We start from the raw sequence: 72,089 nt of genomic DNA, 5'->3' as shown, positions 1-72,089 counted from the left end.
CAAGTCAAGTGTTGGACTTGATGATGCTTGTGGGTCCCTTCCAACTCAGAATGTACTGTGATTCTGTGAAAAAAACAGGGGAAAAAAAGACAAGAAAGTGTTGGTGTTCTCTTAATCATTTGCCCCCTCACATACACCTATGAAGTTTTCAGCAGTTACTGCTAACCTCTGAGATGGTGTTTGTCATGTAGATATGCAGCCATTAGAGATATGAGAACCATCTGGTTCCTTTCTCCTTGGAGAGCAAACAGCTATCTGCCAAGGTGGGCTGAAGTCCCATGGATTATTTCAAGATAAAAGGCTTGGTTTCTTTCTGTGGTTTCTCTAAGCCACCCCAAATAACTGCATCTATTTATTTTTTTCCCTGCTGTTACGAAGTATGGCTATATGAGGGTCTCCCTTTTACTCTCTTTTCTGTCTGTTTGCCCTTCTCATCCCCTCCCTTTCCATTTAATTTTAGCTCAGTTCAGTATTTCCCTCTGAGTAAAGCAGCAAAATAGCCATGTGGTCAAATCTAAGGTAAAGATTAAACTTCATCTCTGAACTGAATTTTAAAGAATATGTTGTATATTTCTGTAAGAATGGTTTGGATTTTCAAAGAGAGAGCTGCCTCTGAAATGAGTGGGGAAAAAAAAGGGGGTGAGGGTGCATAAGTCAGAATGAATGCCTCTTTCTATTCTACTCTGAATATAGAGAAGTTTTCTCAGAAATGACACAACTTTTCAGGACAGTGTAGTTCTTCATGATCACTATATGGGTAGTCATACATGAAAATACAGTCTAACAAATAAGTTTGACTTATTTTTTTCCAAGGGGAAGTTTTGAAACTTGCAGAATTTCCTTTGGGATTTTGGGGCTGAATCTGCTCCCTCTGAGGCTTCTTTGTCCCACGCTGCTGTGCTCCTCTATCCCCTGGCAGCCCAATTTTGGGAGATGCTCAACCAAGGGCGCAGGGTGCATTGTGGGACAGCAGCAAAGCCCTCCAGCAACCATGTTTTTAGGGAAACAAACTATGTGATGCCAAACTTACAAGAAATTTTCAAAAAAGAGAATTCTTTCTGGCAAACAGAGAAACAACAGCTTACAATATATGGAAATATATGTATTGACATTTGATTTCTTGCTGCTCAAACATACTTTGGGGTTTCATTTAGCCTGAGCTCAACTGCTGGTTGTTTATATAGGCTACTGGCTGTTTACATTAGGTCAAATACACAAGACAGGCTGTTTATACCGGACCAGCAACAAATTCCACAGCACAGTCTATGTCTAGCAGTGCTGCTCTTTTATGTGTGCAGAGCTGGAAATAAATAAAAATTCAGCTATGGAAATCAACAAGCACCAAACCCTCCTACGTGTGGAGTATTCCTTCTTGCCTGAGAAGTGACCAGCACCATCACTTCTTATTGCTCTATTTAAAATTACACAGCATGGGGCATTAGCCCAGGACAACAAGGGTGGCAAACAATGGGGAAGAACCGGGAAGAAAGTGAATGGTCCTGATTGATGTTTGTCTCCATCCAGGAACACAGAAGACCTATTTGTAAGCACTTATTACAGTTGCACACACAGGTTTTGCAGTGTGCTTAGCTCACAGTGTTGCTGGTTTCAGCTCCACAGATGCAAAGACTCCTATGTTTAATTTAATTCAAGTATTTATCTTCTAAATGCCTTTATGGGTTGCTCCGACAGAGCTATGTATAGAGCTTGGTTCTTCTGCCCTGCACGAGCAATGCTGTTTGTATCCTTCACGTAACTGATAAACATTTGCAATGTTACTAAAAAGCTTCTTGGCTACAGATCAGTGGGTTCCTGTAAGGTTGTGGGAGAAGGTAGGTTTCTGTCCTGCTGTTCTCAGCAGTGGCCTGCTAATTTCGGCTGCCAAAGTCCATCCCTATGGGATTCAGCCCAAAATGAAGGATGTCGAACTTGATAATCATAGGTCTTTTCCAACCTAAATTATTCAGTGATTCTCTGTCTTGAGCCCTAGCTCCCCACTGACCATCATGGCATTCCTCCTCTGTTTCTGCACTTTCCCAGGAAAAGTGGTGCCAGTTGGAGGGAAAACAAAAGGGAAAGCCTACCCTGAACTTTCTTATCTTGCTGGTCCCAGCAAACTTGTTAAGAAAGGTACTGATGGTCCAGGTGCTGCTGAGGACCTTAACCCTGAGCAGAGTGAGCATGGATCCCAGGAGATTAAAAATATCACTTTATTGCTGAAAAATGCAAGACTGATGCCTAAACCTTCAGATCAATCTTTGCACATTCAGCAGTTTTGTTCTTATTTAACTCCAAATTAATTTTGACTTTCTTTTGTTTCTGGGCCTGTGGCTACCTGTCTACTTTCCCAGCTGTGGCCCTTGGGAAGAACTCAATGATAAAGGGCATAAGGTTGAGTAACTAAAAGGGGATGGTTTCACCTACTGCTAGTTAACTAAGTGAACTGAAGCTAGTCAGCAATGTCAGCCCTTAACAGCTCGTGATGAGAAGTACCTCTCATGGATGATTCTTCCAACTAGATTCAGAAATGAGCAAAAGGCATCTCAACATTGTCTCATCCCACCTCATCTGAGGACTACTGATTACAGAGGAAGCCTAGATGTGTAGCTGGATTAAATGGCTGATTTCTTAGTGACTAAGAAGGAAGAGGATTTCAGTTCCATCTCTCCCAGACCTTCTCAAGTGTGCCCACGTACCTATGTGCACCAGCCTCACCAGGGCTACCAAGTAAGGTAGTAGCAATCAAGTTTTGTGAGAATGCAGAATTTCCATGAGTTATAATGTTATTGGCAGATTTTACTAATAAATAAATAGCTCCAGAAGGGCACAACTGGTTAAGCATCACTTACTCTTCCCATTAGCTACTGGAAGTCTGTTGGGGCTCCCCATGGGGCTCCCTTGAGCTGAGAGATGATTTAATGGACGGCCTCTTCTCAGGGTTGTCTTACACTTAATACTGAACAAGAAATTATGGCCATGTTACTTTTTCTGCTTTCCGTGCAATAGTATCATCAGGATGAATTTAATACAGAATCAAGGTTTTGATGGGGTTTTATGTTTCAAGTGTGTCTTTCTCCCACACCTTGTTGCTTGCTGGGTCACAAGGCACCTCATTCAGCAGGTCTCACCACGTAAAATGTTTTTTCTTTACCTACTCTTCTTGTGACCATTGTTAATAGTCTGAAAACTCACCAGCTTGTGTGCTTGAAATGTTCCAGTTAAATGATAAGAGAAAACTGTCCATGAAATAGGCAATGTTGGATGTATTCCGGACAGTTGCACAAGAAGGGACCGAAGCTCGCAAAGAAACAGAAGCTCTTAAATTTTGGCAGCATTCAGTAAACTGCCTCCCATTAATAAATAACTGACATAATTTCCAACTTTTTGCTCCTTTACAGATGCTTCTCACTTGGCAGCTGGCCTTATCCCAACCAAGTCAGGAGTAACAACTCACAATGAATTCAGCTGGTCGAAGGGTCAGGAGGCTGAGAATGGATAGCTGAATGCTGCAGCACTCTGGAGGGGGCAGGGAGCAGCAGCCACTCAGAGAAGCCTCTGAGAGTAAAAAGGTTCGGTCTTATCTTCTTTAAAAAGCTTTTTTCTGCTTTTAATCTTGGGCATGGATGTACTCCACGAGAATCTGCTTCCAGCACTATTTCACATACTCCCTTTGCTCATATTTCATGCTAAGGAAAACAAGCTGCATGGTACATGGCAGCTGTATGGGTCAGGTTTGGAGAGGTGAAGAATGTGCATCCTGGCAAATCAATACTTGCCAGAGGGGATAAAGCAGCTGTACCTTTCTTTCCCTTGCCCCTAACTGAGCCCCCCCAGCCCAGGAACAGGCAGGCTCACACACTGGGAGGTGATGCTGTTGTGCAGCTGTCAGTGCTGCATTCGCACCGGGGCTGCATCCATCTCTCAGCCCCTGCTGACTTTAGGAGGCAAGAGTTGTGCCCCTTGCAGCTTACAGACCTATAGCTGTGTGGAGCAGCACAGGCATACCTGAAAAAGGAAGAATAAAAATCCCACTCCAGTATTTAAGCTTCAAGTTGACTTCTTGTTCACGGTAATTTTTGTTCCAGCGGTGGAAGGTGCAGGAGCAGCACACAGGCTCGTGGAGAGGCCCTGCTTTTCTCTGAAATTCAGAGTCCATCTCATCAGTGTGGCACTTACTGGTATTGACCCAAGGGGATCTCCTCTGTGCTGTGCAAGATTGGGCCTGAGCTCCCATGCTGACTCATTGGTTCAGTGTAAGTTTGGAGTAACTCAGGATTTGAAGCACCACAGGCTGAAGCAGAGCCTTGCCCTTAGCAAAGGCACTACTGTTTGATAGGGCTCTGTGCCTGCTTGTGTAACGTAACTGCTGCACCGGTTTTCCAACAACTTTAAATGCCATTCATCAATAAATCCATTGGGCTGCTCAGCTTGTATTACATGCCACTGATTAACTACCATTAAATTAGCAGTTAGTGTAATCAGATATAAACATTCCTTTGTGGCTAAGCTGTTAAACTTTTTTTCCTTTTTACAATTGCGTGTAACACATGTCGGCACGAGACAGGCTCAGTAATTTCACATTACTGCAGCTAAATTATGTTTGCGGGCTCCAGAAACGCTTCTGGTGCTACCAGGCTCGTAAACACCTACCTGGCAGGGAAAAGCTGCAACTTCTGCCCCAGAGCATTTAGGGTTTAACAGGAGTCGACGTAGTACAGTGAATTAATTTATTACGTAATAAGTGCCTGGGCTATGGGCAAGCAATTGATAGGAGCTCAGAATTTGATTTCTTGACATTGACTGCCAACTTTCACCCTGGGTCACATTATTAATTTGTGTAAGTCAGCATCTAACTCGTTACAAGGACACATGAAAGAAAGGTAGTTGGATGCAGGTTAAAAGGAGAGGGATTTGGCTATCCTGTCATAGCCTTCCATTCCCTCACAAGGCAAGAAAATAGCCCATGCAGAACACAGATAATCTTCAGACAAAAACAAGTCTGTGGAACAGAATTTTTTTGGGTGTGATGTGTGTTGTCATTTTGGTTTGGTTTGTGCTTTTTTTTTCCTATGTTAATCTGAAGATGTTTTTATCATTTAGGTATCATTGTATTTTAGCTTTTAGAAAAATGCTTACATACATTAGATTATCCTTGTACATAAGTGTAGGTGAAAATTTGCACCAACAGATTTTGGACTAAATAACTTGGGAGCTGGAAACTGAACTGCTAGATTAGCTGCTTTAAAAATTCAGTCTGGTCTCTTTAAAAACCATAACATTCAAAGCTTTTAATTCAAATTGTTGTGAATAATTTTTTCCCTATTTTAATTGTGCTGTTTGTAAATACTATATGGATTGTTACACTTTGATAATATGTTGTGATTTGCTCTCGTGGAAACTCATAGTTACTCCAGCTGTGTTCAGACAGCTTTCCTGAGTCTTGGAAGGGGAAGGCAAGAGAATTCAGCTTAACTGCATGTGTTGTCTTACATTATGTTTGATGATTTGAGAAAGTTACGATACAAATTACTTGGGTTTCCAAAACCTAGTAGTGGGCTACCCTCCAAATGTATTCTCCCTGACTCTGACTATGAGAGAGGGAAGTTTATATGGCTGCTCCTAATATTTTCTTCAGGGGTGTAAACCTGTAGAAACTGGAGTAGCATGTTGACTCCCTCAATTAACTTTAATCTAATATCCTGCCTATTTAAATTAGTGTAAACATTGGTGTATAGGGATAAGGGAAAGAGTTGAACTGAAAAAGATTTATTTAAGGATTAGTGTAGTAGCTAAATTAGAATTAAATCCAGGAAGTAAACATCCCAGCAATGCAAGTTGTGGGAAACAAGAGACCACAGCAAAGATCAGTGGTTTGAAACAATAATGTGCCACCATAGGAAGAGAAAGGAAGGAGGGGAGAAACAAGTAAATCAAGCATTACTGTACAAATAAGACTCTAAGCCTATTACTGCCACACAGGTTGTGGGGAAACTCCCAATTAAATGCAATGGAAAGAAACTTTTATTTTCATCTTTCTTCTTGATTTGCTTGGTTGAATTACACCGTGGACTGAAATACCCACAGCAATTAGAATAAAAGGATACATTTGTAGAAGAGTCCCTGAAGGTATAGAAATTATCACATTTGCTGGCATCAGATTTGCTACAACATCTAGTGAGGGTTTGTTAGACCTTTTGGATGAGAAAATGAGCAAAAAAAGCCATTCACTCTCTGTTAGGTTGCACTGGGAACCAGATTTGCCTGGGACAGAAAAGCATGAATGCTTTCCCAGACCTAGCAGAGATTTTATCTCTGTTCTGTCCAGCAGTGCCATGGCAATGCATACGGGATGTGAGGGGCCCCAGCTCTCAGGGCCACCAGTGAGCCAGCATGCAGCTGGCCAGGACTTGCTCAGCAATACTGCACTTTGTTGTAGTGACGTGGGGGTCAGTCTCCTCTCCCAGGTAACGAGTGATAGGACGAGAGGAAATGGCCTCAAATTGTGCCAGAGAGGTTTAGGTAAGGGAAACTTTCTTCACCAAACAGGTTTTCAATAACTGGAACAGACTGCCCAGGGAAGTGGTGGAGTCACCATCACTAGTGATTTAAAAGACCTGTAGATGTGGTGCTTAGGGACATGGTTTAGTGGTGGACTTGGCAGTGCTATATTAATGGTTGGACTCAATCTTAGAGGTCTTTTCCAACCTTAATGATTCTATGGTTCTTTGAAGCATCTTGGACTCCAGGACTTTTCTGTATGCCAAAGGCCGAAAGGAGATCACAGAATACCACAGAAAATGCTGAACTGGAAGGGACCCACAAGGACCATCGAGTCCAACTCCTGGCCCAGCACAGAACCATCCCTAAGAGTCACACCATGTACCTGAGAGCTTTGTCTAAACGCTTCTTGAACTCTGTAGGGCTTGGTGCTGTGACCACTTCCCTGGGGAGCCTGTTCCAGCCCCCAAACACCCTCTGAGTGAAGAACCTTTTTCTAATATCCAACCTAAACCTCCCCTGACACAACTTCAGGCCATTCTGTCGTTGGTCACTACAGAGAAGACATCAGTGTCTGTCCCCTCTCTTCCCCTCATGAGGAAGTTGTAACTGCAATGAGGTCTCCCCTCAGTCTCCTCTTCTCCAAGCTGAACACACCAAGTGACCTCAGCCACTCCTCATACGGCTTCCCCTCAAGGCCCTTCACCAACTTTGTAGCCTTCCTTTGGATGATCTCTAAGAGCTTATTTTCTTTCTGATATTGTGGTTACCAAAACTGCACACAATATTCAAGGTGAGGCCACACCAGTGTAGAGCAGAGCAGGACAATCCCCTCCCTTGACTGGCTGGTGATGCTTTGTCTGGTGCCCCCCAGGACACGGTTGGTCCTCCTGGCTGCCAGGGCACTGCTGACTTGTATTGAACTTGCCATCGACCAGGATCCCAAGGTCCCTTTCTATGGCACTGCTTTCCAGCATCTAACTGTGTTCTCAGACTATTTGAAAGCTGCCTTCCAGATTTCAAATAAAAGTACTAAGCCTGACTCTTAGTATTTATTTAGTAGTACCTCAGATAGAAACATGCCATCTCCTGAATTATCACTTTTGGACCTCTATTATTGTTGGCAATTTGCCTTTCACATGTCAATTTGATCAAGTGCAACAAAATTGGTGGCAAAAACCTGACAAAAATTCAGCCTGGTGTAATATGGCTGAAAGATGTTCTGGCTGACTGATTTATAAATTACATAAGGGCTTGTTCATTCAAAAAATACAGTTGTAACTGGTTTTCTTCCTATATACCCAACACAACCTTAGTAAATGCCAGATATTCCCTTTTCCCATTGGTCTTTATTGGCAGAAAAGTTAGCCCACTGCTAATAGTGCTGCCATGGAGCAGAGGGGCCCTGTGTTAAATGAGGCTCTGCCCATCAGGCGCCAAGGCCGCAGCACTTCAGCACAAGAAGGAGGAAGGCCTGGATCTGCAGGCACCCGGCCAGCAGGGCAGAGCTGGGAGAATGTGTGGGGTGACCTCTTCCAGCAGAACATACACATTGCTTCCCAAACACGTATAGAACTCATTTTTTTAATTGTTTTGGCAGTTTCTTTGTGCTTTGTACCCCCAAAACACCAAAGTGATCCAGCCAGCTTATTCCAAAGGAAAATGTCTGATTTTCAGCTCCTATGAGCGATTGTCTTGTAAAGGCAGGCAGCTTAGTATTTCATCTTTCTGACTAAAGCAGCTTTTAACAAGCTTGTTCTTGGCAGAAGGTTTTGGACTTAACCATGACTGAAATACATCATATGCCTTAAGAGCATACTTTGCGTGAACTGCCACCCAGCTTGGCAGAGGATGTAAAGAAACGCTGGTCCAGGGGTGACTTGACCCTCATAGTGTGTCTTCTGAGGGGTCAGCGGGGAGGAGGGAAGAGTGCTGTGTTACTTCGCGTGACATCTGCTTGCTGGACAGGGGAGATAGTTTACGGGGCTGTTACTTTATAGAACAAAAAAAGTCACTTCTCAAATTAATTACTCTTGGTCTAATCCTCTTCTCCGCCTGCACACTGAACACCCTGTCAAACAAACCTTCCATGGTCTGTTCTGGGTTGACGTGGATGGGAAACACTAATGCAACAACTCAGTGTTCCTTGCTCACCTTGAAAGGCACAGCCACATCAGCAATATTAAACGTGCAACAACAAGATCTTTGGGATGCTCAAACTAAGAGTTTGCTACTAAAACTCCCCAGTCACGTAATTCAAGCTTTCCACTGCCTGACACCTGTTCCAGCTGAGCCGCTTGGGTTTAAAGCTTCATGATATATTTAATAATGTTGCTTGACTGGGCCCTCATTAATGGGTGCCACTGTGGTCCTGGGGTGTGCCAACAGAACCTGTGCACAGAAGTGCTGTGTTGGGGGCAGAGGGTTCAGCACCCACCCTCGGGGCTGGGAAGCCCTCACGCACACACTGCTCTGCAAAGACTGTGCTGGCCCAGCCTGATGCTGCGAGGTACTGATTGCCCTTTCATCCCGCCATGTGCACGCAATGGAGAGGAGCATGTACAGAGAAGGCAGAGAATGAAGCATATGGCTGACCCTAATCACCATCTGCTTTAAGGTTTTGTTGCTCTTTTTCACAGTGCATGGTACCTCACTCTAGGAGTAGTGCCCCTGGCCAGCAATTGATATCTTCTTCAAGCTAAGCAGACTTGTACTTTTCTGACAATGTAGGAGGACTTGGGTCTTTTATGAGAATTCTTTTATCAGATGCTGGGGAAGAGAAGTCATACCATAAGCAAGAAGTGAACCCAGTTTTTGTAGAAAGGGCAAAATCTGTCCATAGATCAACTTTCAATAAGTACTATAGCATGGAAATAATTTAACTCTGCTTAATTGTGTTACCTTGGAGTCCTAAAAAGTTACAAGAGGCCCCTTAGTTTCAGATGGGGTATAAAAGAGAGAGTAGAGAGTACTATTTCAAGGCTAAATCTCATATGCCTGTCTGAAAATCGGATCTGAAGAGGTTTCAGATAGAGTATTCACCTTGAGATGGTCACTGGACACACTGGGCAGTCTGGGCTCATTTGTTGATGTCCTCACAGGTCCCTTAAGAACATACATATTGGGAGTTTATATTATTCAGACTAACAGAGTTTGCGCCTCTACCAGTGTCTGCCATCTCTCCAACTTTACAGTATCCTGGCAAAAGGGAGCTTTTGACTTACAGAAACTTTACGCTAATCCAGCAGCACCAACCATGGCTGGTATTTGCAGGTGTTGGTTCTCTGTGCGGCCACACTAACACTCATGCTGGTGGGGTGAGCAGAAGTAAGGTGGGGTCCCTGGGGCAGAAGGCGGCATTGCTGCCTCAGTGGCTGGGCTCACCTGTACTCATTCACAGTGCTTATGAATGTGCTGCCTCAATGAAGGACCCACTCAGTGGGGTTTTTTCCACTGACATCAAAAGATTTTTGGAGCAGGTCTTTGTCCAGGATCAGCAGGGAAAATGCCAATTTACTTGTGATGTCTTACTCCTTATTGCATTAACTCTGCATTTAAAAAAGAAATCACATCTGAGTAGTGGTTTCCTCCTCTTGTTTAAATAAATTCAACTTCTCAGCTTCCGATTTCCCCATCAGAGCTCCACATTGGCCAGCCCTGTTTGTGGAAAAGCCAGCAAGCATGTTTCAGTCAGCATGGGGTATTAATGCAGGAAGCTAACACTGCGTTGGTTCTCCTTCTTCCTCTTACTGGCTATAGAATTTCACAGGCTGGGATATTAGTAAATATTTATGTTTAATTACTTTCACTTAAGAAAAACAACCACAGCCAAGAAAACTACAGAGCAATTTAATGGGTTTTAACTTGCCACACTAAACCGCCTTCTTAAACATAATGAATTATATGAAGTCATCCAGTTTCAGACTCTCTTAAAGAGGTAATTTAATTCAAATAAGGTTGTATATTACTAGCTTCAGTGTCTGAAAACATTTACAGTGCCAGTAACTGTTCCATTGCCCTGAGTTATTCTGCAGACTGAAAGACAATAACAAGCTAAGCTTAGAAAAGCATGCTGTGGTTTGGTGTAACTGATAGATGAATTTGCTAGGTTCATTGCCTCAGGCAAGAACTGCTGGGTGAGTGTGGTGGAGTCTCCTTTTACGTAAGACAGTCTGTGTTAAAACAAAAACAGGAAAGTAAATATGGCATTAGCTGCTCAACAGCATTATTTTTTAATCTTTTCCATAAGAAAGCAGCTTACAAAAGGGCTTCTTCCCTCCAGGTCCTAGCTACAATACTGCCTTTCTTACGTATGGTGATTAGGTTCAGGTATATGTCCTTTTTTGTTGCAATATAACATAAAGACACTTTTGTTCCCTAAGCTCTGCAGCACTGCAGAGCTCATATTCAGGTAGAAAATAAGGGAACGTTGGGTTACCTACAAAAGTCTTTTTTTTTCATCGACAGGTAACTAACAGGAGGAACTAAAGAAAAGTACCTGTACTCTTGCATCTATAGATTCCCAACTGATGAACTATGTGTAGGATTAGAAACATCCATCAGGACATATTTTTCCTCATGAGACAAATGGTTATCATTGGTTTGGGTTTGGCAGTTAAGAGCCAGAAGGTCTTGCCACAAAAGCTGTAAAACTTTGAGAGGCTTTCAGTGTCTTTTAAATCGTTGTCCTTTAAAGTAATTGCATACTCTAAAGCTCCTTATGGGGCTTAGGGGCTTTATTTGCCAGGATAATTGCACACCTTGCAAAAAAAAAAACGTAATCCAAATCCCGAGCTTGGTTCTGCCAACTTTCCAGATTAATAAACTTGTGAAAGCTGCTAGATGTTAATTGTTAAATATGTAGCCTGCATATATGTCTGTCAGTGTGTTAGACAGAAGATGCACAGGGAAAGCCCTGATGTTCTTGATGTATCTGCAAAGCTGGATACACAACTCACACTTCACAACTTCACTATCTGTTCAGAGCACATAAAATGACTGCAAAACTGAGAAAAGATATTCAAAAGTGCTGCAAGTGTAATAAACAGTCCCCATGCAAACACATTGCCATCATACTTTAACTGTCCACCATGACCAGTTGTGAAGATAATACTTTGCCAACTTTCGAATAGGACTGTAAGCACACACAGCATTCAGTGGAACTAGCTTTGGTTTCAGAGCTTATGAGGCCCCAGTGAAATCCAAAGTTATTTGACACTATGTTTTCCAGTCAACTCCTAGTTCAGATACTGTTTCCCATCTACCAAAGTCTTACCTGAGAACACATTCATTCCCCTTGATATGCACACCAGGCTTGGAGGAATTCCATGCCTTTCAAGTTAACTAATTGAAGAGTGAACCACTGCTCAGTGTATGGGTAATAACATCAGCTTTTGGATCGTTTAAAATCCTTGAAGATCACTTCACAGAATGACAAAGGGTTTCTTTTCAATAACAGACTTGTGGAAGAGGGACTGTATCCTTCCTGGAGTCACTAAGCATCTGGCCAAATGGAACTATAAGCTTGCAGGCACTGCAAACTACATGACTGTGTTAACTTGGTCTGATTGCAAGCTCTTCACTTCCATTCACATTCAGCTTGCTCTGACTGCTAATTAATTATGTGCTTAAAGTTTGACTCTCATAATACAAAAACCACCCTTGGGAGAACATTGCTGAATGTGCCCAATGAATGTACAATCTCTTCTTTAAAATAAGCCATGTATGAAGTTGCTTAGGTGTTCTTATAGAAGACTTCTGATAGGATTATAAGTGAACATAGAGCAATGGAAAAAATATTAATTAGAAGGGATTATATTTAAACCTTTCAAGATGACTGATATATTTTCCCTTTTAATTCTGACTTGAGTGAGCTGTTGAATGGAGCTCAGAGATTATTTCTTGTCAGAACCTATCAAAAAAACCTGAGATCACTAAGGCATTTGAGCGTGTTGAGCATGAAATTTTCATTGCTCTCTATGCTGCATTTTAACTATGTCTAAAAACCAGTATTCACTGCTAAGGATAATTAGTCATCCTCTAGGAGAACTCATTTCATTTATGCTCATGGTTAGTAATCAGTGTGGAAATGAAACCATTAATTTTAATGCAGTAAGTGCATGTATACATTAAATTTTATTGCTTTGTCTGAATTTAAAAGGGAAAAATAAGGGCAATTTCAGGTCAATGTAAAGTTGCATGTGTCTGTAACTTGCTTCTCAGCTCTTAAGAAGGGAGACCACGGTGTTGCATATCACTGAAATAAACTTCCGTGCTGTATGCTTCAGAAAGATTTGGGTCAAACTTTTGGACTATACCACTGATGTGTGAGGATACACTCACCTAAAGATACAACATATGTAAAGTGCACAACAGACTCAACTGTGTGCTACCATTACAGTCAGTAACAACACAGATTTCATGAGTCCTGAAACTTGCTACCCAAGCTTGATATATGTAAAGATCTATTAAGCCAACTATAAATGCATTAAAGAAAGCATAATAATAGGAACACAAGCAAAGCCAAGAATATTTTCATTTTTTCAAAGGCTTCCAAACATTTTATACTCCATCATATGTAGAGTCAGGGCATCACATTTCAAGTTAGTCAGACATTCAACTGTAACTTTGAATGTAAGGGTTGGAATCAAAACCAATATTTTCCCATTACTTGAATTTAGGCTTTCTTTGTGTTTTTATGTTCCTGTTCAAAAAAAAGGAAATCCCTGATACCAAGACAAGTAATCTGTGTTCTGAGCCAATAAAACCTCAGGGAATTTAAAGCAGGTAGATTGTAAGAGGCCCTTTTTGGAGTTTGAAAAGAAATGGGTGACATTAGATGTATCTTAATGAGAGTTGCAGGTGCTCTTTAGGACGAGGTCATTTCCCGTGTGTTGGCACAATGACAAAGATGGAAGATTGAATGGTTCTTTTAATTCACAACTCGGTAATACATACTTCTTAACTGGAAACGGCTGAAAAGATACCCTTGGAATGCGCTTGGTGCCCTAACATGTCCTAAACACTACAGCTATGTCTCAGCATCGTTAAAATAATAGATGCAAATAAGAACCTTTAGCTGGTAATCAACAACAGCTCCTTTCCCAGCCCTTATCTTTTGGTTTCATGTTTAATACAGATGTTCTGTGGCTTTGTTGCCATCCTGGCTGCAGAAAAAATGAACAAAAACCCCCAACCATCAGTGCCAATGCATGTCTTTGTATTTAACTTTAACAAGAACAATTGCTCAGGTGGAGGCTGGAGTGCCTAGATGTTTCTCCTGGCCTGCTGGGAAAGCACAATTTTGGCAACACGTCCAGCCATGAGCTGGACCTAAAACACCACCTAAAATCACCTAAACTTTCTTGTTTGTCTCTTGACCTCTGTTTTTAGTCACAGCTAAACGGTTCAATACAAATTCCCTTGAATAAACATGCAAATAAAACTAAGTATTAACATTTCAAATGGATTGTCATTAAGGTTTCAAGCTGTCAATGGGATCAGCACAGGCAAATGTTATTATTAGACCTGAAAGTCTTCAAGGGAATGTGTGAGAAGAAAGGCTATTATCAGGGGACCAGTAATCTGTTCCTAGCTGGCTTTTAATTCCACTTAGCAAACATGAATGATTTTGAGTGTTGAATGAAGAAGCAAGCTACATGCACCATGCGTTTAAACTACAGCTGGCTGGAACACTATTTGCCTGAAGGCAACATTTTTAAGTTCAAAGGTAAACATTTGGCTTTTTATAGAGAAAATTAGTTATACAGCATATTTGATTTAGTATACTGCTAACCAGTCCAACTTCTAATTGAAATGTATTAAAAAAATAACCCTACTTTCACCAACAGTATGCAGTTTCCTATAGAGCCGCATACTTGCTAGTAAACATCAGTCCTCTGGGCCAGATCTAGAAGACAGAGGTCAGAACTTCTATAACTTAATATTTTCCAAGGCACCCTAAAGACTTCCTCTTACCTTCCCATGTAAATTGTTTACAGCCTGCTCCAAGGAGGAGTTCTCCTGCAGGACTTTGACCATGTCTGTAAACTGATAAAAAACCTCTCCCTGGAAACTTCCCCTGGTGAACCTTGCCATAATATTTTACTGTCTTCGATCTTAAGCATATACAGAGAGATCCTTTCTGGTAAAAACACAGGCTATAAATAATGCTGAGCCAGGAGAGTCTATACATTGAACCATACTAAGCAGTGATGGTGGCATTTTGTAGCTCTTCTTGCTGTTGGATTAAAGGGAGCTTTCTAATGCTGCTCCAAATGCCAGCACACACTGACCTGCAAAGCTGTCACATAGCATTTGCATGTGATTTTGGACATTTTAGTATGGTCTGCTTAGATTTTATTTCTCATAATTATGGGGCTTTTTTTGTTTAAGTAAACTTTTTTAAAGTGAGGAAAGCCAATGCTGCACAATGAGGTATTGAGAACCATGTGTTCCATGGTACAGAAAGATATGTTATGATTCTTATCTTCGTGAGACTGTGAAAAAATAGTTCTTTGTCCTCAAACTCATTAAAAAGTTATTTAATAAAGAACTTGAAACCATTATCAATATTTACAAAAGAAATGCTTGAGAGCTGAGTTATGTGTTTTGAAATTCACAGAAGGCTCAGTGCATTGAAGCAACAATATACGTGATAGGAAGTATAGCTGACATTTTCCAAATATAAAAACCAGATGATGGAAGGTTTAATTTCTGTGAATTGGAGCAGTAGCTGAGAGCCTAATAATCTCTCAGGAATATTTTCAATCCACTGGGGTGCTCAAAGAATATAAAATTCTCAGCATTTCTGTCAAAGTAGTTGAGATCAATATGACTTTGTTGGATTCAAAGGTGGCTCAAGAATTAACCTAGATTTGAGGACTAAAACAATTTTAATGTTTTTTGGGGGGGAGTTGTTTCATTTTATTTTTCCCCTGAATAACAGTATATTACCTGAAAAATCCTCAGAAATCCCTTCAACCCTTAATGAAGGGGTGATTGAACCCTGTTGGCTGGTCAGTCTCCCCCAGTCATGGCATCAGGGTGCTCCCGTTCCCGTGGGCCATGTGCTGAGTCATGCAGGTGTGAGCATCCCAGGAGGGCTTGACTCTGCAGCCATCTTCAGGGCTTGGCTGGCCTTGCAGAAACCCACTGGGCATCTTCCCTGCATCTCTGAGTCACTGCATCTACTTTCCTAAAGTTGATATCAGCAGAATGGGCTTTAAATCCACCTTTTGTGTTGTTAAACGTGCCCCAACTGCTGGCAATGTGTGTGCTGTGTGTCTCTGTTTCTTCTACTCATCTTTTAACCACGGACTGACTCAATGCTTTTATGCAACAGCTGAAAAAACCACTGGAATACAGAATAATTTCCGTAAAGTTTTTAATAATCAGCCCATTATGAGTGGAGGGAGTGTCCCTTCCATCATGGTGGAGGGAATCCCATCATGTAGTCTCCTGTCTATACTATATCAACAGTAAAAAATATTCAGGCAAAAGACAAAAAAAATCACATAATGTATTTTTTATTATTAATTACACTCCAAGGACTTTAAATTTATACTTTAGCAGGCTTGAAAATGGTCTAGCTGGAGTTACGAGATGGCAAAAGGCTCACAGAATAGATGCAGTGACCAATATCATAGCTGAAGGCAGGAGCCTGACCACTGAGTGCATTAGTTTCCCCAAAAGTTTCCAACTTGGTCAATGTATATGCTAAGGCTGAGCTTTAAGCAGTAGTTGGATGAGGTCTAATCCATACATCTGGAAACAGCCTGTGTATCACAGCGAATATGTGCAGAGGGGGCTGCTCTTGTATTTGCGTCCCATGTGTTTGCTTTTATTTGATTTTGTATTTGGGTGGGAAAGGGAAAGAGGAAATTCTCTGACATTTTCACATGCCTTTTTTTTTCAAAGTGACTCTGAGAAACAAATCAAAGATCTTGTCTATTCAAATGAAAGGCTGTAAGGTGACCTGACATATTTCCTGGATGCAGTCTTGGGTTCTTTCATGGAAAGTACTGCATCCCCCTCTCTAAGAACAACTACTGCAATTATCCTACCTGCCAGCATCCTTGGAGGTAGATACCAAGGCAGAGTAATAAATTACAGATCCAGGTCTTCCCCTTTGCCATGACTTTGTGAATTGGTAGATAGCAAGAAATCATCTTCTGAGTACAAAATACTCTGCTCCTGCTCCTTTCCATTGTTCTATGCTGCTGGAACAACAGACAACCTCCTTCTGTACCTCTCCAGTCTGGCCTTTCTATTTCTGTCCTGATTTTAATCCAAAATTATTTAAGCCTTTTAAAAAACTACTACTGCTGAAAAGGATTTTATGGCCTGGCAAAATATCCACATCTTCTACAATTATGTACAAAAGCTCACAGCTCCTAAAGCTCTTCAAGACTATGGAAACAGAGGAATTAAAATAAAAACATTGGTGGTTAATTATGCCTGGATTAACAAAATGCCAGCTCTGCTTATTGTCCTGGGAATAAGGAGGAGAGGAATCAGCACTACTCTGCTAGAAGTGGTTCAGTCACTGCATGCAGTCATTGCAATCCACAAAAGGGCAAAGAAGGAGGATGAGGAGGACATGGAGGAGAAGGCCATGGCTGAGAAAATGCCATATTCTCTGCCGCCAGGAGGAAGAATCAGAAGTGATGACTGGAGAGGCTTGCTGCGTGGAGGAAAACCAGGGTGTGCTGGGAGAAGCAGGCTAAGTGGTAAAGATGGGAAGGACAAGCAGACCTCAAGCAGAGTCTGAAGAGTGGTAAAGACACAGAGGAGACAGTTGTACCTCCCACCACACCAGGGCAGTGAGGCAGGCAGAGGGCAGCCACTTCCAAGGAAGTGCTAGGGCTCTGCCTCAGTGGTTTGAAGTCACATACTTGAATTTTAGTCTTTCTTGCTTTAATGTTGCAGCTGCCCAGGGCCACAGGTTGCCCTTGACTCTGTGCGATCCTGATTACCAGAAAAAGCTCCAAAACCTTTCCTTTGGATGGAGAAAAGTGATGGTGCTAATAGTGAAACGTACCGATTTTAAACCATCAATTCCAAGACATTTAGTCACCTTCACGTTTGCATGACTGCACACTGTGCTCGTGTAGTATTATACTTACTGCAAATATTACCATGACATTGCCTGAACATTTGGCCTCCCATAATAACTGCATGAACCAAGACCAGAGAGAATTGTGCCTCAGGCTCAGCAGCAAAGACAGCATGCACCCCTGGCCTGTAAAATCACTCCTTTCCAGCCTGATCCTTGGCAGAATCCCTGGTTCCACATGCTGGGTGATTAGACCAGCACTGCTGAAGATGTTCCTTCACTTCCAAGCAGGTCCTCATTTGATGTCAATGCATAAAGCTCTGCACACAAAGCCTATTCACACCATGAGCCCACCCCACTGCATTAAACTCTTAGGCTGAATGGATGTTATGTACATGTGTATATGCTTTTTCATTTCAGACTATGAAAAAAAGAAGTAAAGTAAGAATCCCAAGAGTGTCTAAAAGCCATGGAGAGCTTGGATTAAACTACAAATGTGGGGACAGTGTGATTCACTGAGAGGGGGGAGCTCAGGGCTGTCTCCTGGGTGCTGCAGTATCAGAGATATAAATCACTTTCCCATGTGCATGTGAACTTCCCACTGCCCACCTGGGGTGTGATGCCTTCCAGTTCTCTTTGGGAACAGAGCCCTCTGTGAGCAGCACTGATACCCCACCTACTCCTCCAGAGTCCCAGTGCTGGGGACACAGGGCATTTCTAACGTAATATAAATCATCAGATGAAAGAGAGGATTTAAAACCAATTTCTTTTATCGCTAGTACTTCAAAATACTTTACAAGTCATATCAAGAGGATTTTTAAAAATCTTTCTTTATGAGTTGCTTTCTTTCCTAGAATAGTATCCTTGGAAATGACCCACTGGGTAAAAACAAAACAATAATAAATCCCTGTGAAAAACAGCCGTTTGAATTTCCATAAATGTCGTTTACCTTCAAAAGCCTGCACTGTGTTTGGGTGGCACTGTGGAAAGACAGAACAGTTGGAACTGAGGACTGGCAGCAACAAGATTACACAAAGATACCATCGAATGTCATCCAGAGTGCTGATAAGTACATTTGTCTGTGTACCAGGCTCAAATACTGAGCTTGCAATGTGAATTCAGGCCTGTGCCAGGTCGTGCTGCCACAATTCACATTAACACAGTTCAGCAAGATGCAGCCACACCGCAAGAGTGAAATCAGTGGGAACAAAAAGCCACAGAGTAAACAACTCACCTAAACAACTCACCTAGAAGCTCAGTGGCAGCGAGTTCAGGATACCTGTGCTTTTATCCTGCAGTGCATTAGATGATGTGACTACTATGTTCATACAGATACTTGCAACCCAGCTGTGCTGCCAGGTTTGGCCTTTCCATGTGCCAGGCAGCACTCAGGAGCTTATGTTCTTAGACCAAGTGGACTTGAGGCTTGCTGCCATGTCATGCTCATCAGACCAAACACATAATTTTTGAAATGGCTGTGAGAGGTGACCTCTAGAGCTTTCGGCATGTCCTCTGGGGAGGTTCAGCCATGGCAACCCACACTGGCTTTTTTAAACAATTACTGGAGGAGCTCATGGAGATATTATTCAGAAACTGGTAGAGAGGCCTGCCATGTGGGAGTTCAGTTTCTTTTTGGCATAACAAACTAGGGGAGCTGGCAGTAACTGGGAGAAGTGAAAAAGTACTTGAGATGCTTAGAAGCATCTGCCTGTCCTTTGCTTACCTACCCCCACCTTTGCAGAAACATGAGACAGGCACATGAGCCAGGAGGAGCAGAACCACTGCAGTAGGGTTTGAAGGCCCTTTCCAAGTTGCCCTCATACTTCCGTATATGGTCCTGCCATTTTATTAAATTCTTCTGGAGTTGTTTCTGACCTAAACTAAGTACTTTTCTATTGACATCAACTTTTGCCACTTCACTATTCACCCCCAGGTTATTAATAAAGCATTAAACAATATTGGTCTGAGTCCTGCTCTCTAGGGCACCTCATTATTAATCTCTTTCCCTACTAGAATTGGCTATTTATTCCACACCCATTTATAACCAGATTTTAATCCATGACAGGACTTTACCTCTCACTTTGTGGTTACCAAGTTTCCTTAACAGTTTCTTGTATGGGTGTTTATCAAAAGGCTTTTGAATGTCCAAATAAATTATTTTCTCTGGTTGTTCTTTACTCACTATTTTATTAACTCTTAAAAGTGTAAAAGGTCTGACTGGCAAGATTTATTCTTATAGCAGCTATGTTAATTTTTTTTCCTTTGCCTGAGACTTGATATTTCCCTGCAGATTGTAAAATATTTAAAAGAGTGACCCTCTGAATCTTGTGGCTTCAAGCAGCACCAGATGTGTTGTCAATGTTTAATTAAAAAAAAAAGTGAATGTAATATACTGCTGACTTTCTCAACTACTTCCTTGTAATGAAGTTAAGCTAATAATGTAAAATTTCCATGAGCTTGTCTGTCTGTGTAAATATTTACAGGGTCTTTATCGCTGCAGTACCAGATTTCCACATACATTAATGGAGTTATTCTTATAACACCTGATACAGGGAAGCTTTAATCCCAACTGCCTGAAGAATCAGGGCACACTGACATCTGGCACATAAAAACTGAACTGCTGCACTTTGAGAATCACAGGTTAGGAGATAAAACACTTTCTCCCACTTACAGATGCTGTATTCACAAAAAATGCAAGAATCATCACAATTCACAAATGTAGTGAAAAAGGCTCAGTGCCCCAGCATCTCTTCCCAAGCTCTCTAAACCCCAATGTTCATATTTTCCTTTGAAAAAATGCAGAGCACTGCAGGTAAAGTCCAAGCTTTTCCTTTTTCACAGGCTATCTGAGCTCGTAGGTTTTTGCTGGCTCTGCTAGTGACCATTTATTTTGGACTCATACCACACATCCAGTGTTTCATTATGCATTTTTGCTCCAGCCAGAACTAATACAATTGGCTGCATCTCAGCTTGCTTCAAATATACACAGGAGTGGGTTTCCTGACAGAAAAGGAAGAAAACATCAGAAAAAGAGACCCTTTTAAAGTATAGCGCTTAAAGTGAAAAGCACTATAAAGATTTTGCCATATAAGAAAACTTACAAAAGGCTACAAAATATACATGTGCAAGGGTTCAGTGCTGGCTCCACATCCATGAGGAAAGAGAAGCTTTCCACTCTGCGCTGAAAGCTGACAAATCCTTGGCAAAGCAGGGAATAACGGAGAGATTGGACATGGAGGACTCCTCAGCGAAAAGGCATGCAGGACGTGGACTCTATTTTCAAGGGACTTCTGGCCTCATGTCTGAGGCTGGACTTTCCAAGAAAGCTCTCCTTCCACAGCAGCCAGAACAGGTGGCTAGGAATTCAAAAGGCTATGAAGTAATTTAAAAAAAAAAAAATTAACTCCTTCATTGTCAAAGGGGAATCATGTGAGCACAGGACACTTCTGGAAGAACAAACTTCCTCAGGAGAAGCTCTGAACAATTCCGGCTCCCAGTTTCCAGTTGTGTTTTTTTAAGTGAGATCTTGAAGCTACCGATGCTTGAAAATGTGGGACTTCCTTTTTGGGGCCTGCCACCAAAATCCCTTGAGACCAACAGTGGGACTCACTTGAAGATGCGTGCTTGTAAATGTACAACAGAGATAGTGGACCTTAGCTTAGTAAATTTCATTGACTCCATAGACTAGTGATGCCCATGCAGCTAGGCTGGGAGCACAGAGTGGGACAGGAGCATGGGCACTTTAGACTGCTCCTAGTTGGTTTTGGAGGCAGACTACTGAACATCTTTCCCATCCCATTCCTGAAACACAAGCTTTGCCTCCAGGATGGCCATGGCTCCTGCAACAACAAAATTATTTCCCCAAGGAGCAGTAAATGTATTGCCACGATCTTAATCTTATTTAGCGTGGCAGCATGGTTTTAATTTTTCCATGTTTGATCCCTCAGCTTTAGGAATATTGATAGCAATAGGGGCTGTGAAGATCAAATAAAGAGCAGCTTGTTGCATATGAAAAAATACCCTTCAGTCCTCACTCTCTCCGCGGTGATTCAGCTTTTCCAACTGCGCTGCCGAGATAAAAGGCTCGCATGTGAGCAGAAGCGTTAGCAAGGTCTGTAATGCTTTCAGAGCAGCCCCTTGCAAAAGAGTCTTGGCTGCAGTAGCAGATACTTTCTGCTCGCAAACCTCCTCCCGCGGCTGGGAGGCGCTGGGGGTGCAGCAACGGCTGCTGCCCCCTTCTCACGCCAGCACTGGATGAGGCTCGCTGTTGACTTTGCTGATGCACCCGTGTCGTTGTCCTTGGCAGGGCGGATTGAGGAGGCAGGCTGCCTCTCCTCGCCCAGCCGGGCCGAGCCGGCCTGCGCCCCCGCGGGCCGCCGCTTCGGCATCACCCCGGCACCGCCGCCCTAATCAGTGGCAGGCCCCGGGCTTGGGGTAATTAGAAACATCGAAGGGGCTTTCTGTCTTTTGAAATCTGTCTCTCAACATCAAAGTGCTCCGTGCAAGTCATCCTCCAGAGGCCGGCTCCCATATCTAAATGAGTGATGTATTTCATGGTATCTGTCGGGAGGGATATAATGAAGAAAACTGGCTTTGAGATGGAGCATGATGTGAAAAACAGGTGGACGGCTGTTACGGAGCATCTGTTTTGCGGTCCGGTTGTGTTCCCGTAAACTGCACAAACACGGTGGGCGCGCAACCTCCGCAGGCGCGCAGCCTCTGCGGCGCCTGGGAATGCCCCATGTCACTGCGGACCTTGTCCCTCCCGTCCTGCAGGAAAAGCGGGCACTGCCCCTGCCTCAAGAAGATGTGTACTCCTCCAAACACTCAGGGGTGCGGGTACCATGCGAGGTACCTGGCAAAGCAGGATCTCCTCTCGCTCCGCGCTGGCCCTGCCGGGAGCCCTCAGCCGCTACCACGGGGCTGCCTTCATCCCCCGGGCCACATTCCGCTTTCGTGGCGCGCTCGGCCCCTGGGAGAAGCCGGCTCCCCCTTTCAGGAGGCAGTTGGCCTCGGGTCGCCTCCGATTCGGCCTGTAAGCAATATTCCGCTGAGCTCACACCACTTGCTGGTAACGATTCCAGGGCCGCCTCCTCGGTCAGCTTGCACAACCGCGCCGACTGTATTCTGCCTCTATCTGTGCAATAATAGAACGTGTTGGCTTGTATCAACCAAGCCGCAAATCCAGGCGACCGTGCAAATTTGAAGCGCACGGGCAAATCGCCGAGATTTCCCCGGAGGACGTGCAGGACAGCGGGTTGCGCGGCGGCTGCGCGCCTTCTGCGCGCCGCGTCAACAGCGCACCGGTGGCCCCCTCAGCGGTGGTTTGGCCTACAATGCACGGTTTAGGATGATCGGCTGGGTAATATTGCACGTTATCTTTTCAAGAGCCCTCTGCCCTGCCAGGGATCGGGGGAGGAAGGGCTCCGCAGCGGGGGAGGTCCGGTACAGTCAGATCTCCCACACCTACCGCGGGAAGGCAACCCGAGCCTCCCGTCGCCTGCGGGGACTGGAGGGATCCCACTCAAAACAGGGAGGGCTGCAGGTGTCACAACATCTCTGGAAACTCATATCATACCGTTATGAGCCCGCTTACTTTGAAAAAAAAAATATTCCGGCTTGCAACGCGTGCTCTACACCCGTGAAATTCCACTGACTGCAGCGGGAACGAGCTGGCTCGGGAAGTCCGCAACCAAGCTGCCTTGGCACGGCTGAAAGGTAAAACGCTGCTCCCACTACATAAGAACAGAAACGATTACAAGAAAACAAAACAAACGGGAAAAAAAACCAAAATAACTCCCCCCAAAAAACCAAACAAAAAAAACACCCTCCCCAAAAGCACAAAAACCCCAACACACCTTCTTCCCTCCTCCAAAAAAAAAAAAAAAAGGCCTCCCCCACATGGGTTGCAGAAAGCATAAAACCCCGACTCTTCAACACCCGCAGCGTGCCTCCCTCCGACCCGTGGTCTCCGCACTCGCGGGGAGGGCAGGTGGCACTGCCCCGGCGGGCGGAGCGAGTACCGCGGGGCGGCCCGCAGAGGGGTGCGGGAGCGGAGCGCCCGTGGAGGCTGGGCTGGGCGCCCGAGAGCCTGGTGCCCCGCCGCGTACAGACACACCCCCCCCCATCCCCAGTTGTTATTTTTATTTTAATTGGTGATTACGCGCCCTCCCCTCACTTTTCTGCAGTGGTTAGTGCCTAGCTCAGGAGTCCCGCGGGGATGGGGCGCCCAGTCCCGCAGCAGTCCGTGCCTTTGCCCACCCCGTGTGCGGGGCCGCGGGTGGGCCGTGCTCCCGGTGCCTGCGGAGGGCTCTCGGGAAGCAGCGACAGACAGGCTCCGAGGCTGCTGGGAGAGACGGTCCGTCTCCACATCCCCTGCCGAGGCTGCCTCCGCCCGCCTCCTCTCGGTCTCGCCGCTGCCTCCGGTCCCCGGGCGCTTCCCCGCGGGTCTGGGCGCCGGCAGCGGCAGCTGAGGTTCCATGAGCTCCGTTTTCTGTCAGCACTGGAGGAAACGCTGGCGATCACAGCTCGCTGGTTCCCGGGAACTGCCACTGGTTTTGTTTTTTTTGTTTTGTTTTCTTTTTTTTTTTACTGTCTGTCCGATGTGTATTACCGAAATGTCTCGTCCCTTTCCCTTATTGGCAATGATTTCCCGCTTCCATTGTGGTGAACTTTGCCTCGCCTGACTCTTTACGGCTTTTCTCTTGTTGATGGTCTCTTCTTTGTGGAAGTTTCGCGGGCTGATTGTATTTGTTAATTAGTTGCTAACAGCATCGTAATGTGGGCTTGATGGATAACCATGTCATTAGCGCTCACCCCTGCAATTCACATTTCCAACAGGGCAGGGGCTACCCCATGCCGAGCCCGTGATTTGTGGCTGTACTTTCCAAAGGGTGACACGCACCCCCATCCCCTCTCTCCTCTCCCGTGCCGCGGCTGGAGGGGGCGCGACCGATGCAATTTTCACTCCGAATGACGAACCCAATAGCTCCCGGCTGCAGCCGCCTCCTTTCGCTTTATTTTGGTGGGGAAAAGGTATCGAGCCTCCCTCCTTTGTGTGGCTCTGTGGGTACGTGGGTGCTTGCACAACACCCCCCCCACACACACCCCGTGGCTGCCTGAAGGGGGGCGGACACAAGAGCATCCCGCACAAACCGCTGCCGGGGCGACTGTCTCCGCGCTGCGCGGACACGCGTAGGAAGCACCACAACTCCCACCCCGCCTGGGGGCAGCGCCCCGGGCCCGCCCTGCCCGGCAGCCCCCGGCGATAGCGCCCGACGGGGGGGTCCACCCGCCTGCCCCGCCTCTCTCCGCGCCTTCCCCGCCGGGGGGCTCGGCCGAGCCTGGGAGATGTAGTCCCGGCTCCCGGGCTCGCCGGCGGCCGGCGGGACTTCTCCGGGAGACTACGTTTCCCAGGCCCCCCTGCTGCTCGGCCGGGCCGCGGGAAGGGCCGGGCTGTCAATCAGCGCGCGTCGGCGGGGGCAGCGGGACGGGGATCCCCCCCGCCCTCCCCGTGTCCCGCTAATAATAAGTGCTTCAGAGCCTTTAAAGCAGGGAGGCAAGTGTCATGCGGGCGCGCCGTAAGGGGCTGAGCTCCGGCTGAGCGCCCGGGGCCGCTCTGCCGCCGGCATAGCCAGGAGTTAAAAAAAAAAGAGGGGAGAAAAAAAAGGAGGAAAAAAAAGCCTCGGAGCTGGTTCCCGGGGAAGGGGCGAAAGGAGAGAAGCCCGAAGGGCTGGACAAGCCGTCAGCGAAGTGGCGATGAGGCGCAGGAAGACGGCGGTGGCGGCTGGCTGCTGCCTCGCCTTCCTCCTGGGCACCCTGCTCAATCTTCTCTTCATCCCTGGCTCCGAGCATCCGCCGCCGCCCCGCGATGAGGTGCCCCCCTCCCCGCCCGGCGCCCCCCTCTACCCGCCGGAGGAGGAGATCGGCGGCGGCCAGGCCGCCCTGGCGCGGCAGATCCGCGAGCGCTACGAGGAGGTGCTGCGCTACCGGCAGCACCGGGCGGCGGCGGCGGGGCGGCGGCCGCTGCGACCGCGGGAGCGGCGCCTGATGGACCTGGCGCCGCCGCGCACCTCGGCGGAGCAGCCGCGGCCGCCGGGGCCGCGGGGCCGAGCGGCGGCGGGGCCGTGGGCGGGCGCCTCGGCCGAGCTCTCGCTGGAGCCGCCGCTGCTGGGCTGCCGCGACATCCGCGATGTCAGCGGCGTCCAGTACCTGGGCTCGGGGTACACCAAGGCGGTCTACAAGGCGGTCCTCAACCGCACGCTGGCCGTGGCTCTGAAAGCTGTGGACTTCGGCGGGCACGACATCGCCCATTGCGTGCGGCAGTTCTCCGCCCTGGGGGACTGCTACCGCCTGGCCGCCTACAAGATCGTCAAAGAGATGATCCTGCTGCAGCGGCTGCGCCACGCCAACGTCCTGCAGGTATGCGGGTCGGGCGCGGGTGGGTCGCGCTGATTTTCCGCCGTTTTCTTAGTCCTGCCGCGGGCAACCTGTCGGAGCTGCCGCCACCACTCCAAGCGTGCGCGGGGAGCGGGCCGGGACCGTGCTGAGGAGCTCCCGGGAATTTGCACATACATACCCTGGCCTGTTCCGTGGGGAGCCGCAACCCCGCCGAGAGGCGCGGTGGGGGCCGGCGGTCGCCGAGACAGATGTCCCTGTCCCTGGCACGGCGGCTCCGCACCTCCTCTCCCCATCACATATCCGCGGGGAAGGCAAGAGGCGCGTCGATGGGCGCTTTCCGCTGGCAGCAGCGGTTCTCACCCCCCGTTGACAAGTGAATCGCCCTGGCCGGGTCCGGGGGCACGGTCGGGGCACGGTCGGGGCACGGTGCGGCATGCGGCGCGTTCCCCCTGCCGCCCGGCATCCTCCCGCGGCGGCTGGCCCTGCGGCTCCCTCTCTAATCTCTCTTCCTCGTAAGCAAAATGAATATTGAGGTGGGGAAAGGGGCGAGGGAGAAGGCTGAGGAAGAACTTGGAGATCCACAAGTACTCCCCAAATGCGGGAAATAAAGGCCGGCTTGAATTCGACAGCCGCAGGCTCCGGACACCCCCGGAGAGAAGGCGGCGGCAGGGTCACCCCGGCAGCCTCTGCTGGGGCTCCCGGCGGGCGCAGCCTCGGCGGCGGCGCCTGCTAATTCCACGCAGCCCCGGCACACGGGTCAGCCCACGGCGTGCTCACCCAGGACTGGCCGGGTGTGAGTGTTGCTGGCGGGTGCGCCGGCACCGCGGCACTTGCCAGAAGGGGCTGCATTGTAGGACTGTTACACATCAGCATGAATCTCAGCGGGTCCATTTGGATGTAAATGCTGGTATGGAAATTCCTATTGCGTTTCGCATAGCATGAGCGTTGCAGTAGAATAAAAAATGTACGTTAGGCCAGACGGTCTCACAGTAGGTGCTTTTTGAACTGAATCGGGTAAAGGAGTTTTGTGTTTCTTCCTCAGCAGCTGCAGCAGGAGTACCAGCTCCCCCACGAGAACTTCGGGTCCCAGCGATCAAAGCTCTCGAGTTTCATATACTGTTCAAAGGCTGGTCATTATTTACCCATGCCAAGAAAATAGATATTAACCAACCTTCCTTCCTTCCTTCCTTTCCTTCTTCCTTCCTATTTCCGTATTCTTTCCTCTGTGGTGCTAGGTCCACCTATAATGCATAGGGTGAACAACATCTTGCATAATGCAAATACCTGTGCTCTTAGGAAGGATGTTAGTTGCTCCTGTTATGCTCTGATAAATTCTTTTTGGGAAAGCCGTGCTTGGGTGCAGCCATCGTTACTGATTGTATTGACAGCAGGAAACACACCCTAATTGCTGTGAGAGGATGTTTCTTTCCCCCAAGATTGTCTTTTTTTTTTGCTCAGTGTGAGTTGACCAGGTTGAACTTGAAGTGTGTATATTTAAAGTCGTGAGTCATTTTGGTAGGCACTAATGTTTCTTTCCCGTGTTACTCGTGTGTAGTTTTCTTCTCTGGAAAAATTAATTTGGAGCCAGCCCCCCCCCCGAATGTAAGGGGGTTGTGTTGTCTGTCCCCTGCATGTGCGGGCAAGGGGGTCCTCCAGTAGTGCTGTCGAAGCTGCCCACAGCCCCGCTCCCCTCACAGAAAACCTTGGAGGAGTTGCAGTAATTCACTCCTCCATTCTGGGATGTCAGGTAGACTCTGGAGGGGGAAGCAAAGGTGAGATGTGGGGTGTCTTGTGGGGGGGGGGCTGGAGCAGAAGCAGCTGGAAGATGTGGAGGCACTTCCACCAGCGCTGGAAGAAACACGCCCAGCCTCCGTGCTGGGAATATACTCTCATGGGCAAAAATCCTGTCTGTTAATTAGGGCTTCATATTTACATGCCACCCAATTTAAAAATAGATTACACTTAAATCAGAAACATGTTTTCAGTTTCGTTCTGATTTTGTGGTTGTGTTTTCTTTTGCCTGCCCTCTGGCAGCATCAGCCCCGGCGGTGCTGCCAGGCTGGGAGCAGGAGCCCCTGGACATTTCTCCCCCTTGTTGTTTAACACACTGCATTCTAGGGGTGCACAGGGATGGATTGCTGTGGCCTGAGTAAGGGTCAAACGTATGATAAGGCATTACCTTGAAAGGGACTGTAAAAATAACCTGACAGTGTCTGTCTGGGCACTGTTGGGGCAGCACTGTGGGCCAGGAGCAAGTCTCTGGTGTCATGCGGGAGCTCTACAAGTGGTGCAGAAAATGGGCACCGGCAAACAACATGAAATGTATTGATTATGTCTCTGTTAAAATGTCAGAGGGGACAGGATTGGCTGACCTCATGATGGATTTTGAACTTGTTTTCAGCGGAAGCAGACCCAGGGCTTAGAATTCACTGTCCAGGGTTTGCTGCCGAGGCAGAGGAAATCAGTTCTAAAGTTAACTTCTTCTCCCCTCCCCTGCCTTTTGACAGGCGCTTCAGCTCATATTGGAGCTGGCGGACCGCACTAGCTACGGATGCCAAAGGCACGACACCACATCTATTGGGCCAGCAAGGGCCGGGAACTTTCCTGCTTTTGCTTCTTACCTCGTTTTTGCTCCTTTCCCCTCCCTCCCCGGCGACTCCTGGCGTACCCAAATAAGAGTCGGCTGCTATAAATAGCAGGAAGGACATGCCACCCTCCTGCCACCCTGCCGTGCCGAGGGAGGGCAAGGCTCGCGGGCAGCCCGCAGCAGCCCCGGCTGAGGCAGGTGGGGGGAACCGGGAGGGTTTGGGCAGGGCGGTGACACCCACCGGTCGCCCCTCCGGCTGCGGCCGGCGGGGTCCCCGCAGCCTCCGCCCGGGGCTGGAGGCGAACCGGGGCTGCTGGAGGCAAGTCTTCCTCTGCTTCCCCACTCTGCGGGCGTGGGAGGGAGCGGCCCCGGGGACCCATCCACGCAGGCGGCCGGCAGCCGCCCTGCCTTGAGCTGTAACCCTCCTTGCCTCTCCATAGCATCCCCGGCCCCGGTCAGGGGCTAGTCGGGGTGAGTGCATACTCGAGTTTCTGTTGCTGGAAATAAAGTTTTGTGTCGGTTCAGTCCTAGGAAAGGGGATTTTCCTGTAAATCTCTGGCAGTTGACAGCCTGAAGTGTAGTTTGTAAGATAACAGGCTTGTTCTTTACTGTCTCAGCAGTTCTCATTCTGGCCTGTCTCTTGTCAAAATCAGCTTTTTTTTTTTTTTAGCCATCCTTTTTAAAAGACTTGATTATTGTACAATATATGATAGAAGGGAAAAGAGCTCTTTCCAGAAAGTACCAGTGCCTTCAGACAACATGCTGACATATTCACTGTGCCCTCCGCCTGGGGAAGGAGCCAGATGTGTCAGCTCTGGCAGATGTGGTGAATCAAGTCTAGCAAAAGAAATGCGGAAAACCAACAAGAGGGAGAGTGGTTTCGCATTAGGCAATGCTGAGGCAAAGGCGGCTTGCCTTCCTGTTGTTATTTCTGTGCTCTGCCTATCACTTGCACGAATGGCCAGCACTGGGCCATCGCCCCCTTGCCCCTGCAGTCTGGGGCTGCCCGAGGCTTCCTGGGGTGGCAGCCGCTGGGAAGGGCAGGTGCAGGCTGCAGTGGAAATATATTTGCTTTGGAGTGGGGAAGAGAAAGGTAGTTCATTAAAGCTGATTTTATAATGAAGGGCACTGGGGAAGAGGGGGAATTGGGTCACTGATTTATTGTAACAGAGGATTTAGTAGCCTGCTAATTGCTTTGCAGTCACTCTGTCAAATGCAGTGCCCGATCTCTTCCTTTCCCTCCATGCTGTGGTTTCCTTTCTTGCAGAGTTCAAATGCTGCTGTCTGAATCCTGGCTTTCCGTGCATTTTAGTGGGAAAGATGATTTAGTGTGCTTTAATTCCTCCCTGCCCATATTTGAGGAAGAAAAGAAAATCAAACCATTTGCAGTTAATTTCAAACAACGAGCACGATTGTAGTGACACAAAGGCAATGTTTGATTTACTGTAATAATGTAATTATAGTCCTGGAGTATCAGAATTAAGGGTGTTGCCATTCTTTCTTCGTTTGCATTGCTGAAGAGAAGGGGAGGGAAGGTCTGAAACTGCAGATGTTTGGAAAAGTGCAAGCTTATTTCTGTGACAGTTATTTATCGGCACTTCAAGTGTGAGTTCACAATGATTCGTTTAAGAAGGAGCTACCGCTTTCTTAAAAATACACACAAAAGCTCAGGGAAAAGGGTTGGCTTTGTCTGAGGCTGATGGAAGACGCTAGCTGCTAACAGCACCATTGGCTTGCTGGCAGCCCAGACAAGGCCGGTTCATTTGGTGTAAAGTTTAAACGTGCAGATGAAATACGAAGGTGGCATCTGCACTAAAAAAGTCACCATCCAAATATCAAAACAGTTTCTGTATGAATTGGTTCAGTTAGTTCTATTGTATTTTTAAGTAGTCATGATTACAGTGAGAATATTTGTTTCTTGGAAAATTAATTGAGTACAACAGTGCTGCAAATAATACATCACTTGCTGCTGACAAATAGACTTAAGATGTGCTAACCAATCACAATATTTTTAAATACCTATTTTTAAATAAGATTTTCTTTTCTTTATATGTGATAATTAACAGAAGTTTTTACCCTGATGGTTTCCCTATACATATGCATAGCCAACAGGATAGGGCATTTTTAATTTTAATGTGAGAATTAAAATAATAAAGCTTTTTATCCAGTTTGCCTATTCCAGGTGGAAGTAGACAATCTTTCCAAGTCTGAAGAAAGTCAATATACAATTAATTTCCGGTGCAAACACATTTGCATAGGGAATGTATGGACTCTTGAAGATCTGGTCCTTCACCATCCTTCTTGCAGGAATCCACAATTGTTTTCACAGAAGGCTGGGGGAAGGGGAGATCATGCTATGGTGGAAACAGCTACTCAGGGACCTCAGAGACTGCCAGCGGGTGGGCGCTGAATCCCTTTTATGATGGTGGTGGTGCAGGATTCCCAGCAATAAGTCTTGATCCGTGTCTGGCTGGACTTTGATCATCACATCTTTGAGAACTGCTAGCCTGTGAAAAGTGCTGCAATTACTGGATGAGTACACGGAGAATTTGTGATTCTGAATTTTGGATGGGGCAGCAGAGGTTCCCAGCTCTTGGGGATCAAACCTTTCAAAACCAAGTACCTAATGAGAATTAACCTTCCAGGTTGGAGCTGGGGTTGGTTGGGGTGTGACTATGCACCCCACATATACTCATCAGTAGGGCACTGATGCAAGTAGGAGGGTCATTTTACATTGGGAATGCTTTCTAATGCTTTTCTAGAATAGCTCAGTTGAGCTTCTTGTGGGACAGGTTGTCTAAAGATGAATGAGGCCACTACACGGTGCAAGACCTGGCTGATACTGTCTGTTTAAATGGCATTTGCATCAGAGGAACTTCAGGTCTCAGACAGATGAGCCTGCCAGATCTTGTCAGTGGCAGGAGAGGTTTGCAGCTCTTGCTGGCCACCTCTGGAAATTGCTGCCACCACTGCTGCCTGGTGAGCAGTGATGGAGTTGCTTCTTTGTCTCAGTCAGTTCATTGTTTGACATTGCCATAGGTGCACCTTGAAGGAGATGAGACATGTAAGTCTCTTGGGCACCCTTCAAAATTGTTAGTGGTTGTTTGATATAAGGTGTTGGGACTGGACATTCATGTGGGTGGAGAGAAAAAAGCAGGCAGTGCCACCTACTGATGGCTCGGTGGAGACAGCCCGCAGCTGCTAACAGATGTCCCCACAGCCCCAAGGAGCTCGGGTGGAGTGGAGAAGGGCAGTGAGAGCAGACAGATGCGGTTTGGCGAGGAAAGAAGAATTATACAAAGTGCTTCTTTATTGCAAGACTGCTTCCCAAAAGGCCCAGATGTTATCCTGCACTTTTAAGAGTGAAGAAAGGATCTGTTAACAAGAACTCCAGAGCTGCTGGAAGCATAGAGCTGATACAATTGCAAATCAGCTCTAACTGTTCCATGTCCTTGGAAGGCAAGCTGCACATCTTGATGCTGAAGTCACCAAATAACATTTTTTCCCATTGAATTGCTTGGGATGGCAGAGGGTGTTCAACTTGCAAAGCTGCTGGCAGGAAGAGCTTTCCATAACGCACGTGCCATCACATAAGTTAAAAGGGCTACATTGTCCCTACTTTTGAAAGTAGCATTCATAAAACTAATCCCAGTCATTTGCTGAATGATTTCTATGGTTGCTTCTCAGTTTTATGTGCCACGTAAATCATTCCAGAAGACTCTGGTTTGAATTTCTTCCTCCTTTATGGGGGCTGATGACTTGCAACCTCATCCAGTTTCTTTGAGGAAAGCCCAGCATTGCTTCTTCTATACAGTGGCTTGGAGAAATCACTGGTCGCCACAGGATGGTGTGGGTATGATCGAGTTCTCCCTTGCTGTTTGCCTTTTTTCATGGGAGCAACAACGAATGAACAAGGCAATTCCACTCTGTCAATATCCTGGCCTGGAATTAGTTATGACCAGGACAGAATTGTACAGAGAAGCACATGGTTTTTATAACTTACCCTTTCACTCCCTGCTGCCTGTCCCCCTGCCCAGTGTGGGGTAGCTAGGTAAATCTCTTTTCCCTGGTATCTAGTGATAAGACATGTGGGAATTGTTCAAAGATGCACCCTGGAAGGTTGAGACTTGACATTAGAAAGGGTCGGCAAACACTGAAACAGGCTTCCTAGAGAGGCGGTCAATGCCCCAAGCCCATCAGTGTTTAAGAGGCATTTGGACAATGCCCTTAATAACATGCTTTAACTTTTGGTCAGCCCTGAAATGGTGAGAAGCTAGAATAGATGTCATTGCATGTCTCTTCCAAGTGACCAACTGAAATATCCTAGCCTATCAGATCCAATCCAATCCTATCCTTGAATCATATAATTGTCACCCTTTTGTACATGCTCTGTCTTCTAGTTGCAGCTCTATTTCGAAAGGTGCATGCAGGAGTGTGGTAGTTGGCCAGGGAGACAGGAGATGACCCCTGGAAGGATATACCAAGGCTGGCATAGCTCTGCTCCTGTGGCCTTCTGCTTGCTACCTGGATGCAGAGAGCGTTGGTGTATTCAGGCATTATCTGGGGCCATGCTTGGAAGTGTTCCAGCCCTGGTTTGTGAAGTGTCTGTCTCAAATATGCAAGCTGGAATTTTTTGTGCCAAAACAGTCATTTGATGGTTCAGGTAGATGCCTTGTGGCATCTAACTTCTATTGCCATTTTTCATTTCTGTGATGGCCTGTGATGACAAAAAACTTGACAAGATCTCGTTCTCACAAGCACTGTGCTAGTACTAATATTGACGCTAGACTGATTTTAAAGGAGTTGTTATTTTTCGTTGCACTTAGCTGAACTGCTCGGTTTAGGTAATAGACACCAAACATGGGTATTTTATATTGTTTTAGGCCAAATTTGGAACAACTTAGTTTGGAAAGACTTGCCTTTTTCTAGGACTATGTAGCTGCAGAGAGACTCCAAGCTTACTTTAAAGCTTACCATGATAAAGTCCAAAATGATATCACTCAGATACCTAAGAAACAAGAATTACAGAGATGGATTTATGTTAATGAACATAAGACAAGGTTTTCTGAACATATGATGCTCAGAGGTTATTTGACAGTTTTGTAATGCAGAATCATGTCATGACAAAGGGTTGAACTTGCAGTGCGGTGGAACTGAATGCAATGGCTGGGGATGGAGGTAAGGGGAGCTTGTGATCTGGCTATTTACAAGATAATGAATTATGCCTCCAGTGATATCAGCCTGTTTCCATTGAATTCATGGTTGTATGAGTGATCTATTTGTCTTCACTGGAAGACTTTACAAGAGTAGGCTGCTTGTCTGACTAAATATTTGCAGGGTTGGGCCTTGAGCTTGTGCAGTGCAATGCAAATTCAAAGTCCTGTAAATGTTTTTAGTAGAAGAATTTTCCACTTCACAGTATAAGGAAAGCAGGGAGAGTAAAAGGGAGATAATGTTACTAAATCATAAGATTATAGCCAACATAATCTGTGTCAGAGCAGCAGGTATGTATGGATATGTATACACACATATATATATATAAAATATATGGAGATATCTGTGGGCCTCTATGGATACAATGACAGATACGGTTAGATACACTTACAATTCTAAGTACTGCATTCCAATTTTTCTGTTAATGAAAATGTTTAATTACGTGTTCGCTAACAGTGCCAGGTGTGAGGTTCTTGTACCTTCTAGTTCTTCTGGAGTTTAGTGCTAACCATAATAATACATTTATAAATAAAAGCCTAGACAGAGCTATGAATTTAGAGTTTAATATTTGAATTCCCCACTGCTTGCTCTAGGTTCCAGTATCCAGCAGCCAAGGAAATCCTGCCTCACAGCTGTCAGTGCACGGTTTGGGTCCCGGTCTGAAATGGTTCTGCATAGTGCTGTATGAAAGTCTTTTTCCAGTGAAACTCAGCACTTTGCAGGGCTTGATTGCTGGATTTCAATGGAGGAAAATCAATTTACGTCTTGTGTGCTATCTCTGTATATTCTTAGCAGGAAAATTGACATTGGATTGTTCTTTATTAAGTTTAGACATTTCAGGGAACTCATCCTTTTTCCAGGGAGATGCATGTTACAGGTTTGCAGGTGCTTTTGGGCTGAGTAGGTGGGGCAATGTATAAAAGTATTTTAATATATATTTAAAAAATATATAAAACATATTAAAATATAGGTACAGATATCATGTATACATTTGATATCAAAACACATATATGCATATATGTCATATATACACACATATATACCTAGATATGTGCTTGTGTATATATGTTTGTATATTTATATATGCATAAAGTATCAGCAATGAAGGGAAATACTTAAAACACGAGTTACTGATAGAGTGACGCAAATGTCTCAAATCATGTATTGGTAAATCATAGCTGTATCAGGCAGTGCTGGGGGTTTCTGCTCTTGCAGGGACTGTTTGAATGCTCCAGGAATGAAAGGTGAATCCAAGGACTGGTTGTGTAAAAATACTACATTCACTTAGCAATAAAGTAGCTTGTAAAATGTGCTGTTCTGGTTTTGAAACATAGCAGCTCAAGCAAATGGCTCATCAAAAGGTTACCAGTGCCAGTGGGAGCTTTTTATTTCCTCTGGGCACTGAAGCAGTTCAAAATACAGTCTTGACACAACCAGTTTTGATTAAGTAACCCTGTGTCCACGTATTTTTGAAAAGAAAGGATGTGTGAAGTGTTGACTGCTGTTGCTCTTCATACAAATGAGATTTTATTTAATTGCACTTTTCTATTGCGGACAGCACTTGTGCTGTAGTCAGTGTATGCAAGTCCAAATTAAAAATTAAAAGAGAAGAGTGTTAGAATTCTGAAAATTGCTTCTGGTGTAATGCAGTTGAGCCTGTCACTTATGTTACAGCTGGTAGTGGTGTACTTGAAGTTCTTGTTCCTGGACTCATGGAAATCTCACATTCATTAAAGAAAAAAAGGGGAAATTTCCAGTTCTTGTGATTGTAGAAGAAGAAAAATATTCACAATGTGATGTAATTTTTCGGGAAATGGCATGGTCTGTACAGGGGCATTTTGCCCTCCAGCAGCCAGGGCAGTGATCCTGCTACAGCCTGGCAGCGGAGCCAAGCTGAGCCGACAGAGCCCCAGCTGGGGAAAGTGTTTGGAGACCCTGGCTAGAAAAGGTGCGTCCTACTGTTTGCGACTGAGCAACCTCCATAAATGAATGTAACACTTTGGCAGTGGTTCTGGCTTGACATTTATTTTTCTGAAAGTCTGGCCAGGGCGCCTACGCCAATGCAGGAGGGCTCATCGTTTGCACAGACTTACCCTGCTGATGACAGCTTAATAAGCTTCTTTATTTTGTGTTTTTATTCAGTAAGCATGTTGGCTTTTGTGTAGAGGATGACCTCTGCTTTTGCCCTCCCCCACTGCCCCAGCTCCTCTGAAAGGGGCACCTCTGTCCCCTCAATTTGTAGTAAGAGGGAATTGTAAAGGGAGGCGAACTGACTGGCTGTAGGGACATAGGCTCCTACAATTCAATATAACTTTCATAGAGGCTGACCTGTTGTGCCCAGCATGCTAAAAACTGTTGGTAGTTAGTGGGAGTTTTGGGTGCAGAAAGACTAATGCAGGACTGAGCCTTTATGACTGAAAAAATCCAAACGGTGAGGGACTAATTCAGTAAACAGGGCTACTCGAAATGAATTATGGCACATGATGTGAGAACAGGTAAATATTTCATATCTGGCGTACGTTTTTCTAAACAGATAGAAGGGCATCCCTGTATCATGACTGTTTGCTATTAGATTCTACACAAAAATATGTTAGAATGGCATTTAAATGCAGTGACTTGAGATAGCAAAAAGATGTGGGGTTGTATTTCTTTCCATTCATTTAATTGGAACCATGCTGATAAAGCGTATGAAAACCATCACTCTTGAATATGTCTGAAGTGTAGCTTTGTGACACTGAGAATGATGTCCAACCTAATAGAATTTCAGATAGAGAAGATATTTTGGCTCATCTTTTGCTTCCAGCTATATTCAGTTTCCCCGTGTGGTTATTTTTCTTGTTATTTTATGCACCAGCTATCTGTTTCTTACTTCACTGTCTGGGAATACAAACCATTCTGTCTCATTTCTGACCTTAAAATGGATTGGATAAAAACAAAAGGAAGTTGAAAAAAAAAGTGTTTTGGGTGGTACCTCTGTACTTGTTTCTGGTGTTGTGCAAGTAATCTTCTTAAATGAAGGGCCCAAGTATTACTGTCTGGGAATATTTTGCATCTACATATATATATTCTGTATTTCATAACATCTGTGTGCTGGCTGGTGGTTCATCAGGAGGGGATAAATGTAACCATTTTAGATGTTTAACTGGCTGTTGAGACTTGCCCAGTTTGTAATCATGGTAATTGCACATACAAATATGGCCATGTAATTGCATGTACATTTTTGCATTTAGTTTCAGGAGTTCATTTAGAAAAATATAAATGCGTCCCAATAAATCCTTTATATCTCAGATTTCTGTACTTTTATAACTCTATATAATTATGTAATAACACTGCATCTGGAGAGGCTTCACTTGAGTAAAAGCAATAAAGACCTCAGGTTAGAGTATATATATTTTGAGTTAGACTATACTAACTTGCTCAGTACTGTGTTTTTCAGCTTGTAAGGCTGATTAAGTTCAGCAGTACTTGTGCAAAAAATTTTTTCTTGGGAGAAAGAAGAGCAATTTAGTATGAAACCAAAACTAGATCAAGTCATTTAAGCTTCTACAATGACTGAAATGATTAATGGGTCTTAATATAGTAAAATACACACTGAATACTCAGATACTCGGACAGTGAAGACTTTTACCAGGGTACAAATTAGACACTCAAATGAAAGATTTGCTTACAAGCAACGTTCCAGCTCTCTGAGAGCAAACTTAAATCATTATTATGATAATTGTTGTTTGTCTTCTGTATTCCCCGAATTGTTTTCACAAGTGTTGAGAATGTCTAATGAAGACTGATACCTTTTTTGTATTCAGTGTTACTTTGAACCAACAGTTATTGTGATACTGTTATTTTCCAGTCTGGATTGCTTGCTGATTTCCTTTATGGCTTTTTTCCCAATGGATAGTATTACTGTGCTAAAGACAAAAGCTGAACTCTGCAGATGATAAAGAAACAGATGCTAGATTTTGACATTCACAAGTGAGGGTTTTCAAACCTACTGAGATTCATCCTGCCTCCTTAGTCTGCCCACACGCAAGAGAGATGTGAAATAGTTGGTAAGGACTGCAGAATCCAACTTGTCCCTGAGAAAATAGTATATATTGTGTTAAATATTTTAATATTATTTAATTTTTTGGTTAGCTCAGAAGGCTTAAACAATTGTGCTGATGTGATCCTCTAAGATAGTTTGTAGCACACAAAGATTTAACTCCTGTCACTAAGCTGCAGAAAAATGGTGTCACAGATGATAAGTTACAAACCCAAGTCTGGTTGGAATGGCTCTAAATTAAGAAATTATTGCTGTTGATATCTTTGTCATAGTTGTGGCAGTAAAGACAAAGGTCTGTTTTCGTACTTCAAATGTTCATGTTGGCATCTATCACAAACTCTCTTTTTGGCATGTTTTAAAATAAAATCTTCTAGCTCTTTTTTTTTTGTTTAGGTTAATGTCCGTGTTTAAGCAGCTGTTTTGAAATACACTGCCATTTTTACACCAAAAAGAAAAATTGTTTACTTCTTTTACATTTTTTGGCACCCTTTTTTCCTTTAAATGTAGACAGCTCCAGTCAAAACTAGCAGCATGGTTCATAACAAATTCCGTATTTGCTGACTTTAGCCTGGTCTTTGCTTTTCTGCCTGGGAAGGTCACAAGCCGTAAGAATGTGCTTGATGCTGGAATCTGCTCACAGCGGCTGTGTGCAGCCTCAGCCCGCTCCCTCCAGCAATGGCACTCGCTAGTCTGGCTCTGCTTTCCTCATGATTTGATGTTGGTCCCTGTTCTGGTCTGCATGAACCTGGCTTCTTCTGCAGGGCCATATCTGAGTCCTCTCAGCACAGAGGAGCCCCCTGTCATCTTTCCTGAGCTTTTTAACTGAAAGAGGTTTGAAAAATCAAATTACGGCAAGGCAGTAGAGTAACAGCAACGAGGTATTTTTTAATGCTGCATTTTCACACAGGCCCTTTTACTGCATGTTTTATTTGACTGGGGGCAGAGATCACATTTAATTTTATTTCATGTGCATGCTGTTCTGGCTGGAAAGTTGCGATCAGATCCTTATCAGGCTCATTTAACAGCCTCTCTGTCAGGGCTTGGCAGGGAGTTTGTAAAAGGCTGTCCCCTAGCCCTGTCAGACATTGTCCCACTCCATATAAAGCAAGACATCTCTTCTCCATGGTCTTTAAATATTCTTCTTGTGCAATTATTTGTGCAAGTAAAAATCATTTAAATGTCCTTGGAAAGTAAATAAAAGAAGAAGCTGGAGCATAGCTGGAGTTATCATTTAAATGCTTTTAAATTGTAGAATCTACTGACAGATAGTATTGGAGTATTTGCCCTGCTTCAATGATACTGTACACAGAAGTCCATCAGGTATAGCAAGAAGCAATTTCTGTTTCTGCATTCATGGATATTTCAAATTATTGCTGTTTTTCTTCTTATGTGTTTGTGGTGGATTGACCCTGTCTGGATGCAAGATGTCCACTAGTACCACCCTCTCACTCCCTTCCTCAACTGGAGAGGGGAGACAAAATATAAAGAAAGGCTCGGGGGCCGAGATAAGGACAGTGAGAAATCACGCAGCAATTACCGTCATGGGCAAACCAGACTCAACTTGGAGAAAAATTAATTTAGTTTATCACCAATCAAATCAGAGTAGGGTAATGAAGGATAAAACCAAATCTTAAAAAGACCTTCCCTCCACTCCTCCCTTTTTCCTGGGCTCCACTTCACACCTGATTTCCCTGTCTTCTTTCCTGAGTAGTACAGGGGGATGGGGAAAGAGTGTTGTGGTCAGTTTATCACACGTTGTTTCTGCAGCTCTTTCCTCCTCAGGGGGAGGACTCCTCACACTCTTCTGCTGCTCCAGTGTGTGGGGTCCCTCCAACGGGAGACAGTTCTCATGAACTTCTCCGGTGTTGAGTCCTTTGCATAGGTCACAGTTCTTCATGAACTGCTTCAGCGTGGGCCCCTTGTAGGGTCACAAGTCCTGCCAGAAAACCTGCTCAAAACCTTCTTTGGGAATCCATGTGCTGAAGTACATTACGTTGATATTACCTGGTTGTGCTTGTTTTCAGCTCTATGGCTATTGCTACCAAGACAGCAATGACATCCCGGACACACTGACGACCATCACTGAACTGGGCTCACCTTTAGAGATGATTCAGCTTTTACAGACTTCCTGGGAAGACAGATTTCGGGTGAGTAACAGATGTTTTATAAGAACTCTTAAGAGAGCGAGGAATACAAAATAATATTATGAAGCAGGGGTTATGTACTATTCAGTGCAATACACATTTATTAAATGTTTGTTTTGCATATGATTATATTTTCATTTAGAAACAGTATTTAGCACTCCCTTTCTGCAGCATTTAAGATGTTGTGCTATTTTGTCTGTTGATGTTATCTAGTTGTAGCCAGTTACATGATTTTTACATGATATCTTCAAATATTTCTTTCTTGTTAAAGCTTGAGGGCCAGGATTTTTGGCATTGAGCATTGTACTCTGCAACTGGGATTTAAACAATAGAAGGATGTTACATTTCTCTCCTGATCCTTATCATAGGTTTGTTTTATAATTGTTTTCTACTGCTTCCTGCTCTGTTCGTTTTTTACTGGAGGAAGAGTGAAATAAGTGTACACAAATCTCAAACCCAGTTTGTCCACCGCATTGGCAATTTACCAGGAGCATGAAGGTCACACTTAATTTGTCCAAAATGAAGCCAGACTGCAGCAATGCTTTGATCAAGACAGCGCTGTCTCGCTTGATGTATGTTGGGATGTGTCGTTGTCTGAAGTTAACTCCCTAGGATGTTGAAAGGCAGCAGCAGTCTTCATCCAAAACACTTTGGATTGCTTGGCTGCATCTGTGCCAGAAAATTAAAAGTGTGGCTGACTGATCTCGGAGTCGAAACAGCAAGGTGCAGCCCACGTCTGTGCTATTGAATTCTTGCACTCTCTGAAGGCTGCGAGCAGGATGCCTGTCAGAAATGGTTCCTGGGCCATGCTGCCTTCTGGATCATGTCTGAGGACAGTGTGGGAGAACAGCCTTGGTCCCAGTCAGACCTGGAGCAGAGACCCTGCTAGCCAGTGTGCATGTGGGATTAAGTTTCTGTGCCCAGGAATGTTCCCTGGCAGAGTTTATTTTACTGGTATAGCTGGAGCAAGTGTGTTCCCCGTGCTAAGCTTCAGCTCCCTTTTCCTGAAAGAAACATGATCTTGATAAGCGGTACAGGTACTCATCAGGGCTCCCAAAATACAGAACCACCTGCCTTTGTCTCCTCTCATCCAGGGAATGCAAATAGTGGACTGTGACAGAAATTATGTACTAAGTAAAGGACCAAGAGATATAGTAGGTTATGGGTAATAAACAGAGAAGTTTCCTTCCAACGTGAATATTACTGAGTGAGCAATTGCAAAGGGAGATGAAGGTGCTGAGTTGATTCACAGAGGTAGAATTATAGATGAAACATTCCTGTGACCACCGTAATGAAGTCATGCTCGTTAGTTTGTCTAGGATGCAACTAACTTAAAGAGGAAGGAAATAAAATTGTGTCTTCTTGATATGTGAGATTTGTTTGTGGTCCAGTCCTGTAAATGGCTGCATAAATACATGACCTTATTCCTACAAATAGTAATTTCCTTGTATTGAGGAACTCAGCAGTAAGCTGAGTAAGCCAGGGATGTGTGATACAGAGCAAAGCCTTCATCTGTGTACTTAAAGCTTGTCGTATGGGGGCATTTGCAGTCTCAGCCTGGCAGCGGATCTGCACAGCAGAGCCTGTTGGGGTTGGTCACAGAAGATGCTGGTGCAGGAACAGTGGCTTTTTGACATTTGAGAAAAGGCAATAATTTCAGATGACAACCTGTGTTTTTATTCAAGTTGGAATTTAATTCAAGTCCTGGGTTTGTTGGCAATTGAAGATATGTATATTATAGGCTAGTTTGGGCTGGGTATGCTTTTTCTATACAGTATAGTGAGGGATGACACATACATGAGTCCTATGTCCTTCCAGAGGGAGGAAAGCATGGTCAAGTTTGGCATTCCATAACCAGGCCTATCTACACCTGTAAGCATCTCCATGTGAGCTATGGTATCCTGTAAGTAGGAGAAAAATGTTCTTGTCTGGTCAACCAGGAGAATGAGTATGTAGAAGCATGAGACAGTCCTAATGTCCCACAAGTGAAGGGTCTATGAGGGATACTTTCAGATACGCTCAGCTTTCTTATCAAGAATGTGTTTAGGTGTTCCCCTGAGTGTATCATTTATGCTCCAAGATTAAATTTGGATTTGACTCCTTTAATGCATGTGCCCCTAACATTGTATTTTAACAGAAAACAAAGATTATGTATAAACAGTAAAAAGCTTGCTAGACTGACTAAGACCTGTTATTAATTTAATACATAAAATAAAAATTCCAGTGTTTAACTGTGCTCATATTAATGCTATATTTGCATTAATAGGTTACATAGTGGATTCTAAAGGAATGTGTGAATTGAAAACAGTACTCTGGTAAGGGGGCGGAGTTCAATGTTCATCAGATTTGCTGTCTAATAACAGTTCTTCAAGTTACAAACCTTCAATTGAAAAGTGAAACATCAGTGCAGAGCTCCCACCACAGCCTCAAAGTGGTGCATGAGGGTCCATCAAGGCAGACCCGCCAAGGCAGATGGACATATGTGCTCTACCTTGAGGCATGGTGAAGAGTTACAGAGGAGCTGCAGAGCTCCTCTTTCTGGGAATTTGCTTCCTTCTCCCCTGGAAAAAGCCAAACATCAGAGGAACCAGTGGAAAAAAATTATAAAAGCAGTCAAAAGGCATGATCAGTACAGAGGCGATACAGACACTGTCTGCAGTTGGGGCTCCAGGCACGGGTGCAGGGCAGTCCAGCCAAAATTTCCAGACCTGGAGTTTGTAAAAGAGCAGGATCAGACTGTGTGGTCAAGGCCTGTGTGTAATGTGTTATTAAAAGTTAGTGCTTTTATTTCTGTTAAAAGTAAGAATAGCAACAATGAGCTCTGCTTCAAGAATAGTGTGGGAAAGCACTGGTAAAGAAGCTTATTTTTGTTTCAGGTCTCTAAGGGTTTTACAATCAGCTATGTTAATCCTGTGAAAAATACCTTGGTTGCAACACTCAGTTTTGAGGATAAATTATAATGCTTATATTAAGTCATATAATTATGAACATATCTTCAGCTAAAGTGGTTTCGTTATATACTTTCCACTGAGAAAATAATGCAAAGTACCCATGTTTTCGTGTTTCAGATATGTCTCAGCTTAGTTCGGCTTCTGCATTATTTGGCTCACTCTCCTCTTGGCTCTGTGACATTACTGGATTTTCGTCCTCGGCAGTTTGTGATTGTGGATGGGGAGCTGAAGGTGACAGATCTGGATGATGCCAGCATTGAGGAGAGCTCTTGCACCAGTAACAGTGACTGCTTCATGGAATTCCCTGCGAGAAACTTCACCCTGCCCTGTTCGGTTGAGGGACGGTGTCAGAGTATGAATGAAAAGAGGAATCTCTACAATGCCTACAGGTATGTGATTGGATAAGGTAATAGAGAATTAAGAGTGGGCCTAAAGCTCCAGCATCTTTTACAGTTATTCACCTCAGTAAGCACATACTGTCTCAGAACCAACACCCAAGAGGCAGTGAAGCCGTAATTGTTTAATTTGTGAAAACATGTAGCATTTATAACTTTTGAAGTTTTGCATACTCTGAGTGTGATTCACCACTCAGTGGGTTTCAGCCAACACGGAATCAGACTGAATTCTTCACACAAGTAGATATTTTCATGGGAGTGAAGCAGAAGCACTTGTGGAGCTGGGGGCCCACAAGCTCTATGGTGAGATGATTCCAGCAGCTCTTCTTTGGTGTAAGTTAAGAAGGGTCATCACGTGTTTTCCACCACCAGCTGAGTAAAGGGCTGATTTCAGAGGCAGAATTAGAGCTCAGTTCACATCCTGCATTCTGGCTCAATGCTCCTCACCTTACCAAAGCCTGCCATGGTAGGGTGATAGCAGCCCTGGTGCAGTCATGGGGCTGCCGAAACCACCCTCAGCTGCTGAAAATCTGGGGTGTAAGCCCAAACCTTATAAAGCAAGAGGTGGTCTTTTCACCCTCCCCTCCCAACCCTTGGTCTCTGTGGGCAGGAACTGGGGGACTCGCTCCCAGTGTCATGCTCACAATGGGGGACACATGGATGATGGGTCATGCTGGACCACTTGGCCACGCTGAAGAAAGTGTTCAGCTGATGCATCCGTGTTTGAAATTTGACTTTAAAGGCGCCTCCAGATTTACAACTGAGCCCTTCTGGGCAGTGGTTTTGTGTTTGCGGTCTCAGCTCTTCCCCACTGGCCATCACTCCCCTCAAAGGGCTGAGTGGGATGCTGGGGGAGCTGTGTCACTGCATTCCAGGGACTCAGTAGTGGATGCTCAGTGCTGTGCTCCTCCTGCTGCTGCTGCTCCGTTTGAGCACTGCTGGGACAGGCGACTGCCTTGTGTGATCCAGATAGGAAGATGGAGATCTCAGAGCAGAGCCATAATGGTGTGCTCATTTCTTAGACTTCTCTTTCAAGTATCATGCCATTCACTGCCTGCCAGACCACAGTGAGGAGAGGCTCCAAAGAGAGGCTTCTGCTTTGGTCCCAGGGCACTCACTGGCATGTGTGTTGCATTAGCTGACCACACTGAAATGGGCTGCACCACATGACAGCCATCTGCAGTTGTGCAGTGCAGTATTTAGTGTGTCCTGCAAAAGTTTCCATTTCCATTTGCTTGGCTTAAAGATCTTGCTTAGCTTGCTAGCTTTTGGTTAAGACTGTTTTACTGGTCTGGCTAAGAAACCTTTAGTAGGCACCCATCCATCTCGGTGGTAAGTGGGGATATGTCTGTGGTGTGGTGGGCTTGTGGCAGGTTGCTGGTCATGCTGAAGGAAGTGGTCTTTTTCTATTACAGTTTTTAGTATTGCCTTTGAACCACTCACGAGCATGTATTGCACCCACAGTGCCCCAGTGTTTTCAGCTCCTGTTTTAACTTAATCTGATAGAGACAGTGGGGTTTTGTTGAAGAGTGGATGCATGTTATGGTAGGCTGTGACCACCCATGCTAGGGCATTAGGACAAACCCTATGCACTTGTCTCAGAAGGTGAAATCCTCACTTCATTAGGGGTAGGCTACTAAATTTCTTGTTTTCATGAGTGCACTCTGTTGTTCTAGGCTTAGAGGTTGATCTCAGTAAAGGGTTGCTGGTGCTGTTAGGTAGAAGCAGCAATATGTCGAACAATGCATAAACCCCCTATAATTGTCAAACATAGCACGCCCTAGCCTTGAAAGTGTACTTAGTCTATCTAGCTGGTTTCTTTATGAGGTAAATAATTAAAGGAGAGAAAACATTTGGGGAAAACCTCTACTATGCAAGAACTGGCCCATCCTGACTTTCAGATGGTTACCTCCTGTCACAAATGTGTCTCTGTGGGTTTTCATCCAAATGTTTGGGGGAACAGTTTTCAAAGCACTGGACAGTTTTGAAAGTAAGCATAATTAATATTTTGAAGTAGTAACCAATGGCTGAAAGGAATTCTCCATCATTGACAATCCTTAAATTAAGATCAGATAGTTCTCAAAAAGAAACAATTTGTAGGAACAGATGTAAAAAGATCTGACAGTCTGTGTTATGCAGATCACAAGGGATGCCACTGGCCCTGGAATCGATGAATAACAAATGTTTCTGCAATTAAGTTGTGCAGACGCCAGTGTCTATACGTGTCAGAATTTCTCATGTGGGTGTTTGCATTAGAACAAGTCATATATTTCTGTAGCCATGGAAAGACAATAATCTCCATGACTTGCTTCCAGCCAGCATTTAGCAAAGTAAATGACAGCTACTGAATTTTTGCAAAGAACTATTCACAATCAGTTGGACTCTGCTTTAGGGATAATCTCTAAGCAAAAACAGTGAAGTAAAATTTACCAGACAAATTATTCATCACAAATGTTGTGCTGCTCTTCAGATATCTGTATGTATTTATATCGCCTGTTTCATACTCACTGTTAAGGAAACCTACAAGGGGATAATCCCAGTTGGGAAAATCATAAATGCTATTTTTGTAAGGGATGAAAAAGGGAGGTACAATCTCAAGGAAATATTCATTGTAGAAGTAGAATTTCAGCTCAATAATACCTGCATCTATGATGAATTTTTCGTATCAGTAACCTAATTTCTTAATTTGTGCTAATGTAAGGCATCTGCCGGTCTCCCTCGAGTATGAGTCCCTGGGGGTTTCCATTTGACAATGTGGTCTCTGTGTATGAAAAAGTGTTTACTTTGCTTTGCAAGTTAAATGTGAAGCAGGGAAATTGTGTTCATGTTCTTTTCTTCAGCTAATATTTATGTCCAATAATGTTCTGTTTATATTGTTGATCATGAACTGTCCATCTCCATCTTGGGTTTCTATGACACTGAGTTTGTTGCAATACGTAGTAATATTGGCAGAGTAATAGAACTTTAAAGGAAGAATATGAAAATTAAATGTACTACAAGTGATGGTAAAGGCATATTGTTTTTTCTTTTGTAACTAAAAATACTGAAGTAGAGTGGTGGATTCTCCTTCTCTGGAGATACTCAAAAACCATCTGGACACAATCCTAAGTAACATGCTCTGGGGGTCCCTGCTTGAACAGGGAGGCTGGACTAGCTGACCTCCAGTGGTGTTTTCCAACCTTACCCATTCTGTGATTCTGTGTGTGTGATTCTGTGATTATACATCCATCAGTGAATACCTACATGAATGCACCTTGAATATGGATAAATGATGAGAATAGAGAGGGCATTCTGTATGTATTCCAGTGGGGTTAAAACAATAGAAGAAGGCTTTCTCCTGTCAATTAGTTGGAAAATCTAACAAAACTGTAGAAAAGAAAATAATTGTCATTTATTTGAAATGAACAGAAATATGATTTATGCACTTTCAGGGTTTGAAAAAAAAACCAAACCCAAGACTTCTGGGATTGATTGCTTTTTGGTTTGTTAAAGTACAGACAACTTTGCAAATAGTCATCCATGGGGCTTCACAGCAAATTGCTGTATTAATGGAACATTTACATGTAGGTACAAGGCAGCCTTGTGTATAACAGCGTAGTCTAGGTATGCCAGACAGCTGTGTGAATAGTCTCAGCTATGTATTTATTTGACTATAGAATATGGTTATATTTCCTGAATAGGTCACTGGCATATAAGCAATAGGAATTTTATTCCTTATGATGTTCAGGAGTTACCAGACATTTTTTTAATTCTTTAAAAAACAATTTCAATATGGCTTACTTTTCTATTGCAGGTTTTTTTTTACCTATCTTCTTCCACACAGTGCTCCATCCTCACTGAGACCATTACTGGATAAGATAGTCAATGCAACAGGTAATCACAATAAACATAGTAATGCCAAATACTTAGTTTTTTAGTGTGACTACCGTGTTTGAGATGGGGAGGGTGCTGTGTTTATGCTCACTGCAATAGAACCAAATTGTTTTTCTATCCATGGTAAAATTACTCCTGTACAGAGAAGGGAAGAAGGGCCCCGTACACCAGAGAAATCCCATTTTGAGATTTTATCTAGGCTTCACAGAGGTATTTGCTTCATCCTGACACCTCAGTGCTGGGGTGAACTGCATCAGAATGCAATTCCTTGTGGGACCTGGAAGTACTTCTGTCCCTAAAAAGAGAAATTTTAGTGGTAAAACCCGGAATACTTCCTCACTGCCAGTAATACAAGTGGTGGATTATACCTCAGATGCCAGAGGCAAGTGACATTGCCGTAGATGTTTACTGATTACCAAGGTAGAGCCTTTGAGACGAGTAGTTGCATGTGCCTGTAAATCTGATTCAAGGGTTTTTCCATTGGTGCATTGTTCCATTGTGCATCAAAGGGGGAAATTAATGATGTTGAGCTATAGCTAATTAACAAGCAAAGCTTTGGAGTTCCCTGTAATTGGCTGAAGTTCATCCCTTGTGGGGAGCTCACCTCCCACAGGCCTGGGATTCCCAGCTGGATGAGCCAGCCTCTGACATGCCTGGGTCATGTCAGGTGTGAAACCTGATTTGTAGTAACTCATGGATTTCATGTCCACATCACAACACTGCCGTGGAGTAGGGCATCACGGGTCTCTAGTGCTTAGGGCTTTATTCAAATGCAACCTCATTTTGTCCTATGCAGGATACGCCTCATCTAACTCATTCTTTTTCTATACTTTTGAAGGAGAACTTCACTGGGGAATAGATGAGACAGCTGCTCAGCTGGAGAGAGTTTTGAATCTGTATAAGAGTGGGGAGTATCTACAGAACACAACCCGGATGCCGAAAGCTGGTAAATTGGTCTTTCTTGAAACTTAAAATCTGAGACTTTGTCTTTATTTTGAGGTTTGGAAGGGCAAATGTGCAGAAAACGGGGCTCAATGGTCCTTGAAATGAGGCGTGTGATAGTATTTTATCTGCTTTTTGATTCCTGGAGCTTTCTCAAACCCTTCTCACTTAATGATGTAGCTGGACATCCATAGATGTAAGCAGGCTGTAATGGGAACAAGGAAATCCAAAGGGAGCATTGCTCTCCTTGACAGATTTATGGAAAATGCATTTCATCACATCCACACATTGCTGTTGGGAGTATCAGAACCTGCCTAAACATATATTGCAGAGAATCTAACCAAGATGCGGTAACCCTCCATGGATTTCCTGGGACTTAAAGGTATTTCTTTTAACATAAGCACTTGTAGATGGGAAGAATAAAATTTTTACTTCCTTTACAAGAGAAAAAAAGTGTGTCCCTTAGCTTCTGATAGCAATAGAATAATAAAAAAAAAAGGACAGTATGAGAACAAAGCTGCATAATAGTATCTTTTTCATAAAATTTCTGCATGCTATTGGAACTGTGGTATGAAGTGAGCCACAGTTTTCCTAGAAGGGGTGGCTGAGGAATTGAACATGTTAAAGAAGATTACGTATGCTGGAAATGACTGTTAAGTGCAACAGTTGTAAAAGCTGTTTTGCAAATTATTTTTGTGTATGTACAATATTCATGTCAAACTGTCAACATAATTGACAACAAATTGATAGGAAAGTTATGGCTTTGCTGCAGAAGCTCAGTAAAGAGGGAAAGATGGGTTCTAAATGAAGATGAATGTTGTCACAGGGGGTTTGAAAAGTTCAGTGAAGCATTTGCTCAGTGAAAGAAACACAGGAGTCATTCTGGTCATAGCACTGTTAACCTCAAAGGGCCATGATACCAGGGATGAATTTGACCCACTTATCAGAATAATTCAATATTTATTTTGTTGTAAAATTGGCAGGAAAATTGTTGCAGGTGTTCGTTTAACTTTCTAATTTTCAGGTTTTCATCACAATCTGTGCTGAGTGATGCCTGTCAACACAGCAAAATTATTTTCAGCAGTACAATCAATAGTACAAACACATCCTTTGTTGAAGAAGTGCCAGGAGGGCTGAAGTTGTTCTCTGGTGCTGGTTGATTCGAGATCTAATTGCTATATCAGGACAAGATGAAGTTTTGGATTTTAGAGGTCTGTCATGTTTATAAAGAATCTCAAGGAGAGAAGCTTTGGACAGCGGTAGTAAATGTAACAGTGCAGGTTTCTACTGATACGGAGCAGAGCTCCATGTGTATTTGGCTACCGTAATAATTACACATTTTTGTGTTAGTTTAATTCTGTAGAGTCCTGGATAATATAACACAGAATGTACTAGCCATGTTTGTGGTTAGTTAGCTCCCTGCTCTGCAAGGAGCCCTCTTTATTTGTAGGACACTGGTCATGGACTTAGACACTGTACAATGTGACCAAAGATGCTGAAAATCTCTAGATGCTCTGCGTGACATATTTGGCTAATCTACATTAAATACTTTGCGTGTAATACTGAATTCCTTGATAGGAAAATGTTCTCAACCAATGGCAAGCCTGAGGAATCGGGTATCTTACTGGAAATTACACTTAAAAGAGATATGTTCTTAGACTTAGCTGCCATGCGTTTAAGATGTGCAGGCCTGTTTCTTGTTTGTTCTAACCCTACTTTAACCAAACAGAGAAGGTGTTGTAACTTATGTCTATTTTAAGGCTCCCTTTGCTTGCCAGAAAAGTATGAAGAAGTCATATTAGGAGGGTAAAAATACGCCTATATACCCATTTGTATCATTTTTATTCAAAACATATTCTTTCCTCAGCTGATATTTGACTGGTAATACCATGCTGAAATTAATTTTTAATATCCTCAATCCAGAGATTCTGGAATTAGAATTTATTAATTAGAAATTATCCAGAGAGAATGCAATGAGAAATTCTCCCGTTGAACAGTGAAGTTCCAGGAGAGGGTGACAGGTGTTCCCAGAAGGGAGTGGTGTCCAAGCGATCAACCTCTTCCACTGGCAGGATGCTCCCAGCTGAGGTGGCATCCTGGCCACCGAAACCAAGGCTGAACAGTTGAGCAGATTACATATTTTGTATTAATCTTGGTGAGTAGTAGAGGGATAGACAGGAATTAAAAGGAACAACTGTGATACTTTCCCAAGATGTCAGCTGAGGTCCTCCTTTGACCCTATTTGGGCCAAAAAGTATTTTTAAGATTGTGGGATTTTATAAAATGTTTTCTGTGTTGCTCTGCAGCATAGTGAAAGTTCAAGGAGAGTGTTTTTCAACCGAGCGCTAAATTAAGATAAAATTAGAGATGATCATTTGGTTCTCAGGCCAGATCAGAGTTAGTCAGCTTTGCATTCATATGGTGGTGTGCCAAAATCGTGAAGGCACAAGTTTGCATCAGTTTTGCTCTGGATGACGGAAAACTTACAAGGTGACTTGCTCCCAGGATTTTTGCTTTCACAAATAGTAGAAATGGCAAGAATTGCCAGTCTCCTGGCATCTAAGGGCTTGTGACAAAATAAGACCTTTCTGGTCTTGAAATCCTAAAAGCAGAACTGGAGGAGAATTCAGATCCAAGAATTACAAGGTTTTGTTTTGTTTCTGAAAAGAAACTACAGAAGGTTTATGTAATGGTGCTTCAGAATTTGCCTTAGGTCTAAATGCTTGGAATTACGCATTGTCTTGGATAGAGCATTGTAAATTTGTGGTAGGAAAAAGGAGATCATGATCTTGGGCAAGTGATCTAAGGCTGTAACTTAAACATGAACTTTGAGGAAGCAGTGTGTTATCTATCTGAACTAACGTTTTTGAAAGGAAGACCTCCTCCTGTGAACACCACAAAGTGAGAAAGGTGATATTGATAAGCAGTAGGGAAGTGACACGAAGAAAGTTCTTGTCAGCCCTAGTGTTCCCATAAATAAAGTTTAACAAGATGACATAGTCATATTACAGAAGGCCTTGGATATTAAGCTTTCACTGTGCTTCAGTTGTAAAGATTTTATAGTGCTGTAAATTATATTATGCTCTGGACTTTGGTTTAGTATCTTGGAGTAGAGGCGCAGGAGACATTCGATAGCTATGTATGTGTTCTGTGATCATAAATCACACTACTGTTAATGTTGATATAGGAACATTGTAGTGTTTGAAACAACACCACGAACAAATACTTTTATATTCCATTGACTGTTGACCTCTCTTGCTGTAATCCAGAAGAATGTGAATTAAAACAGAAACCATGTATTTCTTCTGACATATTTTATCTAAAAGTGATTAAATAATTCCATTAATTATCCAGATTAAGAAGACTATAAAAAAAACCTACTGATGTTCATCAGTAAAGTCATGCCCCAGTATCAACATTTTTATCACTTCAATCAAGTGACAGTGATTTGTACTGAGTATTTGGCCCTTGAGCCAAGCCCCAGCCCTTCAGTTAACTAAGAATTTACTCAGAAATGCATGAAATCAGCTAACACTAGTAAATTGGATAGCTTTGTTATTCATTAAAGCTAATAGATGACCCATTATTAGGTCTGGGGGTGTGCAAGCCCACAGAAAGGCATAATTAGCTGCTGTTGTTAGCTGAAAGTACATTCTCAAAGCTAAAAAAACTGGAAGGCTGGACATAAAGCAAAGACACTTTGTTTTCTTTTGTCTCAAGACAATTTGGCAGGATTATGCTATATGTAAATATTTACAGTACAACAGTGTTTTGAAAAAAATATTCTGCAGGGTCACTATAGCAACCTGCTTAGGAAATTGTAAATCCACCCAAGAATTACTGAAACTGGGGGGGATGTGTGTTTGTGCACATCTGTGTGAGAGAGAGACATTTTGCAAGGCTGCTGGAATATTGTTGGAGGCAGTTTGTATATCCTGTGGCAGGCCGCAATGCAAAGGCTGAAAGTATGCTGCTGATGGTGCTTGAAGGCTCAGCTGGGAACTTACTGCAGCTCAGTCCTTGCAGCCCAGATTCCTGCTTTATCTGACACTTGTACCTTTCGTTTTCCTTTCCCAGAGACCTCAGGGCTGAGGGGGAAAGGTGCACAGGGTTGCATGCATGGGCAGAAAGTCGACCTCTACACCCTGCCTTGCATGGAAGGCTCTCACATCAGTAGCTGGGCAGTTCCAGCACATGGGAATGCAGGAGCAGGTTCCTTTGTACCCACACGACACTGGCAGTACAGTGGGGCTGTGTTGCTCACATGTACCTCCACCATGGTGAAAGCCATCTGTCCTGTTCACTGAGCAATGTGTTCTGCTGTTGCTAAACTTCATGTCCAACTTGGCAGTGTACAGTAGAATACCTTCTGCTGAGGTCCTCAGTTCCTCTCCAGAACACTAAAGGCCAAATGTCTTTTATAAACCCTGTAGGCATCTGTCTTCAAGCTTAAATATCGTGCACACATGACCCTAGACAACTCTTAGTTTGCCCACCATCAGCATAATTGTTTTTTATGTGGATAAGTATCTGTAGGATCATTTTGGGCTAATTGCCTTCAGTAAATCAGAGTGTGCTGCAGGGGTGGCTGTGAGTATGGAGCAGCTCCACAGCCCAATGATCAGCACTGGGATGTGGGGCATGAGGCAGGAAAACTGCTCCAGCTGTGTCATGTTAACAGGAATAAAATGTAAGGGAACATGGCGTTCTTCGACTTACTTATTTGTGTTTCAGTGACAGCTTGCATACCGATTTAAATATGGCTCTACTGTAAGCACAGTGTAAGCACATAAAAAGAGACAAGCCTCACTTTGCTTCCAGCCTGCACACAGGAAGCAGTCAAAGGACAGAAATACTCACCAAAGAAGTAGGGCTATCTCCCGGTCTGACAGCAAGCCTATGTCCTGCCTGGCCAGCCTGTCTTTCCAAACAGTTGGGATGCGTCAGAAATGATTGAAAGCAGAGACACATGGGATACGCCTACCCTCTCATTTTCTCAGACATACCAAAAAATAGCTTTCTGTAGCAAACTGTGCATAGGGCTTTGCAGGGCTCGTTTTCAGAAGCATGTTTAAATGTGAGGTATTGAAACATGAGGAAAATTTCAGCATAAAATGAAGCGTACTAAAAACACAAGTGTATTATTGTCTGTTTAGGATGTGATTCTGTTCTCCATAAGCTCCCTGGGAATCAGAGGGGACTGTTTGTAGAGCAAAACTCTGCTCAGTACCACTTTTTGCTGATATTGGCAAGATCAGGCTCTTTCTGCTTACTTGTAAGCAAAGCAATTAAAAGCAATTCCAGAGTCGACTGCCAGTGTTCCTCTTGAGAGCGGAGGAAAAAAGGAGAGAGAAAAAGGAGCAACATGATTTCTCTCTCAAGGATGAACATTGCTACGTTTGTGTCATTGACCCACGGTGTATTGGCAGGTGATAACTAGAAAAGAAAACTGGGCAAATCTCCAATAAGTAGCTGTAGTTGGTAGTAAAAATGCAATCTGGCTGCTGTGGCTGAAATAAACGGTCATTAGGACTGATTAAAGTCAGATTTAGGGTGATTCAGACAGGCTAACAGGGGGAAACCACAGGCGGTTTCACATAGTTTATTATATACTTGTGGAGTTCTTTATATAATTCAGTCTAGTACAGTCAAAATGAGTATGTTTATAGATTGTAGTTGGCTTTGGAACAATGCAGGTGATTTTTCATGGAAAAAGGTTTAGAATAAGAATTTAAAGCATTGGCTTTTTTTTATAGCTGTTGCACTGGTCAGAGATGCTGCAAATTGCTTTTAAAGATGCCTCTCTTACTTGTCACAAGAAGTAAGTGAGCTTGGTTTGAGTATCACTGTGGCCATCATAGGGGCTGGCTAGCATGCTAAGAAACTTCTGAGAAGATTTTGGCCTGATCAAAGCAAAGTGTTTTGATTGATCAGAACAGACTCTTAAAAAAGTTTCAAAACTACTGAAAATATCACAAACCCAAACTTCTGAGGATTGGCCATATTCAGCATAGGAAGATATTTTGAAGTTTAAAAATGTTTACAGGTCAGAAAAATGTTTCGCAGTAGGATTTATTTGTGTAACTGCGAGCTTCTGTATTAGCTCCCATATGTTAAGCTGGAGTAAATCCATTATAAGAGACATCAAAATCAAGCTTACTGTACTGCATTTCTTTGCTTCAATCCTCACAAAATTAGTAGATGGAGGATTCTTTTTCTGTTGTGATATGAGTAGGAACTCCTTGCATTTCTCTCATCTGTTCCTTGCCGTTACCTTGATAGACTTTATGTACTCTGTGTCAAGCTATGTGTATGTACGCAAAAGTGTAAATTTATGGCTGCATTTATAGTATTAGGCAAGCATTTATTGGTTTTAAACACCATTAGTCTGGAAATCGACCAGAACTTTGACCTTTTTATGATGTGATTTACTGCCGTGAGCCTTCAAATTCCAAGGACTCTATTTAAGCAAGTTTCAGGTCTTGGCAGGACAAAAACCTGAGCTGAAGCTGTCTTTAAATCATTGGAATATTGCTTAATTGAGCGAGTAACTGCACTGTATCGACCTAGATGATAATTTAAAGTGGAGGGGAAGCCTAACTCTCCAGAGGGCTGAAGCTAATGTCATTGCTGGGGCACATCTCAAGAGAGGAGCATCCTTTGGGAGGATCCTTCTAGTTCATGTGAGAGGAGCACCATTCTTTGCAACTCATACATATGAGAGCTAAAGGGTCAGCTCCCTGTGCAAGCAAGAGATTTCAGTGATTCACTGTGCAAATGGGCAAGGCAGCTACCTTGCTGTGCTTGAGATAGAGAGAGTTTTAAATACAAATACAGTTTTCTCAGACCAGCCCTTGGTTGATGTTGCAATGAGTTTCTGAACAGTTCTGACTGTAATAGATTAAGAGGAGATCCCCTGTTGGCTTTCCAGGGCAGTGGGAGTGCCTGGCTGGTTTGGGAGCATGAACCAGGGTGCATAGCCATTGTGTATCCCACTCTTTGCTTTTTGTGGCTGCCTTCCCATCGAGATGCTCCTGATGAAAGGTGCTCCTAGACAGCCATTCCTGCTGTCTGCCATGCAAGTGAGGAGAGAGGCTGTCTTCCTGCCTTTCCCCCTTGCTGCGTCCCACTCCCCTCCCTGCAGGCAGCATAGGTAGGAGACTCAGATCCCCAGACTGCAGGCATTCAGTGGTCCATGCCACTTTGAGGGCCTGCCAGAGGCTGCGTTTTCAGAGCCTGTATGACTGTGTGCTTTCACTTAGACTCCAGTGGCTGTATTTTCACCTGTCTGGTGCTTGATGATCTCACAGCCAAAGGAAAATGCTCTTTGCATGTGGGTCATGCTGCTGTGTACCTGTTATCCTGCCCTGTTCCCATGAGTCATTGGAGATGGTTGTGGCTTTCCCTTGTGTAGGAGCTTGCAGGGAGCAGCAAGTAGAGTAGGGACAGCCACAGGACTCTGCTGCATGGTGAGACCACCCTGAGTACTGGCATGGCTGTTTCCATCCTCTCTTGCACCCGCGAACCAGGACCTTGCCATCACTATTGCAGTTATTGTTGGCCCAACTCTCTTGATTAATGTGTTCAAGCTGCCCAAATGATTTACTAGGCTTGGTCATCTTGAAAAAGTCAATGGAAAGGGAGAACTTTATCTCCTACCTCTGACAGAACCTCAGGTCATGTAAATCATTGCTGCTCTTTTGAAGTCTGTTTGCATCAGCCAAGAGCCTAACCCTTGACAGCTGTGTCAGGAGCAGTGGTGAGAAGAAGGAAAGTGCTGTTGGTGTATTGAGAACCATATTTGTGCTCAGAAGAGTTTAAGATTGGATAATAATTCAAAATAGGGATCTTCCAGACGGGCTTCTCGCTTGCATGGAGAAAAATACACGATGTGATATGAGGCTGCTCTGTGTAGTGCCATGATGATGTGCTGAGGGATGCTGCAGCTCCCTCCCAGCCCCAGAGTGGAGCCTGTCGGACTCCAAAAGTGCCGTGGGGAAGGGCCAGGCACGCTCCTTGCTGACACAGAGAATCAGGCAGCTGCTTCATCTTCTGCTGCCACAGCAAGGACCATCCTTCTGTGAATGTCCGCAGTGGTGTGGGACTTGGCACAGTGCAATGTTGGGTTTCGCTTCCGTTGTGTGCAAAGAGGAGTTGTGAATAATCATATTTTATATCTAGTCAACGTGGCATGTATGCTGATACAAATGGTTACATGTGGTGCTAACTGCAGTGAATTGATTTTTTTGCTTTTAATTTGTGCACATCATTTTACTGACCTTGACTGTTAGGTACAAATCAATACTCAGCAGTTGCCATATGGAGATAAGAAAATATTATTCTGTTACATTTAATTGTTGTTACACTACAGTTGATACAGAATTTGGGAAAAAAAGGGACTTTACCCATCCAGACAGTAGCAGTTTGATTATGCTCTGATTTGTATTCAAAAGAAATGCATATATATTTTTGATGGAGAAATGACCATTTGTAGTGTGGAACTATGTTTTGATTTTTTTTTCTTCTTGTGCATGAATCTATGTTTTCTGAATTATGAAAATTCTTTTGCTTTTTATTTAACTGGGACATGATCAGCTCTGATTTTGCTTCTTGGTTAGGAATGTTTCTTATGATACTTTTAATGAGCCAAGGCTTAAAATAGAATGCATTTACTACATTTATTTCCCACTGTTCCAGACTGTGTGGTGTGAATGAGCACTTGCGGAAGTGTACTTCTTTTCCCAGTTGAAATACTGACAGTTTAGAGTAGTAGACACACTCACTTTTGACTTGGTGGTGTTTGTACAATGTGCTGTATGAAATATTAGCAAGCTGAATCAGCAAAGCCAGGCTGAAAATGCCTGAACCAAAGTGACTTAAGAATAGGCTGTGAGTCAGAGTAGGCGGCTCTGGTTTTCATAATAGATAAAATTAGAAGAAATATAGAATGTATTTAGTTTTTTGAATAGGACATGGAGGGGAGAGACAGGAGGGAACCATTAATTTGTGCGTCTGGATGCTAAATAGAAATGTTTATAATGATTAGTTGAATTTGCTGATACATTCATTAGAGAAACCCCCATCAGCGGCTGGGAAAGTGAGAGGAGCTGTGAACAGAGAACAAGAGGCAGCTCATAAAGGCAAGTGAGACTGAACGGCAGCCAAGGGGAGAGGAGCAGTCGGCGGGGCAGCGCAGAGGCACTGGGCGAGGACCGTGCTGACATGCTCCCGCTACTTTTTTTACCCCTTCTCTTCAGAGGCCCATCAAGTGACTCCTCTTTTGTCCTAATCTGAGCAAGCAAAAAAAGTTTGCTTAATTAAAAGCCTGTCTTTTCTTCCTTCTCTAAAGGAGCTGGAGAAAAATAGCATGCTCTTCTGAGGGAGAGGGAGGGCTGTGAACGCCTGGTCAGGTCTCACCCCGACAATCCTGCTCACTGTTGAGAAGTAGGACAGTGAGTCAGTTCATTCAAGTGGATGCTGTTTATTCAATGGGACATTCTTCCTGTAAAACTCCTAATAAAACCAAAGCCTTGCCTATGCAGTAGGGAAGGGGAAAGGGTTTTGTGCACAGACTGTTTATTTACAGACACTTTCTGGAGAAAAAGGTGAGAAGAAGAAAGGAGGAAAGGAAAAGGAAAGTAAGGTGCAGAGCTATAAACACATTTGGGAGTAAACCAGGGCTGGTACACTATAACCCGTCAGCTTTTCCATCATATATCCTCCTCCTAAGCTGTTATAATAAACCTTGTCTGTTAAAAACAAGCAGTTCACTGAAGTTTTCAAAACGATTGCTTTGCTCTGGTTATTTGCAGAGTACAGACGGGTGCCTGAAGCTTTTATTCCTGATGAGAACTACAGATGCTGGCCATCTTACCATCATAAGGGCTGCCTCCTCTCCGTGTTTGACGTCAATGAAGCCATTGAGATCTGTGACAGCTACTCCCAGTGCAAAGCTTTTGTCCTAACTAACCAGACAACTTGGACAGGTAGGTCATGGGTGCTGTGGGGCAGGAAAGCAGCATCCAAGTCACCTATTCTGGCTGTTTTAATACAGATTGGAGAGTGTATTGTGCTGGACTGTGGGAGCCACAAGCATCTAGAGGTAAGGTAGTTTCTGGAGCTTCAGCTGAGGCAGTTTCATTTTTGGTGAGGTTTCTCTTTGCCAGCTGTCGGGGGAGCAGAAATCTACAGACTCATAGGAGCTGGCACTGCTGGGCTACAGCACATTACCAAACCACAGGATCTGAAATTTTATTTTAAAAAACAGCATCAGAAATGAAACCTGTGACCTGTTTCCACAGTTAAATGTGCAGGACATGGTCCAACATCTGGAATTCAATAAATCTTTCCAATCCATATGGTTGTTGCAGTGTGACACAGAACTGAACGGGTTCTGTGTATCTAACTGCGACTTTCCAGCTGATGTCAGAGATGCCCTAGCACTGGTGGGAACACTGTGCTTCTACGAGTAGAGCTTTGGCTAAAGGACAATGAGAAGGGAGTGTTTAAAGCCTGATAGAAGAGGAAGTAGAAATAGAGGTAGAAGTAGACCTTCCAGGGGAAAATCCTATTTGCTACCATTTTCTTGTCTAACAGAATACACTTGTTGGAAAGAGAAATACATTTTCCAAAAGGTCTGTGGGCCTGGCAGTCCCAGTGTGGCTCCCCTGAAGGCAGGCAGGCGGTGCCAGTTGACATCAAGCGTAGAATTGGCCCCAGCTCACTGCTTCTGCACCGAACTTGTGCCTATTTCAAGCAGCTCCAGAGTATCTGAGAAACAAAAATGTTACAAATCGCTGCTAAAAATTTCCACCAGCTGCAGCTCCAGAATGGATGAGGGTTTCAAAGAGCTGAATGCCACAGCCGTCTCCCAACCCCTCACCCCTTCCCTGTGTGCCCTGGACAGCTCCTTGCCCCCACAGCTGGGCCCAGCCAGCTCTGCTGCAAACTGCAAACCAGCCCTGAACAAACTGCACCCTACAAGAGTAAAGAAAAAAGACATGTTTCTGTGGGGTACAGAGGACCAAATTCATGTTCTTTCATACTCTTCCCCCAAGATTAAAACCTGCACTGAAGTCAGGGTGAGTTTTTCTCCTGCAGTGGCTGGTTGTGGACGCAGATGTGGAAAGTACCTCTGTGGTCTTTGCTGCAAGGAAAGGCAATGATGATGCAGGTCTGTGGGGCAGCAGGAGCTCGCTGGGAGGCAGTGATGTGAATAAGGTGCCAGGTCAATAAGTGTGGGGAGATAGAAGAACTGTGCTGTGGCTCCCACAAATACCAAAACTCAGCTCTCACTGGCCTAGCATATATGTGTGGCAGGTGTCTTACACTACCCATGCTGTTATCACTACTTTTTGTGTGAGGAGTAGAGACCTTGTTCCAGCTTGTGTAAAGCCCAGAGCTACAAAGTGATCAGCAAGACCTGTTTTGGAGAAAGTCATGTTTAATGTACATTGCCCTGAGTTTTGGAAAGATTCAGGTGTGCATATATGATTCTGCTCCTGTACAAACAAATCAATGGCCTTCATTTAAGTCCTTAGCTCAAGCCTGTCTGTATCAGTGGGAGAGTCTTAAAATACTTTTTTAAAGATCATGTGAAATTTGTATTAATATCTTTAGACCTTTCCTTCATTTACTGTGTTAGCTGTGCATAGCTATATCTTGACCATAATTAGGTAAGAGTAAACATACTGAAACCAGGGGAAATTTGGTATCATTTTAGAAAAAAGCATTTCGGATTTATACCAGCTGAAGTTAAGCAGGACTTCAGTCTCACATTGCCTGAAGAGTGCATAGGTTTAACTGGAATTTGCAATGTCAATATTTTGACATAGGCAACCTTTTGCTCACTTGTAAATATTTTTTCCTTTTCCCCTCTTTCCTATTCAATGCAGGTCGGCAGCTTGTCTTCTTCAAGATGGCCTCAAATCATATTGTGCCTGATCCTGACAAAATAACATATGTGAAGGTGACAGACTGACACCTAAAGTGGCTCAGTCTGACACGTGAGTGATAAGAGCTGTTTGTGTATAAATATAGGCAGCTGTTAGGTAGAAGATGGCTGTGGCTGTTGAAATAATTGCACTATTACTCATTCTAATCTATAGAGTGCTAAAGGAAACTTTAAAGAAAAAACCTGCATGACCAGGATGAATGTGCAATAAAACAACATTTTGAAAATGTGATTTAAAAAAAAAAGAAAAAGAAAAAGCAAAGCAAAATACAAGATATGATACACTGTTAGAGTATAATTTTGGTTACAAATCACCTGGCAGCTCTAGCTTTTCTAACCAAGGTTACCACAACGTTTCTGACCTATACATGTGTGTGCAGGGATGAAAGTTGATAATTTCTGTGGGAAGTCCGTATCCTCCATGCTGACATTTATTTGGGCACATACAATCACAACAGAGTAACTGGAGCGTATCAGTTTGTATGCTGGATAGCAAACGTTACTGAGGACAATCAGCATTTGTGTTAAAGCTATCGAATATGCAATGCCAGCATATTTGTCAAACGGAAGGAATTGGTTATGTTTAGATTTGCAAGACTGTAACTAATTTTCATTTTTGCTTCCAATGTTATCATAAAGTTTCATTTTTAATTTGAAAGAGCCATTTTGTAGATCTAGCAAATCACATAAGCATATGAAAAGTCCCACTGAAAGGGTAGGGACTTACCCAAGTGCTTTGCTGGATAGGCCTAAGCATATGCTTACAATTAAGCCTGTGCTTAAGACTTTTGTTGAATCAAGTTTGAATTGTTCAGGAAGCCACATCTTTGACAGACTGCTGAAGCAGTCCAGCTGGTGGAACAGTACTAATTTAATTACTATCTTGCAGTTATTCGTACTTTTTATCATTGGATCCTTGGTTTTCTAAGGCATTGCTTGCTAATTCTTAGAGTGAATGAAGTAAATGACCTTAATGATGTCAAATGAATGCTAGCCTTAATTCTATATAAAATGCGTCTTACAGGCATGGTGTGTCTAGAGAATTTGCTTTCAGTGAAAGCAATAAAGTAAATGCTAAAGTGACCAATGTCATACTGTTTTGTAGTTTGTACAGTCAGGAAAAAATGTGCTTTTGTTTTTCAAATTGTTTATTTTTGTAAAAAAATAAAAGATAAATAAAATTTCTTTTATTCTTGCTTTTTTTTTGTGTGTTTCAAATAGATGGCTAAATCCACTGAAGACTTGGACATAATGTATTGTATGTAAACTTAAACCTGGGATATTTTTTTCCAGAAAGGACCGTTTGTCCAGAAAGCTTCTTCCAGTGACTCCCAGTGAAGGGTCTGTTTTTGGGGTACTTGGTGGCTTAGTCTCCATGTTTGCCTGTCACAAAGTGAGTCATGGTTAGAAGACAATGTTTGGGCAGCCTTTCCTACTCTGTGCTTTGCACTATGCTGGGACCAGTCTTTTAGCATTTGGAAGGGGCAATGATGAGAGCAGAATGTGATGGAATTGCTCGCTGGGCTAAATGGTGTATTTTCTTTAGCCAGGAGGGTCAGGGAAGGAGAGTAGCAGAGCCAGGGCAGCAGTGTGAACACAGGGGAGAGATAGTCCGACAGTGACACCACCAGCAGCAAGTCTTGTCTCACCGTGGTTTCTCTGAGGTCACTGATGCCCTAATGGCTTCTGGCAATTGGCTGAAATGACATGCTATAGTGGCTGTAACTCACAAATTATCAAACTCCCAGCCGTAATAGCTCAGCTGATTGTGTCGCCGTGCTCTTAGGAACCCATCAATCATACTGTGGTAATAAACAAACACTACAGATTCTTTTTCAATTGCTACATAAATCATGCCAACACATACTGCGCAGTTCATTGAAGTGATATGGGTTGTTGGCACTGAGGTGCTGGTATGTATTTTAAAAGTCTTTAACCTCCTGTGATTTCCTTCCCATTAAGAACTGCACCGTTCCAAAAATACTCAGGATTTAAAAACAATGTGAACACTTAAATTCTTTAGTTGCATTCCTAGGTAAAAAATACCAACATTTAAAAGAAAAAGAAAGTATCCAGGGTAATACTTTAATGTTGTTGTCAGGTAACTTCAAATAATTTAATTCCATCACTTTCTGCGCACTGGAAAAAATGCCTTTTAAGTCAGGAATTGTTTATCCCTAGAATTAAAACAAACTTGCCAAACCAATTTACATCAGCTTTTGCACACAGAGATCAAGTAAGCAAGAAAGAAACATAGCTATGAGCCAAGAGGCTTGATTTTAAATTTCAGCAGTAATCAACTTTATACAGGCAGGTTTATAACTCTGAGCAGTGGAAATGCTGATTAAAATCTTACTAAGAAAGGTGTGATACTACAATAAGGGAATTTAACAGCTGTAACAAGCACTGGTAAAATTCTGAATTTATGTGGAGAAGGTGACTTTGACAGCAGTAGGTCTGATTCAACCAAGTGCCTGACTGGCACTCATGGCATTGAAACCCCAGAGAAGCCACAGAGGAGGAGGAGGAGCAGGAAGCAAGGCACAAAGTGAGTTGGCAGGTCTGGGCCAGTCAACCTGCTTCAGATTTTCTGTGGAAAAGGCATTTATGTCTGGTTTTCCCCCTAAACTTTTGACTGGTTTTTACATTTCCTGGCTTCCTCAAGCCACAAGGTAGAAATATGAAAGAAGACACCCACAGGGCTTTAGACGATTGATGTCTGCATCACGTGTGCACATGCACGTGTGTGTATGTGTATACGTATTTATGTACGTGTCACACTGAACAGGGAGAGCTTATTTCCTCAGTGAAAAACCAATTGGCTGTGCACAAAATGAAGTGCTAAACAGGATGTTGAGTTCATCTGGAGAGGTGAGAGCTGTGTGAAGCAGTGGGTGCTGCAGCTCTGTGAGGGGCTGTGCTGAGTGTTTGGTCCAGTCCAACAGCACATTGCCCTGGCTGGTCTGTGGCTCAGAGCACCTGCAAGAGCCACCCACTGTCTCTGTAATGATTTGGTGAAGGGGTGGCTTTAGCCCTGCCACTGTGAGTGGACTCCAGGCAGTGAAGCAAGCACTGACCAGCATCACCTTTGGCCTGACATCCTGAGGGTTTTAGGGGGGACATGCTTTGGTCTTTGCTTAGATCAAAATAAAAATGTATTCTTCTATTTTTCTGTATTTCATCTCTGGTCATTTTTAAAAGCTTTCTCCCCAACTTCAGTGCATCTTTTTAAGTGGAAAGCTGAGGTCTCATTTATTCACTTTTGGGAACGGGTGGTTACAACTCACATCACATCTAGAAGAAATCTGTGGTGAAATAAGTGATATCACCAAGAGCATTCATCGCCACGAGACAAAGCCAGAAAACAAGGGGGCCCTGTTGCCAGCTGAGGAGCTCAGGTAAGTTTGTATAGAGAGTGAAGGGATTGGATGGGCAGTGAGATACTGGTGAAGAATCTCAGAGAGATGTTCTTCCAACATGAGATAAAGGAGTTTAGTGTTAGTACAACTATTCCTAACATGCTTTTCCATGCCACTCACTGCTTCACTAAGGCATTTTGCTTAGTCCTTCTGCCAGCTGTGACCACCAAGTTTCCCATAAGATTTGTAAAAATGGCAGAGTGGGAAGCAGGGAGGAGTGCAATTCAGCATGAAGGTAGGTATTCCTATTGCCAGTTACTGTATGTGGTGTGGTAACCGCTGGGGAGCACTGTCCTGGAACAGGATCTGACCGTGGTAGGTGCACAGTGAAGACCTTGTCCCTTCCTCTGAAATTTACCTTATCAGTTTGTACCACAGCTCATGATATGTCTGTGTAGCCTTGTGTTCATACCAGGTGAGCAAAGGAGTAGACATAGGGACTAATCAGTCAGTTATAGGCAAGCATCCTGAAAAACATAGCTACCCACATGGGCTTTCTCTGCTGTGGTTCTGAAGAGCAGAGCCCCAGCAGCTCCTCACAGAGCTGTCCTGCATGGCTACTCTCCTACATCCTGCTGTAACAGACACCCAGGGACATGCAGGAGCCATGCACTACAAGAAAAATTGGAGAGAGACAAAATATGTCCCATTATTTCGCTGGTGCTGACCCTATTAATGTTTATAAGACCCTGATCCTTCATGCATTGTTGCTATTTAGAGAAAAAAAGACACTCTTGTTGACAATAATTTAGATTAAGCAAATGATTTAGAGGACTCATAATTCAAAGCATATGGAAGGTGATAGTGAACATTCAGAGATCATGTTATGTTGCCTGTCAGGAAGTAATATATGAATACAATGATGTTCAAACTTTAGTAAGGAGAGCTTTGCCTTGTGTTTTTTAGCACTTAATTCTGTGAAGACTTACTGCAGCCTACTATAAAAAAAAAAGAAAAGAAAAAAAAAGGAAAAATGGAGTGGCAAGACTGTCCACAAGTTTTTTCCGGGAAAACATATCCCTAACCTTTTGGTCAAAATGTGAAATAGTGCTGAAAGAAGTCAAACAGGTTGGGGTTGAAAAGACTCATCTGAAGTTTTCATCAATTGACTGCAGAAAAAAAATGGAGCTCGAAGAAGAGGAGCATTTGTGAAAAGCAGTCAGTATATAAAGACTTCACAATGATACTCTGCTTAATGTTTTGAGATGTGATCGTGGGATCCTTTTTTTTTTTCCTTTTGTCAAGAAAACATATTTTTTTGTCTCTCTGCTTTTTAAGCAGGAGTGAGACACATTGGGCTGGCTTGGGCTGACTGCCTCTGGAGCTCCCAGGGCCTGTAAAGTCCCTATCCTTCCTTCAACACAGACATGGGCCTTGGCATTTTAACTCATACAAGTATGCTTCTTGCAAGTAATAACAAGTGATTTTTTTCAGGTTCTAATGGATGCTTTTAAGAGATAATTTTAAAAATGTGAAGGAAACAAGACATTGTGTCTCTTCCCTTTGTAGTTCTGTGCAGTTAGCAATTGCCTTTGTGTAATAGGTGCCCTCCTTCCCTATGCAAACTGAGGGGAAATATAATTCAGTAGGAGCCACCCTATTATGAAACTGACTTTGATGTCAAGCCAGAGGGCAAACCTACACATTTATTAGAAATTGTGGCTTTTAAACAAAAAATCCCCGCTAACCACAGTTTTTCAGCAGATGACTGTGAGGCTGAGAAGGAAGACTAAACTATCTGGTGGCTACTTGAAATTATAAAGCCAGAATCTGATCTTACTTAGCTTGATTTTACCAATGTAATTCAGTTAATCCTTGATTTATTTTCACACTAAATAGAATCAGACTGTTAATTTTCAAGTATCTATGGAGTGGGAACTCAGTAAAACCTACCTCTTGGACCTAAATATTTGAACCATACAAGTGAGGAAAGATACACTGATATTCCCATATACGCACTTGTGTGTGAGCACATGTGTAGGTTCCTGTGAGATTTAAACAATGACAACATGACAACTTATCCTACTTTTAGGTGGAAGCTTTAGCAAGGTGCAGCAAATTAAAGACATGTTATTTAATAGATAATGTCAGGAAGGGAATATGAGTTCTACACCTTTATGCTCACCATTTAGTAGGTATAATGCCCTTCTTATTTATCATCTTACTGCCAACTTCAAGTATGCCCTAAGAACAATTTCCAGTTTTCAATATTACAAGTACCTGGCATGTATGAAGATAATGGTACAAATTGGTATTTGTGAATTACAGCTTTCTATAAATACACTGGAAGGAATGCAGAGCAGTCAGTCAGACAAACAGATGACCAGGGGCACACTGGCACTTTTAGAAGTGGGTGTACTTAATGTTTTATACAAGACCTTGGCTTTGTGCAAGTTCATGACCTATTAAAAACCTCATATGACTTACTAGCAGGTATTGCCTCATTCTTCGTTACAAGCTGTAGATCAGCATGAGTGCTACTATTTTTAAATGTTTTACCGTCTTGTCCTTTAATTCCCAAGAGTTACAAACCTAAAGCCTGTTTAAAGAATGGAAACATTTCAATTAAATGTCAGGTTTTCATCTGTACATGTTTCTGATTTCTGTTTCATTACAGAATTTTGGTAAATGGCAGCTCTTAAGCAGAAAGAATATTATACATAAAGGCATAAAATAATGCACATTTTGTCATATAGGTAGTGAATTTGTGAACAGACTCTGCACTGTCTACCTGGAGAATTGAAAAGTTTAATGACTTGGATTGTGGGTCAAGGTGGCAGATGTGAAAAGAAATCATCATTTTGCTGCCTTATATTGCAACATATGTTCCATGACCTATAATTATTCTGATATACACTCCATTTCTTAAAGACTGAGCTCCTAGAATTGTGTATTCATATGTGAACAAACTCTTCTTTGCCTCTTTTTACCAACTACTAAAGGGTATGAAGAATAGGGAGCTCTTTAAGTGTAATAATGCTCTTGCAATTCAGAAAGCAGTGTAGCTGTGGTACAATTGATTCTGCATGTATTCTTTGCAGTAACAATCAATCGACAATAGTTCATGGCTAAAGTTAGCAGTAATTCCAAAGTGAATGTTGATGCTAAACAAAAATATCACAGGATGGCAAACATATCTCATTCTAAAAGGAATAGGAAAGGGACATGAGAACTATGTCGTAAAAAAGGTGTAAGAAAAACAGAAATGCCATTTGTATAGTAACGTTTGTATAATTTGCTGGAGAGGAAAAACAAATATGCAGTACCAAAAATTCCACCCTGCATCTCAGGAAGACATTAACTCTTACCTCTCTGAAGTCGCCAGCCCAAGTAATACCAGTTCACAGTTCCTTCTGTACCTTTTGCAATTTATTTCTGTCCAAATTTCAGTCTTATTCTTGCTCAGAGATGGTAGACTCCTTGTGTGTGACAGAAGGAAACTGCAGCAATGCAGTGACTACTCAACCAACCTGGGTTCTTGTTTCATGTTCCAGTTCCTCACCAAAGTTACATAGAACATGCCTTCAGCTTGTTTGGGATAAATTCCTTAACTAGTAGTGTTCCCAATAAAAATTACTATACACTGTTTTCCTATGATGAGATAAAGCACCCTCCAATGCCATCTAGTGATGCTGATAGAATCCTATTCAAAAGCCCAAATCTTGTGCATTCCAAATAAATGTTATACATGTGTACACTATGAAGTATACTTATGCTTTCAGAGCAAACCCAGAACAATTTTTCTGAAATTAATTTCAGCAGGTTTTACTAATTTACTCAGTTAATGTACTATACTACTAGTATATTGCCTTTTTTTTTCCTTCTAAATTGCTTGGTGATGTAAGAGGCAACTAAATCTGCTCCAGCTGGGACCTTGGTGCCATATGGCATGTTGATTGCCCTTAATTTAAACTCTATCACAGGACAGACACTGTGAAGCTGCCTGTTCAGTACCTTCCAAGGGGAATGAAGCTCACTTTAAAGCAGAGCTCCATATGCAGGATCCTACAGAAAAAAATGCTAATAATTAAAAAAATGCACATTATTTATTGTAGGAAACTGTATATGAATGGCATCAAATTTCTTTTGCCATGTCCTCCCAAAGCTGTTGAGGCTGATAAGATTTCATACAGCCACAGAAAATCTGGGGAAGGGAACACAGAAGGAATGGAGAAGGGAATGGCAAATTTGCTGTGTTTAATGTATTGGACACCATCTGTATTTTATTCAAATAGGGTTATATATTTTGTGAAAATAAAAACCAGCCTCATGAGTCAGTGTATGCAAGGCAGTCACTTGAATATATATAATGGGAAACATGTTTTAGGTTGGAAGTTGCAAAGGGAAATCAAATGTTTGAAGTGTCAAAGTTGGAAAAATATAAAATACGCCTGACACCGTAGCTATTGAAGCCAAAACGAATAAATCATCATCTCAGGAAAGAAAACCCCACCAAGTTCTTGGCTATAACCTTCATTTTCCTATACTCAAATAAAATTACATACAACCTGATAATTTAACCAGACTTGTCAATAAGAACTGATGGCTTCAGCAGGCACTATCACTTCATGCTTCAGTGTAGACTTCAGAAGCATCCAGTAATTTATCTAAGAAATAAATTTAATGTCAACCTCTTCTCTTCAAGTTGATAGATAGAAGAACCTTACCCAGTGAAGCTGATGTAAAATATGCTATATTGCAGAACACTAGAGTGAAATAAAATTAATGCCAACTCAGTAGTTTATTCCCCATATACAGCTTTTCCTGAGCAGTTATATAAGAAGTATTTTAGTATCTTTCTAAGTAGTGCAAGCATGACTTCCAAGAAGGAATTTGAGAGAAACTTTGAGGTTGCAATAATAGGAGCTTGAGTTTACACTCCAATTTCAGTTACAGTTTCAGCATTGACTCTGGTCAATTTTCTCTTCATGATGGCTGTCAGAAATGTGATTTGCAAAGATAATAACACCTATCTGTGCCTGTCTGTGGAAAGTTATTGGGACATGGCTTTGTGTGCACCAAGGTTTTATTTATAACAAATGAAGTAGTCTGATAGAGAGATGAAAGTTTTTTTAGTTGCAACTTGACATGCAATAATTTGGGCAAAGTGAAGACATTAATTTACTGTTTTAGGTGCATATGTACGTATTTATTTATTTGTCAGAAGGAATAGTATCTGGAAATTGCAAATCAAAATAATGACTCATTTTCGTTTGCTGAAAATAACCTAGCTGGCCTTCTACTTGCTAAAATACATTAGCTGGTCTAAAGTTTCTGCTGTGGATAGCCTGAGGTGAAGGCACCAACAAGGGAAAGAGTGATCAGCACTGGATATGGCATCCCAAATCTCTCTCACTCTGGCCCTAGATACATGTTGCAAAAGGCTTTTCTTACCTGTTTAGGCCCTGTACAGGTCTCAGAGGTCTCGTGGTCCCCTGGGGAGCTGTCGGAGTGCTCCACCTACTCTTCTCTCTAATTTCTCTCTCTTTCTCAGCTGTGACCCATAGCAAGAAGTGCAGTTTCTTGGCCATGGCTTTACACTGTGAGAACACCCCACTTGGCCACCACCATTACTTAGGCACATGAAGTATGTTTAGATAGATGCGTGTTGGACTTGCCCTGAATGATGCCAGGTAAGCAAACTGGACAGATGACACAAAGCCTAGTACCTTCCCCCACGCTAAGCAGCATTTGGATTTTGAAAGATCATGTAAAGTTAGGTATCCAAAGCTGTGGTGATACTGAGAGCCTGTCATCCAGGCATCTTTCATCTATTCCAAAATGGGGTCTGACTAATAAGCCAGTAACCCCCGGCTGTGATGTCTGACAGTGTCCAGCAATTGACCTTGAGGGAAAGAGTAAGTACAGACCTGACCTTTCTTCTGACAGTCTCCTCCTCTCTGTCAAGCAGCAGATCAGGATTTCCACGAGGTTAAATTATTAAACCAGCTCCAGTCATTGCCTATAAGAGCGTCATATCACTTGTCATGGCAGCTGTGGCAGGACCAGTATCTCCTGCTTTGAAAGTAAGCTTTTCAGTTTTGTCTTGGTGCATATACAGCAGCAGGAAATTGTTACTTTCCGACTAAATACTTTTCTATTGGCATGATATCTTAATTAAATCTACAAATGGAGCACTTCTTTGGTGTTTTCAGTAATTTTTTTACTCTGTGAATTACTTTCAATATTTGTTTGTTCGTCAGCCAGAAATGCTGTCCAAGAGAAGCCAGAAACAATGCTCGGTTAAGAATATTGATAATAGCACATACAGTCCACATAAGGCCATTTAAAACAGTTTTTTAGCAAAGCTCCCACAAAGAAGGTAGGGTTTTTCACCACCCTTGGAGATTAATTTAAATGTCTAGCAGTGGATGATATTGCTACATGTAGATTAGAATTCCTTATTACTCACCCCTACAACAGTTAGTTTGGAAAGTTTCTTAAAGCATCTCTGCTAATAGAACTAAAAAAGGTGCAAAACTACAATCTTTTTGGCATATATTACTATTATGTAGGTCTGGACTAAGCGATAAGTTTCTAATTTTTCCAGGCATAGTTTGTAAAAACAATTGAGGCAGATTCAGTGTGATCCGATCCTGTACTGCAGGATCTCCAGTCTTAGTTGCTGAGTTCTTGTCCACAATAACCTTGTTGAATGAATGGATTATAGGTTGAACTAATTCACGAATTATGGTGAGGTAACTGAACACTGAATTTGACTAGTAACTTCAAATGACTGTGTGGAAATGAGATATCTATTGTGTATATTTTTTAAAATATTGCTGTTAAATTCCCTGCTTGGAATGCAAGTTTTAAAGCATGTTCAAAAATTTCTTTTTTGAGGTCACCTCTTAATCAAATATACTTCCTAGAAGACATTTATATGCATCAAATTGTTTTCCAATCTCCAAATGCACTTAATGTGATAAACTCGAGAAGGTTGGTGATCAAAGGTATTAATTACTCTGCATCATATGTTGAATACCTTTGCCGTAAACGAACATAAGAGATTTGATCCGCTTTTCAATATCGGTGAAGATTCTCTGAACAATTCTTTATCTCCAAATGTCTATGTTTCACAGATATAGTTATCCAGCTTTCTGGTAAATATATAAGGCTACTAAGAACAAAATACAAAGGATTTGGACAAGACGAGATTCCTTTACTCTTGAGAACAAATTACATCCTATCTCCAAATCAGAAAAATATTTGGGAAAAACTGTAGGGGTGCAGAAGAGAGAGGAGGAGAGAGTGAAGCCTCCCTACTTTCCTTAAACTGTTATGCTCACTCCTGGGACTCAACTCGGAAAGCTTACTGCTGTCACATGAGGTGCATGAGAGGCAAAGGAGGCTTAAAGCATTTATATTACAGCTTCTTTAACTTGCCTTTCTTGGTCCTTTTGGTTTCTTTTTCTCTATCACAGTAACTATCATTTTTATACAGCAGTTGTATGTGAATTGATGACTTAAATTGGTTTTGTCATGAAAAGGTCAAATTCCTACTGCCAACCCATCCTTTCTGAACTGGACTGCAAAATGAGGGCTCCTCACACAGCCTTTGCTCTCAGGCGAGTTCTAGCCCAATACAAACAAAGCTATTGACTTCAGCATGCCTGCTTGTATGAATAAGGCCTGTAAGATACAGCCTGTACATTCCAAATTGCCTCTTTTTTGTGCCATTCACACCAGGGATTAATATCTATGAGGGGCTTTTGTGAAGCCTTCACCCTCTTGCCCTTCCACAGCCTGACAGTAGCTATGATTTCAAGGATGCAGATAGATTTTTTCCTTCATACTGCCCTTTGTAAAACAGCTCTTTAGTTGAGCTTGGAGAAACTGAAAATTTTCCTCTGGTCTGTAATATAAGGCCCCGAATTACCTTTATTGGAATACTGATGGAAGGTCGGAGAGCCGCTGCTTTTCAGTTCCCACTGCCAGTTGATACTTCCCTGCCCTCTATCAAACTTCCAAAATTAGAGAATGGCAGTGGCCTCGGAATACAAGCTGTCCATTAGCTCACCTAAGAAATGACGCGTTGAATATTCATTGTTCCCTCTTGCGAAATGTCATTTTTCCATGAGTGCTGCTTAAAGCAGTTCAGAGAATACATTTGCATAAACCGTTTGTCAGAAACAGAAGACTCTTTGTGAAGAACTATTAAGAAACCACATAATCTACTTTTCTGTTCTTATGCAAGTTCTAGGGAGAAGACAGAGCTCCTTTGTAAACAGAATCTGAATACAAGTGCTGGGTGTGTTTTTTCTGCAATCAAGACTCCATGAATAATAAAATTGGAGTTCAAAACCAGAAGTACCTGAAATTGTTAAATGTAATGTTAATGATTTCCTGGCAGTATATGAGATTCAGAAAGTTTAACACTATTTATATCCATTTTTACTGAGCTGAACTCCCCCTCCCCAGTTCTGCTAAATAAAGCTGTAATTAATCTGCAATACAAATTCAGATATCTCCAGTTCCTGGGGAAAAGCATTTTTATAATACATCAGGGGAAGTTGATTCTGTAAATTCAGTTGTGGGGTTTAATAGCCTTCATAATTCATTACTGTGTCAATGATTTTCTGCATTTATTGCCTGTCTGAGCCCTTTTGTCTAGATAG

At 43.2% G+C, this 72,089-nt stretch overlaps 1 protein-coding gene across 1 annotated transcript; it reads left to right on the top strand.

Moving 5' to 3' along the window:
• Positions 1 to 25,064: 25,064 nt before the first annotated feature.
• On the top strand, positions 25,065 to 61,247 carry PKDCC (protein kinase domain containing, cytoplasmic). The gene is made up of 7 exons (XM_027681936.1): positions 25,065 to 25,975; positions 39,819 to 39,941; positions 43,007 to 43,278; positions 47,078 to 47,157; positions 47,996 to 48,103; positions 57,912 to 58,085; positions 59,994 to 61,247. The coding sequence occupies exons 1-7, from the start codon at positions 25,313 to 25,315 to the stop codon at positions 60,077 to 60,079; spliced, it is 1,506 nt and encodes a 501-aa protein (XP_027537737.1). The 5' UTR covers positions 25,065 to 25,312; the 3' UTR covers positions 60,080 to 61,247.
• The last annotated feature ends 10,842 nt before the right edge of the window (positions 61,248 to 72,089 follow it).

This window comes from Neopelma chrysocephalum, unplaced genomic scaffold, assembly GCF_003984885.1.
Source record: "Neopelma chrysocephalum unplaced genomic scaffold, ASM398488v2 Primary Assembly neopelma1_61b, whole genome shotgun sequence".
Lineage (NCBI taxonomy): Eukaryota > Metazoa > Chordata > Aves > Passeriformes > Pipridae > Neopelma > Neopelma chrysocephalum.
This window is presented reverse-complemented; position numbering and strand designations above follow the sequence as displayed.

What these genes read in the sequence shown, in the direction of transcription:
- PKDCC (XM_027681936.1), top strand. Translation starts at nt 25,313, where the DNA reads ATGAGGCGCAGGAAGACGGCGGTGGCGGCTGGCTGCTGCCTCGCCTTC. An exon ending in AATCTCTACAATGCCTACAG is followed by an intron (nt 43,279 to 47,077) that starts GTATGTGATTGG and finishes TTTCTATTGCAG; the next exon opens with GTTTTTTTTTACCTATCTTC. An exon ending in TAAGATAGTCAATGCAACAG is followed by an intron (nt 47,158 to 47,995) that starts GTAATCACAATA and finishes ATACTTTTGAAG; the next exon opens with GAGAACTTCACTGGGGAATA.